We start from the raw sequence: 72,089 nt of genomic DNA, 5'->3' as shown, positions 1-72,089 counted from the left end.
TTAACATGGGCCCACAGGTATGCTAATCACACCTCAGCAAAGATGCCAATGACTCTAGTTTCTAACTAGTGAAAACTACATTTAAAGCTGCGAGCACCAACCAGTGACTTCCGATAGCTCTGGGGTCAGATTCTCCTCGTGGCTTAGGCCGGCTCAGAGCTGCGAAGGTTACCATCCCACCCACTCTATTGTGTTCTCCTCCTGGTTTTCTCTCCTCTCTCTGATTTTTTGCTTCTGGGTTTGGCAACCCACTCAAGTATTCATGCCTGGAGAATCCCATGGACAGAGGACCCTGGCAGGGTACGGTCTGTGGAGTCGCAAAAGAGTCGGACACGACTGAGCGACTAACATCTCTCCTATTAATCTCTTTAAACCCTGCTCCTCCCACGCCTGTTTTGGTCAGTAGGGTGTGGGTCCCCAGGTGCACCAGGGCAGGGTTAACATTTTTCAGAGTGCCACCAAGAGCAAGGTTGAGTGGTCTACTTTACATAATAACCCAGGGGCACTGGAAGGCTGACTTCAGTAGTAACCGGCCTTAACTTTTCCTGGTTCAAGAACACCACTTGCTCTGTTGTTTTTTTTCCCTAAGCATTCAGCCTTTCATCTTTAATCTCTCTAAACTTTCCCATTGCTTTGAGGCAATGGGTTGCTTTACACACCATTGGTAGAAGGACCTAAGTGAAAGTTGCTCAGTCGTGTCTGACTCTTTGTGACCCCATGCACTACACAGTCCATGGAATTCTCTAGGCCAGAATACTGGAGCGGGTAGCCTTTCCCTTCTCCAGGGGATCTTCCCAACCCAGGGATCGAACCCAGGTCTCCCACATTGCAGATGGATTCCTTACCAGCTGAGCCACAAGGGAAGCCCAGAAGGATCTAAGCAACTCCATAAGTAAATTACACAGCAAGGAGTTCTTGAGTGTTAAGGACCCAGAGCAACATCCCAGAGTAGTCACCCCCGCTCAATCAGGTCACTTAGAATCAAGATGCTCACCTGTGTGGTCTCCTAAGCTGTTTTAAAAGAAGGGAGCTCAAATAGGTATAAGCAGCACTATTTTCATTATAGACAGGTTTTTTTGTTTGTTTGTTTGTTTAACTTTTCCATTACATACACTGTCTCAGCTTCTTTATTGTCCATAAAAACCTGAAGAAGAAAATCATTACATCTCTATTTAACGAGTGAAAAAGCTAAGACTCAAAGAGGAGGTATTGAAAATCAGAATTCTATTCCAGGTCTGTCTGACATCAGAGTGCAAGTTTTTGTACTAAATCATGCTATTTTGCAAAATGCAACAGGCAAGGAAAGACTTTTCTGCTCCCCAAACAGCTCATCAGAGTGCCTTGGGGCTCCTCCTCAAATTTTCAAAATGGTATATTCATCCTCATAACTTTGCAGAAACCAGCAGCTTCTATTTTATTTCTCCAGCTGAATACTTTTGGGGAGGATAGGAGAGGGAGGTAGAAATGTAACAAGAGGTAGAAAAAAACATGGATATGCTATCAAAGATAAAGGATTTTTGTTGAAAATAGATTTTGAGATGTAAGAATGGAATTTCTGAGACTAGATTCAAATTAATGGTAACTCATCTGTGCAGTTAAAATCTAGAACTCTTCTTGATTAATATAAGAAGCTTCATTGCAGTCTCTGCAGTCGTGGACTCTGTCGGCGCTGTTTTCAGGCTGACATTTGTCAGTGGCTGTACACTATCACTGTTCACTCATCTGTCAAATCTGTAGACAGAAGGGTTTCATCTTCAGTTCAGTCTCTCAGTCGTGTCCGACTCTGCGACCCCATGAATCACAGCACACCAGGCCTCCCTGTCCATCACCAACTCCCGGAGTTCACTCAGACTCGCGTCCATCGAGTCCGTGATGCCATCCAGCCATCTCATCCTCGGTCGTCCCCTTCTCCTCCTGCCCCAAATCCCTCCCAGCATCAGAGTCTTTTCCAATGAGTCAACTCTTCACATGAAGTGGCCAAAGTACTGGAGTTTCAGCTTTAGCATCATTCTTTCCAAAGAAATCCCAGGGCTGATCTCCTTCAGAATGGACTGTTTGGATCTCCTTGCAGTCCAAGGGACTCTCAAGAGTCTTCTCCAACACCACAGTTCAAAAACATCAATTCTTCGGCACTCAGCTTTCTTCACAGTCCAACTCTCACATCCATACATGACTACTGGAAAAACCATAGCCTTGACTAGACGGACCTTTGTTGGCAAAGTAATGTCTCTGCTTTTGAATATGCTGTCTAGGTTGGTCATATCTTTTCTTCCAAGGAGTAAGCGTCCTTTAATTTCATGGCTGCAGTCACCATCTGCAGTGATTTTGGAGCCCCCAAAATAAAGTCTGACACTGTTTCCACTGTTTCCCCATCTATTTCCCACGAAGTGATGGGACCGGATGCCCATCTTAAGTTTATGTGAATTATCTTATGTGACTACTGTCATTTCTTTTTTCTGGGTTTTTTTTTTTCCCCACCAGATTCACTTTCCAATACATCAATCTGCCTTTGATACTGAGTCTGTTTTCCATGATATCAGCAATCCACACAGATTACCAATAAGTGTGTCTCCTCTGCCCTGCCGAGGACTGACTACATCTCTGATGGACTCAGAATTGCTCCTTAAAGAAGGAAATTCGAGGGCTTCTCTGGTGGCTCAGTGGTGAAAAGTCTACCTGTCAATGCAGGAGACACGGGTTTGATCCCTGATCTGGGAAGATCTCACATGCCACGGAGCAGCTAAACACCTCCACCACAACTACTGAGCCTGCGCTCTAGACCACGGGAGCTGCAGGTACTGAAGCCCACACCCTGGAGCCCGTGCTCCACAACAGAGAGGCCACCGCAGTGAGAAGCCCTCACCCGGCAACTAGACAGCAGCCCCAGCTCGCTGCAGCTAGAGGAAAGTCTGTGCAGCAATGAAGACCCAGCAGAGCCAAAAATAAAGAAAAATTATTTTTTTAAAAAGAAGGACATTTGACATTTTATAAGACAATTATGGACTAAACTGTAAACATACCTCTTTGTCTATATACCACACAGTATCTTCTCTCTTTTTTTTTAAAAAAAAAGGTGTAATTATAATTGCCCAATATTATTTAATGTCTGTAAGAGTACAATTAGTGCTGTACTAGATTTGGTTCATACTAGAAGCCAAGATATTTGGAAGAATAAGTCTTTTCTGAGAAACATCAGAGTTTATTCTCCTGAAAAGGGGGATTTATTTTGAAGTAGGTATTTATTTTCAAAAATAGCTTCCAATTTTTTATGGCTATTGGAGGTTTTATATTTGGAGAAAAACATGAAGAAATTAATTTATGTTTTATAATTGTGTAATTTTAACAAGTTTAAAGTATGAAAATTACCTTCCTTATTTTCATTTTTATCTTCTCTGATTATGGTTAAATTATAATTAAAACTCTTTCTTGTTTCCATCAATTTGAGGAAAAACAATAGAAAAGATTAAGTGCAGTGGATGAATTTATCCAAGGCACAAAGCTAGAATAAAATTAGAAGGAAATCCAAGAATATAAAGGGAATTTTATTTGTTGAAATGTTGAAACTGTAAAGTATGTTTTAATTTCTGTACATTGTATAATGTAGTATTTGTAATACAGAGTAATTTTAACCCTGCAGTATGAAAATTTGAAAAACACACAAAAGTAAAGACTAATATTATGAACTACGATATATCCTTCTCCTCTTCAACTTTTCAAGATCTTTACTTGTAAAAACCAGGTCAATGGTCCTGTAGAGTATCTCACATTCTGAAGGTTTTTGATATTTTCTTGTGGTGTCATTTAAATTGTTCCTCTGTCCCCTGCATTTCCTACTGGCTTAAAGTGAAGTCAAAGTGAAAGTGAAGTCACTCAGTCATGTCTGACTCTTTGTGACCCCATGGACTGTAGCCTACCAGGCTCCTCAGTCCGTGGAATTTTCCAGGCAAGAGTACTGGAGTGGGTTGCCATTTCCTTCTCCAGGGGATCTTCCCAACCCAGGGATTGAACCTGGGTCTCCCACATTGCAAGCAGACACACTAACTTAAAGTAAGATCTAAATACCTGGTTAGACTCTGTTCTTTTTTTCTGTTGAACTATTGCACAGGTGATGCTTTCTATTTCACAATGCATCACGTCAAGAAGCACATGTCTGGTTGGCAGAGTTTTAGGGATGCTAAGATGACCTCTGAGTTCAGGTGGCCCTCCACCAAATTTTACCTGATAGCTTTTAAAAGAATCAATTACTTCAATAGAGATCACCAAATAGTTATTTTTTTCACTTTTATCATTACTTTTATAGTCATTAGCTTTCATCCTTCTATAAAGAAGTGCTTTGCTTAATCAAATATATCACTTTAGATACTTTGCCAGTCAATTCATACAATAAAGTATGGATAAATGCTTAATTCTATTGTTCTAATTCCCATTTTCCAGAGTAAAGAAGTCAGTACTCTGGCTACTTCCAATGGTGACAAAGATGATTTTCCTTTTTTGTTTTTAATTTTTTTTGTTCATTTTTAAACCATTTCTGGGTTTTATTTCTTTAAAATGAACTCATTACAAACACAACAAAAAGGAATAAAATACCTAGGAGTAAATCTAACTAAGGAGGTAAAAGACCTGTATTTAGAAAATTACAAAACACAGACTAAAGAAATTGAGGACAATACAAAAATGAAAAGATATACCATGCTCATGGGCCAAAATCATTAGTACCATTAATATGACCAAATTACCCAAAATAATCAGTGCGTTTAAATCAACTGCAGTCATTTTTTTCTCTCCACTATTCATATTGTCCCATCTCTCTTCAATCTGATTCCTATGTGCTTTGGATATGATCCAGTTAGTCCTGTAGTTTCTTTGGTTTCAGGTACATATGTATATACACACACACACACACATACAGAATTGCAAGTTTGGAATCCATCATTTTCCAAGCACCCAACAGGTGGGGAATTTCCGGTAAACCACAATCTGGATACTAAGGATGATCATTGCTTCTAGGTTACCACTGTTTCTAAGTCTTTTCTGTGTGTGAACTATGAAATAAGCATTTTTAAAGATTGTGTGAAATACAAAACATAAAACTTATCATCTTCACTATTTTTAAGTGGGTGGTGGTTTAGTCACTAAGTCATGTCTGACTCTTGGGACCCCATGGACTCCTCGATCCATGGAATTTCTCAGGCAAGAATACTGGAATAGGTTGCCATTTCCATCTCCAGGGGATCTTCCTGAACCAGGGATCAAACCAGCGTCTCCTGCATTGGCAAGCTGATTCTTTACTACTGAGCCACCAGGGAAGCCCTTTTAGATATGTAAGTCAATCGTACTAAGAAATTCACATTGTTGTACAACCAACTTCCTGAATACTCTTCATCTTGCAAAACTGAACTCTATACCCATTTGTTGTTGTTTGTAACTCTCCATTTTCCTGGCCCTCAGTCCCTGGAACCCATTTCCACTTTCTGTCTCTATGAATTTGACTATTCTAAGTAACTCATTCATATAAGTCAAGTCATACAATATTTGTTTCTTTTGACAGCCTTATTTCACTTAGCTTAATGTCCTCAGGCTCAACTATGTTGTAGTATGTGTCAGAATTCTCTTCCATTTTAAGGCTGAACAATATTCCCATGGCATGTATATACTGTGTTTTGTTTATCCATTCATCCTTGGATAGACATTTGGATTGCTTCTCACATTTGACTATTGTGAATAATGCTGCTATGAACATGGGTGTACAAATATGGTGACTGTTTTCAATTCTCTTAGGTATGTACCCAGAAGTAGATTTGCTGGATCACGTGGAAGAGATACCCCACGTCCAAGGTAAGAGAAATCCAAGTAAGATGGTAGGTGTTGCAAGAGGGCATCAGAGGGCAGACGCACTGAAGACTAGTCAATCTGATCACATGGACCACAGTCTTGTCTAACTCAATGAAACTAAGCCATGCCCTGTGGGGCCACCCAAGATGGGCGGGTCATGGTGGAGAGGTCTGACAGAATGTGGTCCACTGGAGAAGAGAATGGCAGACCACTTCAGTATTCTTGCCTTGAGAACCCCATGAACAGTATGAAAAGGCAAAATGATAGGATACTGAAAGAGGAACTCCCCAGGTTGGTAGGTGCCCAGTATGCTACTGGAGATCAGTGGAGAAATAACTCCAGAAAGAATGAAGGGATGGAGCCTAAGCAAAAACAATACCCTGTTGTGGATGTGACTGGTTATAGAAGCAAGATCCGATGCTGTAAAAAGCAATATTGCATAGGAACCTGGAATGTTAGGTCCATGAATCAAGGCAAATTGGAAGTGGTCAAACAGGAAATGGGAAGAGTGAACGTCAACATTCTAGGAATCAGCAAACTAAAATGGACTGGAATGGGTGAATTTAACTCAGAAGATCATTATATCTACTACTGTGGGCAGGAATCCCTTAGAAGAAATGGAGTAGCCATCATGGTCAACAAAAGAGTCTGAAATGCAGTACTTGGATGCAATCTCAAAAATGACAGAATGATCTCTGTTTGTTTCCAAGGCAAACCGTTCAATATCACAGTAATCCAAGTCTACGCCCGACCAGCAACACTGAAGAAGCTGAAGTTAAACAGTTCTATGAAGACCTACAAGACCTTTTAGAACTAACACCCAAAAAAGATGTCCTTTTCATTACAGGGGACTGGAATGTAAAAGTAGGAAATCAAGAAACACCTATGGTAACAGGCAAATTTGGCCTTGGAATACAGAATAAAGCAGGGCAAAAGCTAATAGAGTTTTGCCAAGAGAACCCACTGGTCAGAGCAAACATCATCTTCCAACAACACAGGAGAAGACTCTACACATGGGCATCACCAGATGGTCAACACCGAAATCAGATTGATTATAGTCTTTGCAGCCAAAGATGGAGGAGTTCTATACAGTTAGCAAAAATAAGACTGGGAGCAGCTGTGGCTCAGATCATGAACTCCCTATTGCCAAATTCAGACTTAAATTGAAGAAAGTGGAGAAACCACTAGACCATTCAGGTATGACCTAAATCAAATCCCTTATGATTATACAGTGGAAATTAGAAATAGATTTATGGGACTAGGTGTGATAGATAGAGTGCCTGATGAACTATGGATGGAGGTCCATGACATTGTACAGGAGACAGGGATTAAGACCATCCCCATGGAAAAAGAAATGCAAAAAAGCAAAATGGCGTCTGAAGAGGCCTTACAAATAGCTGTGAAAAGAAGAGAAGTGAAAATCAAAGGAGAAAAGGAAAGATATAAGCATCTGAATGCAGAATTCCAAAGAATAGCAAGGAGAGATAAGAAAGCCTTCCTCAGCGATCAATGCAAAGAAATAGAGGAAAAGAACAGAACGGGAAAGACTAGAGATCTCTTCAAGAAAATTAGAGATACCAAGGGAACATTTCATACAAAGATGGCTCGATAAAGGACAGAAATGGTATGGACCTAACAGAAGCAGAAGATATTAAGAAGAGGTGGCAAGAATACACAGAAGAACTGTACAAAAAGGATCTTCATGTCACGGATAATCAAGATGGTATGATCACTCACCTAGAGCCAGACATCCTAGAATGTGAAGTCAAGTGGGCCTTAGAAAGCATCACTACAAACAAAGCTAGTGGAGCTGATGGAATTCCAGTTGAGCTATTTCAAATCCTGAAAGATGATGCTGTGACAGTGCTGCACTCAATATGCCAGCAAATTTGGAAAACTCAGCAGTGGCCACAGGACTGGAAAAGGTCAGTTTTCATTCCAGTCCCATAGAAAGGCAATGCCAAAGAATGCTCAAACTACCACACAATTGCACTCATCTCACATGCTAGTAAAGTAATACTCAAAATTCTCCAAGCCAGGCTTCAGCAATACATGAACCGTGAACTGCCAGATGTTCACACTGGTTTTAGAAAAGGCAGAGGAACCAGAGATCAAATCCGCTGGATCATGGAAAAAGCAAGAGAGTTCCAGAAAAACATCTATTTCTGCTTTCTTGACTATGCCAAAGCCTTTGACTGTGTGGATTACAATAAACTGTGGAAAATTCTGAAAGAGATGGGAATACCAGACCACCTGAACTGCCTCTTGAGAAAACTATATGCAGGTCAGGAAGCAACAGTTAGAACTGGACATGGAACAACAGACTGGTTCCAAATAGGAAAAGGAGTATGTCAAGGCTATATATTGTCACCCTGCTTATTTAACTTCTATGCAGACTACATTATGAGAAACGCTGGGCTGGAAGAAACACAAGCTGGAATCAAGATTGCCGGGAGAAATATCAATAACCTCAAATATGCAGATGACACCACCATTATGGCAGAAAGTGAAGAGGAACTAAAAAGCCTCTTGATCAAAGTAAAGAAGAGAGTGAAAAAGTTGGCTTAAAGCTCAACATCAGAAAACGAAGATCATGGCATCTGGTCCCATCACTGCATGGGAAATAGATGCGGATGCAGTGGAAACAGTGTCAGACTTTATGTTTTTGGGCTCCAAAATCCCTGCAGATGGTGACTGCAGCCATGTAGTCGCTTAAAAGATGCTTACTGCTTGGAAGGAAAGTTATGACCAACCTAGATAGTATATTCAAAAGCAGAGACATTATTTTGCCAACAAAGGTCCATCTAGTGAAGGCTATGTTTTTTCCAGTGATCATGTATGGTTGTGAGAGCTGGACTGTGAAGAAAGCTGAGCACTGAAGAACTGATGCTTTTGAACTGTGGTGTTGGAGAAGACTCTTGAGAGTCCCTTGGACTGCAAGGAGATCCAGCCAGTCCATTCTAAAGGAGATCAGTCCTGGGTTTTCATTGGAAGGACTGATGCTAAAGCTGAAACTCCAATACTTTGGCCACCTCATGAGAAGAGTTGACTCATTGGAAAAGACTCTGATGCTGGGAGGGATTGTGGGCAGGAGGAGAAGGGGACGACTGAGGATGAGATGGCTGGATCGCATCACCGACTCAATGGACGTGAGTTTGAGTGAACTCCAGGAGTTGGTGATGGACAGGGAGGCCTGGCGTGCTGAGATTCTTGGGTTGCCAAGAGTTGGACATGACTGAGCGACTGAACTAACTGATGGTAATTCTATTTTCATTTTGTAATATTCACATGGTATTGGAATAATCATCATGAAAGTGAAAGTGAAGTTGCTCAGTCATGTCCGACTCTTTGCAACCCTGTGGAGTGTAGCCTACCAGGGTTCCTCCGTCCATGGAATTTTCCCAGCAAGAGTACTGGAGTGGGTTGCCATTTCCTTCTCCAAATAATCATCATACTACTTGCTAAATATAATGAACAAGTACTGGGACTTCCCTGGCGGTCCAGTGGGTAGGATCTGCACCTCCACTGCAGAAGGCATAGGTTCAATACCCGGGCAGAAAACTAAGATCCCATTTGCTGTGTGGCATGGCCACACACACACACACACACACAAAGAACAAGTACTTATTCATCCATTCAGTGATTATTTCTTTGCTCTCTATTTGTTCCAGGCACTAGCTACTCTTCTGGAGTTTGTACTTTAGTAGAAAAAGAGAAAATTATCAAAGAAAAATAAAAAGAAAATATCAGATAATGATAGGTGCCATGCAGAAAATTAAACAATGGTGATGTGATGGAGAGGGCCTGGGAGGCTACTTTAAGTTGGGGGGTAGAAAGACCTTCTAAAGAGGTGATAGTTAAGCTGAATTCTTATTGACAAGAAGTAACCAGATATATGAAAAGCACTTTAGGCAGAGAGAATGACAAGCAAAAACTCTAAGAAGGAACATACTTGATGAAGTCATGGAAATATGGTTAAGGTACGGTGGGCAAAGTGGAGGTGGTTTAAGATGAGGTCAAAGACAGATGGTGATTTTATTTTCAATGAAAGAGAAGCAATATAATCATATGTGTAACTCTACTAACACTACTTCATTTAAAGAATTCCACATAATGTGTTCTTCATCATGTTATTAGATACAATATCAAATATCTTTTCATAATCAGTGAATTCAGGTCTAACTCATTTTTTTAAAGCTGTAGATTATTTCATTCCATGGATGTACTAGAATTTATTTAATCAATTTTGCCATTTCCCGAATGTCACAAAATTGGTATTATACAGGATGTAGTCTTTTCAAACTGGCTTCTTTCACTTCGTAATATGCATTTAAGTTTCCTCCGTGTCTTTTCATGGCTTGATAGTTCTTTTTGGCAATGAATAATGTCTGGATGTACCATGGTTTATTTATCCATTCACTTACTGAAAATCATCTTGGTTGCTTCCGGGCTTTGGCAATTATGAATAAGTCAGTATAGACATCAGTTTTCAGGTTTTCCAGCAGACATTTTTTGAACTCCTTTGAAGAGACACCAAGGAGGGTGATTGTTAGGTGCTATAATAAGAGTATGTTTAATTTGGTAAGAAACTGCCAAACTGTCTCCAAAGTGGCTATACCGGTTTCCATTCTCACCAGCAATGAATGAGAGTTCCTGTTGCTCTAGATCCTCATCAGCATTGGTAGTATTAGTGTTCCAGATTTTAACCATTCTAGGAAGTATGTAGTAGGTCGCATTGTTGTTTAATTTGAATTTCCCTAATGGATGGTGACTGCAGCCATGAAATAAAGACACTTGTCCTTAGATGGAAAACTATGACAAACCTGCTGCTGCTGCTAAGTCGCTTCAGTCGTGTCCGACTCTGTGCGACCCCATAGATGGCAGCCCACCAGGCTCCCCTGTCCCTGGGATCCTCCAGGCAAGAACACTGGAGTGGGTTGCCATTTCCTTCTCCAATGCATGAAAGTGAAAAGTGAAAGTGAAGTCGCTCAGTTGTGTCCGACTCCTAGCAACCCCATGGACTGCAGCCTACTAGGCTCCTCTGTTGATGGGATTTTCCAGGCAAGAGTACTGGAGTGGGGTGCCATTGCCTTCTCCATGACAAACCTAGGCAGCATATTAAAAAGCAGAGGCATCACTTTGCCAACAAAGGTCCATACAGTCAAGCTATAGTTTTTCCAGTAGTCATGTACAGGTGTGAGTTGGACCATAAGAAGGCTGAGCACCAAAGAATTAATGCTTTCGAACTGTGGTGCTGGAGAAGACTCTTGAGAGTCCCTTGGCCTGCAAGGAGGTCAAACCAGTCAATCCTAAAGGAAATCAAACCTGAATATTCATTGGAAGGACTGACACTGAAGCTGAAGCTCCAATGCTTTGGCCACCTGATGTGAAGAGCCGACTCATTGGAAAAGACCTTGATGCTGGGAGGGATTTGGGGCAGGAGAAGGGGATGACAGAGGATGAGATGGCTGGATGGCATCACTGACTCAATGGACATGAATTTGAATAGGCTCTGGGAGTTGGTGATGGACAGGGAAGCCTGGCATGCTGCAGTCCTGGGGTTGCAAAGAGTCAGAAAGGACTGAGTGACTAAACAGTAACAATGACATATGATGTCGAGCATCTCTTCCTCTGCTTCTGTAAATCTCCTTTGGTGAAGTATCTGTTAAGATCTTTGACCCATTTTTAAATCAAGTTATTTATTTTCTTACTATTAAGTTTTAAGATTTCTCTGTATACTTTGGATAATAGTCCTTTATCAGATATATCTTTTGCAAATATTTTCTCCCTCCTGGTGAAATTTTAATTGAAGAGTTTCTTTTATGAAGCCAATGTTCTGACTCTAAAGGAAGAAACAGTTTAACTGACATTTTAGGCATGTGGCAGCCATAAGCAGTTATAAATAGGGAATTCTTGTAATCACTGACCCCAAAGTCCATGACATCAGCCAACAACAATGCAGAAATCCTAAAGGAGAAGAGATACAGGGCTGGTTATTCTTAATACTAGGTAGAAAATACTCTTAGGAAGTATAATTAAAATTAATTTAGAATAGTTCTCAATCTAATAAAAAATGTACCATAGTTTTCAATCAGGGTGATTTTTAGATATAATTGGAAGGCATTTAAATCCTAGTATATAAGTTGAGTCTCTTGAAAACACCCTGATGCTGAGAAAGATTGAAGGCGGGAGGAGAAGCGGATGACAGAGGATGAGATGGTTGGATGGCATCATCGACTCAATGGACATGAGTTTGAGTAAACTCCTGGAGTTGGTGATGGACAAGGAGGCCTGGGGCACTGCAGTCCATGGCGTCACAAAGAGTTGGACATGACTGAGCGACTGAACCAAACTGATATAAGTCGAAAATTTGACATAAAATATTCTGGTTTCTCTTTGAAATTTATTTTACCTTGAAAAGGAAACACAAACAACATACTTTTTAGTCATGTGGTTTGATCACAGAAGACTTTCTCTGTTCTACCTCCCACAGGCTAAATAATACTGTGGGGACAATCTTGTTAGTGTAAAATATTTAGTGGTGTATTTGATGAACAAAAAGTTCTTTTAGATAAGACTAGTACACAAATCAAGATTCCAGGGCCACAACAACAAGAACAAAAATATGTTTAGGCTCCTGGTCTAGAAAAGGAACTGATCATATCTGTGTTTAATATAGTGATTCTTAATCTTTGGGGATTAAAATCCCATTAAAACTAGAAACATCTGCAAAAATGCAGATCTATATGTTTAAGTGAAATAGTCTCCAGTTGTGGGGGTCTGTGGATTCATCATCTCCCATACTCAGGCATACAGCAAGAACTCAATCTTAGACAAAAGGTGACGGGAGCTAACTTGGGAGATGAGAGCTATATTACTTACCAAACAAACACATCTTTCTACTAACCTACTTGTCCCACTCTCTAATAAATCTGACCTAAAATCAAGCTTCTCCTAATTCACATTGCCAGATTTTCTCAAGATACTTAAAGTACTTAAATGAGGAGAGAAATTATGTTGTTTCATAGTCTCTAGCCATAACTCACTGGTAGCACCATCATTTCCTGTACTGAGTGACCCTAGTTCCTAAAAATAACTCCAGTGCTAGTCAACTGCTTATATTTGGCATATTTTTCATTCTTATTTGGGAAGGCACATTCCCTTTTCCAGCTGAAGAAACTCAGCGTCTGAAAAGAGCTGCCTAAAAACACTGTTCCCTCTGGGCTCTTAAAAATGTTCAGCATCTGAAAGCTGGCAGGGAATGCTCACACCCAGCAGAGGCAATGCTCCATGGACTGAGCAAAAAAAAAAAAAAACAACACGGGAATGCTATATATGGAAAACAGGAAGCTGAACAGTTGAGGCAGCCTTACTCATATGTGACCCATATTCAGAGCCATAACCTAGCAAATGTGAACTATCTAGAAAAGGAAAAGACTCAATGGCTAGCCCTAAGCTAGAAGGGCAGACTGTCCTGACACTTTCCACCTTACTTTTAAATAAGCAAAGCAATAAAGCACTAAATAAAGCCTCAGGATGGGTTAATCCAATATACTGCTGCATACCACACGTACACAACTGCTGACCACTTTGTAGCAAACTCTTGGTTCCTCTGGCAATTATAACAGGGTGTTGAGCAGCGTCCACTTCAAGTCCCCAAGACAAAAATAAGAAGTTGCAAAATAAATGACCTTTCAGTTTCTTTGCAATATTTCATTATTTGTATGTTATTTATATTCTTGGCGACAGAAAAAGGAGGAACTGGAGGACTAGCTTACCCTTTCTTTATTTTCAAAATGTTAATAATTTCCAGGGCTATTTTTTTTAAACTCAGATACACAGATTCACATTTTAATAGAGGCAGTTCAATGTCTTCGGAAAAAGGAATGAAGTTGTGATTCAGAAGCTCATCAACGTATGCGCTATTGAGAATCATCAGAGACTTCTATTTCTTCTAATCCCATCTGCTCATCTTTACTTATGTTTAAGGGTTTTACATTCTAATTAGCTGGAGGTGGTAGATGAGAAAAATGTATCCAGATCACTCTATAGAAACAGTTCTTAGAAAAGTAGCTGAAAACTTAACTTTGTCATTGTTTAGTTGCTTTAAGTCCTGTCCGACGCTATGAGACCCCATGGACTGTAGCCCCGCCAGGCTCCCCTATCCATGGGATTTCCCAGGCAAGAATACTGGAGTGGTCTGCCATTTCTTTCTCCAGGGGATCTTCCTGACCCGGGGATCAGATCCACGTCTCCTGCATGGGCAGCGGATTCTTCACTGCTGAGTCACCAGGGAAGACTTACCTAGCCACTGGCAATCAATCTGCTCCAGAAACCATCATATACATTTACAATGGTATTTTTTTTTCAATTCATTTTATTTATTTATTTATTTTTAATTTATTTTTATTTATTTATTTATTTTTAATTTATTTTAATTTATTTTTTATTTTACTTTACGATTCTACAGTGGTATTTTAAACCAAATCTGTTGATCAGCCAAGCTACTTTCAAGAGTTTTCTTTCATTAAATCTCCTAGAAGGACATCTTCATCGCATGTGTTAAAGATGTTACATTATTATGTTTTTCCAAAATAAATGGAAACCCTCTAATTCCAAAATTATCTAGGATATCAGTGTCTAACTCTCCCCTCAGCGTTCTCTTCCATCACCCCCATGACTCACCTAAGCACCTTCCTTGGACTTTACCTGTGTATACGCTTAGTTGTGTCTGACTCTTTGAGACCCCATGGACTATAGCCTGCCAGAGTCCCCTGTCCATGGGATTTTCCAGGCAAGAATGCTGGAGTGGGTTGCCATTTCCTCCTTCAGGGGATCTTCCCAACCCAGGGATCAAACCCGAGTCTCTTGCATTGGCAGGTGGATTCTTTACCACTGAGCCACCTGGGAAGTCCCTATTCAGGAGCTGCCTAATTCGTTTCACTCATCCTCACACAATTTTTTTTCCTGATGATCAGTGTTGTGGTCTTCACTTATAAACCTGGGGTGTGATTTGCAATGTCTCCCTATGAATCCCCTTTGAACTGCTAAAATTACTTTTTTCATATCTCATTGGCTGGACATGCTTACTTATAGGGTGATGATCTAATCTACCCTCCATATCAGGATGTGCATTTGAGAACGAAAAGGGGTGCTATTAATAATTATGCTTGGGTAACAGACACATTGGGAGTAACTTGAACATGCTGGGATACAAAGTCACCCAGCTTATTTAAGGTTGATCTGGTCTGGGTTGAGCCAGAACGTGCCAGCCAGTGGTCAAGATCAAAACATTTTTGTTCTGGGGTCCATAATCCTCACTATGCAGGTATGCGCCCTTTGCTTTAACCCCATGGAGTCTTGCCCAAGTTTGATTACTGCAGTTGGAAAATCATTTGTAAATGAATGTGTACGAACATATTTGCCTGTAAAATGTTACATTTTTATAGAGGTACTTTCACTCTCAAAAGACTGAAAAGGCTTTAAGTTATCATGGGATGATTTGTAGCTTACTGGACAGGGTAAGAGTTGACAGATTGCGCCCCCCAAGTGTTCAAACTACCAGAGAAAGACAGCAATCCACTCCTGAGGCAACACTGACTCACTCCCCCTCCCAGTCCTGTATTCCATAATCACATGATTAAATACAGCCTACTAGATCCAAAGGTCAGTAATCAACTCTGATCCCATTGTCTGAAAAAGATAATCAGGTTTCTAGAGAGGCCTTTAGCCTCTTTTGTACTTGACTAAATATTTGTGATTCCTTTCATTTATGTAAGCCTATCCTTTAATTATTAATAGAAACGGGGGTTAAACAGTGATTGAAACGAACAGTAAAGTCTTTGCTGGTGAGCATCTTTGAAAACTTACTTTTGGAAAACAGTAGTGAATAAAGACATATTTTGGAGAGCATGTTGTAGTAAGATGCCAAAACTAAAGGAAAGGTCACCTTTTAATTGATAAAAATGACTTGTGAGATGGCATAAGACAATTTATAATAACTGGGAAAGAATGTAGGTAAAATACGATTTGTCTTAAATTCAAGATACTAATAGATGTTGTATCATGACATGGTTTAGCAATGTGACTTACACTATTACTACTCACTAGGATACTCTGTTTAGCATGGTAAAACTGACCAACCTTTGGAACGCTCATAAATTTTATAGTTAGCTGTCCTTCGATGAATATTGATCTGAAATCATGAATGGAGCCATACTCCTGACCAATCACTGCTTTTCTTAGAGAATATATTTCTTTAATTTCTCATTTCCTCAAAGCTCAAAACTTCTGCACATAAATTGTTACTCACACTTTAGTGCAGTCGGATGTTCTGGTGTGGTCCCAGGGGAGCAAAAGGACCCATTTATTCATTTACCCAGTATTAGCTGAACCCCTATTGTGTGACCTGGAACAGTGTTTGACACTGAGATTAAAAAGATGATTATTACACTGCCTTTGGTCTCATTTAGTTTAATGTTGTGCAAATGTGAATCTTATAATGTAACAAATCACACAAGGAAGAAAGTTCTGGGGAATGTAGTACAAATCAAGCATGGATAAACTACACTTTAGAATGGTAATCCATGTTGAGACCAGACATAGATTTTGGTCAGTTTTGAACAACGGTATTAATAGCACATTTAAATTCAAGAATGTTGAGGTCTGCTGGCAGCTGCACCATTGGGTTGTTAACATAGATACATTAATTTTTAAAAATTTAAGTAAGTTGATTTACAATGTTATGTTAGTGTCCAGTGCACAGAAAAGTTTGTTATATATATCACCGAAAAGAAACTGAAAAAGAATATATACATGGAAAAGAATCTGAAAAAGAATATATTTCAGATTCTTTTCTATTATGGGTTATAGTTACTGAATATAGTTCCCTGTGCTCTACAGTAGGTCCTTGTTTGTGTTTTATTTAGAGTAGTTTGTGTATGCTCATCCCAAACTCCTAATTTATCCTCCCTCCCCGTCACCCTTTGGTAACCATGGGATTGTTTTCCTATGTCTGTGAGACTATTTCTGTTTTGTAAAGAAGTTCATCTATATCCTTTTTTAGATTCCCCAAATAAGGAAACATCATTTAGTCTCTTAAATTTGCTCATCCATTAAGTGGGAAAAATCATTCTTGTTTCTTTAGAGGTTTCCAGAGATTACCTAACCAAAGATTTAATTTTGCTGGCGAGCAGTGGGCAGCATTTCCATAGATGGGGTTGTCTTTTTTTCTTCCTCAAGACTGGCCGTCAAATGAGCAAGCATCACAGCTTCTAATCTTCCCCAAATGAAACACTGCTTCTCAGTTTCACAAATCTCATCATTCGAGTTCTGTTCCCAACAGGGTGCTGCAGCTCACCACGTGGCAATGGACATTTTCTGCTAACAGGATGGCAGCCTGCCAGCAGCGCATTCTGAGTAGCCGGGTTTCAGTATGATGCCCGCCGGCAGAGGTTTCGAGCCTCTTATCAAAATGTGCCCAGCCATGCTTCTTTTAGCTGTCTCTTCTCCAGCCCCCCTATCCACCTACTGAAAAGAGTGAGGTCGAACAGAAACTGTATCAAGGATGAACTTTTCCTTCTCCTCCCTGTTCCCCCTAAATGGACTTCCAGATGAACCTAACAAAAGCTGCTCCTCAACTCACCAGTTTTTCTCTACAACTTTCTTCATTTTTCCTGGCACCCGTCTCCTCCTTAAGTCTTCCCCTCTCTCAAAGACGTAAATTAAGCAAATTCTCCCACCAGAAAAATATCGGCTTTGGCTACTTCCCTTCCAAAAGGAAACGTTTTTGGCCTCACGAAACCTTAACAAGGTGAGTGACTAAGTGTCCCGGATCTGTCTGAGCCGGCTCCTGGGAGGCAGGGCTTCCAGGGTTCAAACCCGGGCAGTCCTCCTGCCGGACAGACATGCGGCTTTGCAGAAGCAGCGCCTAAGGCAGGCCGAGAAGGATATTAAGGTGAGCAGGGCCAGGCAAAATCCTCCCTTTCTCCCTCGGCTGCAAGGGAAGGAGGCGCCGCCGAGGTTGCGGCGGAGCCGGTGGCCCCGCAGGGCCGCTCCTTTGTCCCGGCGGCCCCCGCCCCTCGCACGGCCCGCGCCGCCGTCCCCCCTGCCCCTCCCCCTCTCCGTCCCCCTCCCCGCCCTGTCCCCCTCCTCCTCCCACCGCGGGCGCGGCTGACGCGGCCCGAGAGGAATGCGCTTCCGGAGGGCGAGAGCCGCGGCTGCGGCCCGAGGAGCGGGATCGCAGCGCCAGGGAGGCGGTGCCCCGGGGGTCGTTTCCTGCCGGGAGGCGGCCCCGCGCCGCCGAGTCTCCTCCTCCCGGAGGAGGAGCCGCCGCCGCCGCCGCCGCGCCCGAGCCCGGGAGGCCACGCCAGCTCGGGACAGGCCGAGCGGGAACCGCGGAGCACGGGCCGAGCCGACCGCGCGGGCCGGACGCCGCGGGAGAAGGTGGGCCCGGGCGGGCGGCCGGCCGGGAGGGCGGGCGGCGGGCTCGGTGCGCGGCCGGGCTCTCATGGAGGAGCAGACGTGGGGGCCGCGGCCTCCGAGTGGATTCCAAGCCGTCAGGCGGGGGAGGAAGTCGGGCCGCGGCCGCCCCTGGACCTTCCCGGCAGGGGCGCTGTCCTCGCGGGGCCGCGGTCGCGGAGGCCCGGGAGTCGGACCCGCCACTCGGACGCTGGACTGGGCGCGTACCGGCCGGCTGGGCGCGGACGGGCCTCCGCGGACCTGCGTCCGGCAGCGGCCTCGGCTGCCGGGTCTCCACGCCGGGACCGCTCACCCCGGCTCCAGCCCCGCGTCCCGGGCGTCGCCGCGCCGCTGGGCACCGGAGCTCCGGGTGGGCGCGTCCTGTGGGCCTTTCCCCTAATGCTGGGTGTGGGCGCCGCGGCCGTGTCCAGGGCTCCTGCCCGGCCTGTGCCTGCTTCGTGCCGTTCCTGATGCTTCAGAACAAGTTGTAGTTTTAAGAATGGTAGTATTTAATGCTTGAGCAATTTTTGTTTCACCAGTTTTGTGCTTTTGCGTGAAAACCTAGCGCTAGTCTGTATGATCATTACTAGTAAATTACACTCTTTAAGGCTCCATTTCTTCCATCTGTAAAATGGGAACAGTACCTACCTATACTAATAATAAAGCTAGAAATTATTATGAGGACAGTGAGGGCTATGCTTACCTCTATGCACTTTACCTTTATTTTGTCCTTTAATCCTGGAACTGGTCCAAAGAGGTAGGTGTTGTATTTAATCCCTGTTTTACAAATGAAACTGAGGCACAGGGAGCATAAGTGGTCATCCAGTTGTGATGAGGACAACCCATGTGGTCCAGCACCCCGGGTTTGAACCACAGGTAACCTTGTATAAGTACAGTGTAGTGAAGAGAAAATGTAAGATAGAAGACACTTAGCACAATAAATATTAACTCCTTTCCTTTCTTTCTTGATACAGTAGAAGGACTTTAAAAAAAATTTCACCATGTAATTGGTGATATCGGTAAGGTTTCTTTGAATCTGCGTTCCACATAAATATTAGCCGGGTAGAATTATTGTTATTTTTTATTGTTGTTTTGATGGTGCAATAATAACAAATGCTAACTGAATTTCGATTAGGAATTTTTCTTAAACTGAATCCAGACTTTGCAATACGTTGTGTGTTAAACGCTTAAGAAGTGGTGAAGGAACTTGACTTGCAAGTTACCTATTCTGGATCTGTGGACATCAAGGCTCACAGGAGTCAGGGGTGGCTTAAGAGCCCTACAGAGATGTTCACATTTGAAAATAATTTTAGTTCACTGATTAATAAATGAGGGACTGAAGATGATTAGCTGATAAATAGAAAACACATGAAGGAAATCAATGTTTTAGTTAACAGGCATTTGAGGAGAAAGCAATTATACCCACCCTAGAATTCAGTATAAAATGGAAGATGTTATTAGAATGCTAGTTAAAAAGATGGGATGTGGTTAATACTTTGGTTCTGTAAATAGCAGACTCCAAATTGAGTCGTCAGTGTTGATTTTACAGACTTAAAATTTAAAGTTTTTGTAATGTTGATTCTTTTTAAAAGAATGTTAAATTCTGTATTGTTTTCTAATCCCCTCGCTATTCTGTGTGTGGAAAGTGTAGGATCAGTAATATTGAATAAATCATTGGATTTAGGTGGCTTTCTCCTCAGCTTTCTGGTCATGATATTTAAAAGCTGTCCCAAATTAGCATCATTGAATGAACATGTCCTCTATTGGGGTTGATAAGTTCCTAACTCCTGGGGAAACTAGGGCATTTGGTTACTTTATAAAATACTGCAAATTAATAGTTTCAGGTGGTGCTTGTTTTCATGGCATATGTGTGGGTGCATTAGTTGTTCTTGACTACTCTGCTGGAGTGATGAGATGAAACATGAGATAGCTAAAGTTTTAGAACTTTTGAGTTCTGCTAATTGGTATTTCTGAACATGTAACAAATTCACTTAGTATCTGAGAGGATTCATGTGGACTGATTATCCCACTCTGCCTGGAGGGTTAGGACCTGTCTGGTTGTCAGTAGAATCCTAGGTTATATTGTGCAAATATGTAAATATCTTTTTTTGCGTGAGCAAGTCTATTCTGATTGGTCATGTGTTATGGAGTTTTGTCCTTGTATGTTGTTATAGCAGAGGTGGGAGTCTTGGGGTCCAGAGGGTGGGCTGATTGGGGTAAGAGTCCAGAAGAGTACTTTATTCTTCAGAACCCTGAAATGATAGCAGTATCTATAGCTGTAGAAAACTGAGAAAATTATGTATCTAGGTTACTGGAGTTGCAGTGCAGAAAACCTTCAGAACCTTAGCAGTCTTAGAATTTTCAATAGATAAGTGAAAAAGGTGGTATTTCTTGTTCTGGAGCTGTATGCAAAAGGAGCCAAGCTATACTCTGCAGGTTTCTCCTCTTTTAAATGTGACTAATCGTGAGACTTTTGCAGAGGTAAGTTTTATTTATAAAATAGTACAGAAGCCAGCTGCTTCTAAGCTTTAGTTTTGGTTTGTGGCTTTGGAAGATAAGGTTAACTATATTTAGCAATATGCTAAAGCATATGTATATCATCTGATCAAGAAATGTGTGTAAGTGACAAATTGTTTCAAATATGCATAGTGCATGCATATAAACACACAATTATTGGACTTGTTTCATTATACAGTCTCCAAAGTGCAACTTCCAGGACCCCGGGGATGTATAAAATAATTCACTGGATGTAGGAAGAAAATATTAGACTTACTATTTTTTTTATAAAGCTTAAATTTATTATTATGATTTATAATATCTTACCATATTGCTGTAGAAGTACATGTATTTTAATTTATAAATACATATTTGGGGTACACGTATTCTCAAGTTTCTTTTTGTTTTTGTTGTTAAATAGTAAAAGGAGTATTAAAAAGCTTTGGAGATCCTTGGCATGGGGGAAGACCTGGGTGGGGCTATAAGAACTACTTATTTTGGAGGGTGGACAGGTCAGACTTGGTAGCTGAGATAGGAGAGGAGAAAGGAACTGAAGTGGCCTAGGTGTCTGGTTAGGAGGTGGCTTGTCCGAGGTGGGAAGCATGACCACAAGGGGGTGCTGTGCTGCTGGCCGCCTGGAGGCAGGGGACTGCTGAACTCCTGCTGAGACGCCTGGAGTGTAGTTGACTGTGCAGACTGCGACCTCACAACGGGCAGTCTGGTTGGGAGCCTACGATTTGGGAATTCTTAGTCTGTATAGGCTGACGCTCTGGGCTGCAGATGAAAATACTGGAGAGCGTGTAGAGTGAAAAGGTGCCACCGGGGGGCCCTGGAAACACTTTCCCAGTCAAAGGCTGGGTGGAAGAAAAGGATTCTAGAAAAAGCATTTCCCTTCCTCAGTTTGTTTGAATTTCTGGTTCCTTCCTGTGATAGCTTAGTGGGGGACTTTGATATTTTCAGGTTTTTCCTTTGATGAGCTTGTTTGAGGTGAAGAGAGAAGCATCTTTAGAGAAGCAGTTTGATGTAGCAGAGGCTTCTTGATGGGAAACCTGGGTTTTGGGCAAGCTCGTACTGAGCTTCTCTGGGACGTTTGTTGGAATACCTCACCTGGAAAGGGCTCTGGTTTCTGTATCTACATTGTAGAGTGGTCTCTTGGTTTCTCCTTTCTATTGCCCTGTGAGCTGAAGGCCAGCTGCTGTGTGACCTGACTCTACAGAGGACAGGTCTTCCCTCTCCCATGAGCAGCCTTTCTCTTGTGCCCTCACCCCAGAGGGCATGTGGAGTGCCCAGTCATGGCTTTGAGCAAGCCTGCAAGTGCTGGCCAGCCAAGTCTAGTACTCTTAGCTTTCTGTCAGGATGCAGCTCTGTTGTCAGTAACATTTTAATCCATTTGTGTGCTAAGTGCCACTTCTGAGCAGTGTGGTGCTTACTGGGTGTAGCTCAAGAAGCTGACCTGCACCTTGCCGTTGAGGATACTGTCTAGTTGGGGTACGTTGTTTTCAATTTAGGGAAATGTAGCAAACACCACAGGATGTTTACACAGTGCACTGTACCAGGTAATTCTAATAGATTTTGAGAAAAATACCAGCTTTGGCTTAACTGGTTTTGGAGGGCCGTGAGGAGCTTGGAATGGTATGACGAAAGAGACGAATATAGATGATGACATGGTCAAAGGACAGTATGGTTAGAAGGTAGAATACCGTCTAATTTAGCAAATAAATATTGTTTGATTACTTTGATATATAATCATACACATACAAATATATATGTCTTTATATAATACATATAAATAAAATGAAGGATATTTTAAATGAAGGCCTGGACTCTTGCCCTCCAACTCTAGTCTGGTGTGGTTCACAGACATAATTACAACTAGTTGTAATAGAAATTTGAATTAAACAACACTGTGTTACTGAGGATCACTGAAGGTTTGTCATTTGCTGTGCCAGACTGTATCAAGACTATATTTTGGGACAAAAAAAAGTAGTAGTTAATTCTACTTATGGTGGTTGAAAAAAGTGAAAAATGTTTTTAAATTTTGGTGAAAATTTTTTTCAAATTTTTTGAAATAATTCTACTTATGGTGGTTGAAAAAATTAAGAATGATGAGGAAAAGTATTTAGATGTATGGAGGTCACATTTCCGTGTATAAATGTTATTGAATGACTACATAGGTAACTTAAGCTTTCTTCAGTTCAGTCGCTCAGTCGTGTCCGACTCTTTGCGACCCCATGAATCACAGCACGCCAGGCCTCCCTGTCCATCACCAACTCGCGGAGTTCACTCAGACTCACGTCCATCGAGTCCGTGATGCCATCCAGCCATCTCATCCTCAGTCGTCCCCTTCTTCTCCTGCCCCCAATCCCTCCCAGCATCAGAGTCTTTTCCAGTGAGTCAACTCTTCACATGAGGTGGCCAAAGTACTGGAGTTTCAGCTTCAGCATCATTCCTTCCAAAGAAATCCCAGGGCTGATCTCCTTCAGAATGGACTGTTTGGATCTCCTTGCAGTCCAAGGGACCCTCAATAGTCTTCTCCAACACCACAGTTCAAAAGCATCAATTTTTCGGCGCTCAGCCTTCTTCACAGTCCAGCTCTCGCATCCATACATGACCACAGGAAAAACCATAGCCTTGACTAGACGGACCTTAGTCGGCAAAGTAATGTCTCTGCTTTTGAATATGCTGTCTAGGTTGGTCATAACTTTTCTTCCAAGGAGTAAGCGTCTTTTAATTTCATGGCTGCAGTCACCATCTGCAGTGATTTTGGAGCTCCCCAAAATAAAGTCTGACACTGTTTCCACTGTTTCCCCATCTATTTGCCATGAAGTGATGGGACCGGATGCCATGATCTTCGTTTTCTGAATGTTGAGCTTTAAGCCACCTTTTTCACTCTCCTCTTTCACTTAGTCTTTGTAAAATTAAGAATAGTAATTATTAGCTCTCCAGTATTTTGCAGTTTTTTATTTATTTCAGATTGTAATTTCTTTCCTTCCCCAAAGGTGTAGTGGTGGGTCATATTTGATTATTGGAGGTGGAGATTGTAGTTTTAAAAGTTGCATTTAGTATTATTTTAGAAAAACACAACAGAAACAGTAGGGAGTGGACTTGTGCTTACTAAAATGGCTTAAATTTGGAGTCAGTGAATGAGTTGAAGAGCAAGAAGAAAATTCAGTAATCAAGTAAGCTGTGATTTATAGGTCCCTATAAAGATATTTGTTTTACATTCATGATCATATTTTATCCTTGTAACAGTTCTAAGGTAGATATTATTCCCAGCTTAGTGCTAAATGAGACCTTAATTGGGTTTTACCTATATTTAGGTAAAATTTTTAACCTTTATTTACTATATATATATTTAGAATATACTCAAGCACTGTGTTTGTTTCAGTCTAATACAGGGCAGAGGAGAGGGATGACAAAACATATGGTGAAAATTTATTAAAGTTTTGACCAAGTAAGAATTTGGGAATGACTTACCTAAAAAGTACATAAAACTATCCAAGGGAGCATAACTTACAGTTCTCCTCGACTGAAATTACACGGAACATATATTACTCTCAAGTGCTTGTCGATCCCATTAGTTAAGGTGGTAAACTTGTTTTTGCTGGTTCTTTGTAAACTTGCCCCAAAGTAAATTCTTCAACCAAAGCAGCTGCTGACTTACTCTTTTCCCTTCACAGAGAAAGGCAGAATCTATAGACATAGCCAAGTGTAAAGAAGGAACAGCTCGCTAGGCTAGTTTGAAATACAGCAATTGCTGGGTGATGTCTTGTCTTTCGAGTGGAAGGAGGACCTGGGAAGAATTAAGTTCAGGCAACTTTTCATGCTCATTTTGGGTCAGCCCTTAATATTATGTCTTAATAGATTTACTTAACGTGTTAAACTTTTGCTTATTTATTTATTTGACTGCACGAGGTCTTAGATGCAGTATGTAGAATCCTCGATCTTAGTTGCAGCATGCAGGGTCTTCAGTTGCTGCCGGTAGGGTATAGTTCCCCCACCAGGGATGGAACCCAGGCTCCCTGCATTGGAAGAGTGGAGTCTTAGCCACTGGACCACCAAGGAAATCCCTTGCTCATATTTTAAGTCTTGTCCTTTTGCTTATTTTATGAGCTTTGAACTTATTTTATGCCCTTTCACCATTTTTTGGAATTTAATGCTTATTAATCTTTTTTATTTTTTGGTCCTCATGTAAAGGCTATAACCTTTTTGGTGGGGGAGGTGGTGGTGGTGATATACCAATTATCTATTTACTGGATCACTATTGACTATAACGTCATGCTTCTTATTGCCTTGAATTATTTTGAATTCTGTGTGCTCAAGCCTGCTCTTCCTGTCATGTTGATTCTGTTCCTGTGTGTTTTGAGTTCTGCAGAGGATTTCAACTTATATTTCCTCCTGTAGCTCTGTACACTTTTTCTCTAGATTTGTGGTCTTACTGTGTTTGATTGCTACAAAATCTATTTGAGATTTTCTTAATTCCTTGAAGAGCATAATGAGTTCATTCTTTTTTTTTTTTTCAGAGAAGATTCTTAATTTTCTCTTTTCGTGCTGTAGAAATTTTTCGTAGTTCAGTTCCATGCCCTGACTTCCCCCCACTTCCATCTTGATCATTGAAACTATTTCCCAAGACACAGTGTGTCAATTCTTTATCTACCCCTTGCACCACAGGGATGGGTGCTGATGACTGATCGTCCACTTTCTCATTTTCATGGGGGGTCGGGTAGACACAGTTGTTGGTTAGTTGCTCAGCCTTGTCTGACTCTTTTGCAACCAAGCCCACCAGTCTCCTCTGTCCATGGGATTTCCCAGGCAAGAATACTGGAGTGGGTTGCCATTCCCTTCTTGGATGGATTTTCCTGACCCATGGTTCAAACCTACCTCTCCCTCATTGCAGGCAGATTCTTTACTGTTGAGCCACCAGAGAAGCCCCAGAATAGACACATTTTGTTCTGTTATTCTGTAATTTTAAGTATTGGCCCTGTTCTCAGGTTTCAAATTGTTTTTTAAGCCTGTAGTTATGGAGTAGTCAAACCTTTGTTGTTGGGACTCAACTCAGGCTGATACCACCTTTGGGTAAGAAGGGGTCGGGGCTCATAAAGTCTTTTTTTCTTCTGAGTGGGAGTTGTGAATTTTAGAAAGTTTTCTACTTCAGAATACGATTTATCCTCCACAGTGGGTGGACACGGACTCCAGAGGAAATGTTGCCTGTTTGCCTTGGAGTATTCAACCTCCTTTCTTTCCTGGTTCCTCTTTTTCTTTCCTCTTTCATCCTTTCTGCTAAGCTTTGTTAATCATTCATTGTAGCTTATTATTTATTTGGGCCATAGACACCTCCAGGATCACCACCACGTGCCTCTTCCTGCCAGAGAGGGGGAAAATGTTGAGTTTTACTTGTTCTTCTCACAAGGGGAAGGGTGCTCTTGCTCTTGGTGAATTCATCCCCAGCTCTCGCTCTTGAGTCTGGTGGTGTGAAGCAGAGCAGGCTCTTGTATGCTCTCCTGCTGCTTGCTCTGCATGGGGAGAATCAGGGTGAACTGCATGGTAGGAAAGCCTGAGGCTTTCCTCTTGGCTCTGTTCCTTTTCTGGACTGTGTTGATCGGTAAATATTAATGTGTTATTGGATTATTTATTTTTTTCCTTTTGAACACAGATACAGAAAATAGCGATGGTGGTACAGACTTGGGATGAATCTAACCTTATTCTATTTTCAGGAGAGGCTTATAATATACCTCAATGGAGGTATTTGAATCTTTTCCACCATTAAGGTGAAAAGATTTAAAATGTTAGGATATAAAAGAAGGAACCTTTCTTATTGGAAACCTACTTCTGTTGAAAGCTTGGGCTTTCAGTTCATTCCTGGGTTCATGTCCCAGCTTTGTCAGTTATATGTCTTGTACATGGTAGATGCGCAATGAATATTTGACTTGGAAATCCAAGTTGTACTGAATAAAAATGTGCTCTTGTGCAAAGATTTTATAGGAAGAAATCTTTTGTGGATGACTTCTTTTTGTACTGTGTCCTTTGGGGCATAGATGGCTTCTGAGCACCCAGTTTTGAAACTTAAAGTAAATGTAACTCTCCATTTTTTAAAAGTAATTTTTCTCTTAAGCATAATTGTTTAATTTCTATAAATAAAGTACATATAAAATTTCTAAAGATCTTATCTAAAATGTAAAAAGAAATACCAAATGAGTTATTTGTCACATTGTTAAGAACATTAATAGATACTTAGTATGTATTTAAAAGTTTGACTAGCTCATAAAACCACATTTACCCTTGATAAATAAAGATGAGTTTACAGTGAGGATTAATTATGTACGGTTTTTGACAAAGGGAACAATTGCATGTTTCTGACTATCAGAATGATGTTTTGGGGGAGCTGTTTGAGATAATTTATTGTTCAAAGGATGAATTATGACCCTTTGTGTGCGTGCTAAGTTGCTTCAGTCGTGTCTGACTCTTTGCAACCCCATGGACTGTAGCCTGCCAGGCTCCTCTGTCCATGGGATTCTCCAGGCAAGAATACTGGAGTGTGTTGCCCTGCCCTCTTCCAGGGGATCTTCCTGACCCAGGGATCGAACCTGCATCTCCTGCATTGCAGTTGGATTCTTTACCACTGAGCCATCGGGGAAGCCCTTTATTACCCTTTAGTTAAAATTAAATGTAGTAAGAAAAGATATTTGGATGAAATGCTTTTGTAGGAATGATACCATAACCTGTCAGTATACTCATGAAATTTGACAATTAAAATAACTTCTGATGGCCTCCAGTCATTTTGAAGGACTAAGAAATAAACTAAAAGAACATTTTAAGTCCTTTCCATTTCTGTTCTCTGAGTCAGTTCTAACAGTAGAAGGATGTTCTTTTATTTTTAAAATAGTGACTGAGTGTGCCTTCAAAATATTGTAGCTTAATGGAGCACAGACTCAGGTCACAGCTTCAGAATTCAGATGGTCTGGTTTCACTTCTACCTGTGTGACTTTGGAGAAGATATTTGTGGTTTGGCTTCCTCATATATGAAACAAAGATAATATTGTTCCCAACCTCATGGAGTTGCTTAGAAGAGATAGCTGTTATTATTTTTATTAGTTATTGTCATTTTTATAGTCGTTTGCATGTGTTAGAATAAAAGTGAAAATAAAATAAAACTTTTTGTTACAAATTACCATAAATCATCAAAACTCAATTATCGTATCACTCTTGGGTGTGCCTGGTGTCCGCCTTCTAAGTGAACAGATGACCTTTGTGTTTTATAGTTCTCAGTGGGCAGCAGTCTCTGAATGAACCAGACTGGTACACAGCCTCCTGGTCTGTTTCTGCTACAAGATGTCTTTTCAGGGCAGTTTCCTTCCTCCTTTTAGCCTCTCCTAGATTTGCTTCCCCATATAGAAGAAGAAACCTGAAGTCATTCTTCCTTATTTCTATTTTAATTAGGAATCTTACTCTCCACTCTGATCTTTTTTTAAGGTGATTCTTGATACTAACATTCAAAAATATCTGTGCTGTATTTAATGTGGTAGTAAAAAGCATTAAAGTTTTGATGCTTTTATTATTTTACATACAAATTGTTAGAAATATGATTGTTAGAAAGTAGAATAATCCTACTTAAATGTAGAGCCTAAAATAATTATCTAATTATACTTAGCATAATTAGTATCTAATTAATAATTAGCACCTGATTAAGCCTTATTTTTTTTTTTTTACAGTATAGGACTTCCTGGTGGCTCAGTTGGTAAAGAATCTGCCTGTAGTGCAGGAGACCTGGGTTGGAAAGATCCCCTGGAGAAGGGAATGACAACCCACTCCAGTATTCTAGGCTGGGAAATCTCATGGACAGAGGAGCCTGGTGGGCTACAGACTATGGGGTCACAAGAACTGGACACAACTTAGCGACTAAACCACCATCACCATATACAGTATCAGGTTTTGATATCATATCAAAGTAATGTGTTAATTTCTATAAAAAGTCAACATTAATCTGTTGTTTGCAGTTGTGTTTTTTTTCTAACCCTTATACTTCATCTTTTCTTCCATATCTTGTGTTTCACCTAACATGGATCAATTCAGAGTTTTTGGTTAATAATTAGGATTGAAAAAAAAAAAAACCCAAACATTCAAACATAGTTACTTCTTTATTGAATCAAGTTGTTGCTGAGCTCCAGCTGTAATGTGTAGTAATAATGATAACAAGTACCATCTAGGTATTGCTTGCAGTGTGCCAGATGCTGTTTTCAATATTTCATATTTACAACTCATGCAGACTTCACATATCCCCCATAAGGTAGAAACTATAGTGTCCATTTTAAAGATAAGGGAACTAAGGCACAGATTAAATAACTTGCCAGTATCACCTGCTTAGTTAGGGGTTGATTAGAGGTTCGAGTCCAGGCACCTGACTCCACAGTCCACACACTGAGCAATGCCTTAGCAAACGGTGGTGATCACTGCACTCTGCTTGCCTTTGTTTACTTTCCTGTGTATATCTCAGAATATCTGCAGTTATCTTTAGACTCTTTGTATACTGGGCTCGGTACAGAGGACACAGAGAACTGATTTCTAGAAGATGACAATTGATAAGGTAGGTCAGTCATACACATCTGCAGTAGATGGGAAATAGTGTCATACGTCTTAATTATTAAATCTTTTAAACAGAAGTTGTTTGTGTTTGTTTTAATATGTGTATGTGTGCCTATATGTGACTCACCTGGCCTAAATCCCCTCCCCAGTTCTTGCCATCATTGGGATCTCCAGAGTTAATGCAAGTGACACTTGTCACACACTGTTCTAGCTGTTTTCTTGCTCTTTTAACGCCAGGGGCTTTGAGCGCTGCACTAGAAACCTCCGTCCTCCTCACTTCCGGGGGCCTCCTCTGGTTCCCGGGGCTGCCGCAGCAGTTCTCTGACTCACTCTGGCTGACTGCATCTTGCTTTACATGCTTCTGTCTTTTCAACCCTGGGGCATCTCCAGCCAGCCCTCTTGTCTGTCCGTGGGGAGAGAAGCTGGCAGCAGCCTTCTGGTGGGGTGTACTGTTGTTCTGGGAGCCCCTTGGGGCAGACTTTTACCTGTGGGGACCAGAACTGAGGCATGTCTTCCCAGTGACCCTTCTCTGGACACACTTTCCACAGTTGTCCCTCAGTATCCAAGGGGGATTGGTTCCAGGACACTCCTCCCCAAGCAAATCCACAGATGCTCAAGTCTCTTTGAGAGGGTGTAGCTCTTGAGTGTCGGAGAAGGCAGTGGCAACCCACTCCAGTGCTCTTGCCTGGAAAATCCCATGGATGGAGGAGCCTGGTAGGCTGCAGTCCATGGGGTCGCCAAGAGTCGGACACGACTGAGTGACTTCCCTTTCACTCTTCACTTTCATGCATTGGAGAAGGAAATGGCAACCCACTCCAGGGTTCTTGGCTGGAGAATCCCAGGGACGGGGAAGCCTGGTGGGCTGCCGCCTATAGGGTCGCACAGAGTCGGACACGACTGAAGCGACTCAGCAGCAGTAGCTCTTGAGTGTAACCTATGCACATCCTCATGTGCAGTTTGTCACCTCCAGATGATGCCTAATTGAATGTAAATACTATGCAGAGTTGCCTGTGCAGGGCACATTCAGGTTTTGCTTTGTGGAACTCTATAATTGAAAAAATTTATTTCCATCTGTTGTTGGTTGAATCTGCCAATGGAATCCATGGATCCAGGGGTGAACTGTATACACTTCTCAAGACTTCTCAGGGAGACCACGCCCCTGGGCACCCCTGTGGGAGCTAAAGTGCCCTGGCCTTTTCTCTTGGTTTGCATCTTCAGCACCTCTCATTCCCCATCACCCTCTGAGTGAGCTGCCTGCACGCCTGCTCTCGTCTCAGACTCTGCTTTGGGAACGGACCCCAGCAACCCAGTTCCCATAGGTGTCTCCTTCCCCTCGACCTTTTACCCAAGACTGCACGCCCCTGAAATGTTACACCTGGCTCTTTAGCCCTTTCTCTCACCTGCACCCTGATATCTAGGCCCTTGACTGTGACCTTCTCTCTGTGTGTGTTTTCTCACCACTGCCCCTTCCTCCTCCTGCACTTGCTCTGTAAACAGTGGCATTAATTCCACAGTTTCAGAACGGAGTCTGAGGACCCATGGGAGGTAGCCTCAGCAATTTCACTGTTTCTACAAGAATTTCTAAAAACTTTGGGGTTTTGTGCTAATAACTAGAATAATAACCAATAAGTGGGTGACCTTATAACTGAGTGTGTGTATGTAGTATTTCAGTGCCTATGTTTGTATTGCTTGTATATGTAAATGAATTTTGGTTCATGATACACAAGCACCTAGAGTGTGAGGCATTTTATATCTAGCTGAAAGTTGGCTTGTGTATACTTATGTGGATTAAAAATTTTTATCCCTGGGGTATCTATACTTTCTTGCGGTTCTAAATAATGTCCAAGAAAAATGACATACAATTTAATGTATTCAGCATAAGTTTTGCGTACTGATTTTGTCCCAAGCACTTATAGGTCGTGTCACTGAAGACAGGAAAGATTGTGTTCTTGGCGCTTATAACCCATCAGGGCAGATTATTACCAGGTAGCTTCAGGTGAGATGAGTGTTAGAAATGTGCTTTTGTCAATCAGGGTGTCCAGTACCTGCTGGGCCTCAGCACTGCTCCATAATCCTGTTGCATCGTCTTGATTTTCTCCCGTCTGCCAACCCCGCTCCCCTTTTCTCCCAGCACCTGTCCTTGCTTCCTGTTTCAGGAAGAAACACAAGCTGTCATGCCTGAACTCGCCCAGCTTCTCACCCGCTGCCCTGAGAGAAAGCTGCCGCACCTCTCTTCAGGGAGGTGGGCCCCTTGTGCTCCATCCGTCTTTACTCCAAGGAGCCTGGCTCTGGCACTCTTTCCCTTCTTCCCTTAGGCCTGCCTTCAGCTCTCCTCTCTGCCTGAGTATTCTTCAGTCTCATCCATCTTCAGAATTTCATAGCTGCCCACAACTCTTGGGTTTGTATCTCTAGCCCTGAAATCTGAAAGCCAGACCCATAGGTCTTAACTTCCCACTTAATATCTTTCCTCAGTTTCATACTGGCATTTCACAGTCACATTTCTAAATCAAAATCAGTATTTTCTCCCCGAACTCCCACCTTTCTCTGTCTTCCTTATTTGAAAGTGATGATCCTTTCTCTAACCATTCCTTACCTAAGCAGCCTCAGATCCCCCCAGGCACCTCTTTCTCCGTTGTTACTCTGGAGCCTGGGCAATACATTGTGTAACTGGCCATTCATCCTCTACCCCACTGGTTTTCTGTCACATATATGTTGTCATGTTACTACTGTGTGCCATTTTTCCCAGCTTCCTTGGTACATGTAGCATAGAATCTAAACTCTTAGTATGAATGGCATTTAAGACTCTCTGTGACCTGACTGTAACCTCCTGCCTTGTTGGTCTCGATCTCTGTTATTTCTAGTTTATAATTTGTCAAAAATACTTAAGTACTTGAAGTTTTTTTTTTTTTTAGCTCTATGACATTTTAAGATTGTAACATAATGTAATTTATTCTTATTGTAGAAAATTATGGGGATAAAATAATCACTCACCCCGCTGACCAGATTTAATTACAAGTAATGCTTAAATACATTTTTTCTGTAAAGTTAGACCAAGTCAATTCCAGTTTGCGGGGAGAGAGAGAGAAGTCACCCAAACATGTATGTTTAGTAATGAGATTGGAAAGAAGTCACTACAGTTCTTGTCATGACTCTGTGGCCTTAACATGCGGGCCTCTTGCCTGATGTTTCTCTGCAGGGCCTGTTTGTAGTTTCCTAGATGCCGCGGTTCCAGCCCCAGGAAGCCTCTGGACTTGTCCTGGCAGGTTTGGGCATCCTCAGTGCACTTTGTGCTTGTCTTCCTTATAGAAACCATCATGTCACATTATAGTTATTGGTATTTTTTGTCTTTAAACTGAAAATTCCTTGAGACAGCAGTCTTTGTATCTCCTGTAGGGCACAGAACCTGGCAGAATTTTCCAAGGAAGCTCTTCCAGGAGGAGGGGAGAGGAGGGGAGAAGCCAATAAAGTCGGAACAGAGCATGTTAAGGAAGAACGGTGAGGTGTAGTCAGTGAGGCTGTGTGCGTTCTGTGCGTGTAAACTGATGTGTGTCTCCAGGAGGCAGACACCAGTTGCACAGGTGGAGGAGGAGCCAAAGACCTGGGTTCACGGCTCTCTCTAGACCTTTGGTCATGAAGAGGAGGAGAGTCAGGGTTAGGACAGGACCTGAAGGCATCTCTTACTGGGCGCCCCTCCTTGGGAGCTGTTCACTCCTCAGGGCGCCTTTCTCAGCCTGAGAGTCTGCGGGGAGACTGGTAGGTAGTCGCCGGCCCTACCTCCAGAGAAGGGGGTTTTCAGGCCTGGGGGGCTCCCCGGGCCACGTGCCGGCGGTGTTGTCTCGGGAGCTCTCGGGGCGCCCTGCCCCCGCCTCCCTCGCCCTGCTGCCTCTTCACCACCTGTCTTCTCAGGGCCGCTCCTCACTGCTCCGTCTCTGCCTGTGGCCCTTGTGACTTTCCTTATCCCTGCTGGCTGCTTTCTTCCGCCTCCTGTGGCTGTTCCCTTTCCTGGGGAGAAAGCCTGGCCTTGGCAGGCCTGGCGGCTGCCCTGCTAGAAATACCACTCGTCTCGAGCTGCCCTCCGTCCTGTTGCTCTTGCCACCCTGCAGCCCTTGTGCTGTCTGCTTCTGGGGTCAGAGCTCTTCAAGGGCAAGAGGGCTTCAGAAGTCTGATCTTTAGCATGTTAAGGTTTATAGAGGAAAAGACAGCGGCATTAAAGTAGTATTTTAAAGCCGTGGACCTAAGAATGCCAGGAAATATTTTCTGCTCCCTGGTAACTTTATCTGAGTGGTCTTCTATGAGTTGTATGACATTTTAAAGGTTTTCCAAGGTAGTCTCCTGGTCCTGAAAGTGATCCGAGTTGTATTCTGAAGACCATGGATCAGAGTCCATATATGGACCAGATATTTGTTCTGTTCCCTTTCTGTGGAAACTGCTTAGAGGCTCCATTCATCACAGTCAGGCATTTCTTCGGGTGTCTTACTGTCCAGGGCCTTTTAGTCATAACTTTGGAATTGATAACATTATTTGAACTGCTCAGAATCATATTATGTGTGGATTTATTACACATTGAACCTTTTTGTCAGGCCTTAAAAGGTGAACTGTCAGTAACCCTCAGCTTCATTTGGGCTTCTGGATGCGTAAGCAAAACTGGGGCATAACAGAACTTGGGGCATAACCAAGCTGTTCTGAGCTTCGTTGCAAAGTGGATAACTGTGTGAGTTATTCACACTGCTTTTCTCTGGAAAACCAGAAAATGCAAGCAGCATTTGGCAGCAGAGGAAACCCAAGGATACCAGAGTAGAACTTTTAACCGTTTTTCTGGAGCTGTGGTATTGTATCCTGAAAATGAGGGTTTTTAAAGGAATTTTTTTTCCTTATTAAAGGAAATTTACCAAGAAAGAAAAATATTCCACACAGTTACCCTGCCATATTGTTTTTAGTAAGAAAGTGAAATGAAGAATATACTGGTGGGAACACATGTACACCCGTGGTGGATTCATATCAATGTATGCCAAAACCAATACAGAATTGTAAAGTAAAAAAAAAAAAAGAAAGAAAAAAGAATATACTGGAACAATTTAAAAACAAGTGAACCCATTGTCTTTATATTATGCTTATAATGCTGCCATCTCCAGGACTCTGGTTACTTTATATGTTTATATACTGTTGTTTTTACATACCTGTCATCTTACATGTGTTCTTTGTGTCCAAAAACTATTCTGTAAAACTTGTGACGTTGCTGCATTTTATTCTTTTGACTCCAGTAGTCCATGAAGTTGGTTCAGTTAGCCCTTTGCTCTTCGTGGATCTTGGGTAGAGGACATTGGGATTTTTGACTGTTATAAACATGATAGAGTTCTGTACTGAAAGTGTTGTGCACATATCACCTTTGATACTTTAAATTATTTCCTTTGGATGAGTTTCTAGTAGTTAGTTTACTAAGCCAGAGGGCAGAAACATTTTTAATGGTTTTTGATATAGATTGTTAAATTGTTTCCCCCAAATTGTATCAACTTACAGAGCCATCTCTGGTTTCTCTTACCCACCTGCAATAAATCATTGTTCTGTTGAGTTAAAAAAAAACTTTTTTTTTTAACCTGCTAGTTCACCTTCAGTTCAGTTCAGTCGCTCAGTCGTGTCCGACTCTTTGCGACCCCATGAATCACAGCACGCCAGGCCTCCCTGTCCATCACCAACTCCTGGAGTTTACTCAGACTCAAGTCCATTGAGTCAGTGATGCCATCCAGCCATCTCATCTTCTGTCGTCCCCTTTTCCTCCTGCCCCCAATCTCTCCCAACATCAGAGTCTTTTCCAATGAGTCAACTCTTCGCATGAGGTGGCCAAAGTACTAGAGTTTCAGCTTCAGCATCATTCCTTCCAAAGAAATCCCAGGGCTGATCTCCTTCAGAATGGACTGGTTGAATCTCCTTGCAGTCCAAGGGACTCTCAAGAGTCTTCTCCAACACCACAGTTCAAAAGCATCAATTCTTCAGTGCTCAGCCTTCTTCACAGTCAACTCTCACATCCATACATGACCACAGGAAAAACCATAGCCTTGACTGCTTTAATTTATATTTCTTTGATAAGTAATAAAGCTAATCTTTGTTCGAGCGTGTGTTATATTTGCTTTTGGGTTTTTTGCATTCTTGTGGAAGGGGCAGCTGTTACTAGAGTGCAGTCCAAGAGCAGTGAGTAGTTAGAGTTAGTGACCTATGACTTTAGCTGTCTTTGACCAGCTCTGGTAAGATGTAGATTAAGGTTATGAAAAACTTTAATTCGTATGTTTATGGATCTAGAAACTGTAGGCAACTGAACTGAATATTTTACAAATTTCATGCGTAGAAGTTGATTTTCTTGAAAAGGAAATAGTTACAGAACATCAGACCCAAAAACTGAATTGGGGGCTTGTGCAAGATGTTGGTCTTACCCTTACAAGAAAATGACTGAAATGTTGTAAGCAAGCTGGTGACACGATCAGGATTCTGACAGGCTCACTCACACTCATAATTCAGTGTTGAGATAACAGGCATTGGGATATGCCCTATTGGCCACCTCGGAGTCACAGGAGGTAACAGATTTCATGGGACAGAGATTTAATACATAGGTTTTAGGTGTAAGAATGCTTGACATTTTTTTCCTGAGCACTGTTAATTAAATATTAAACTATATTTGATTTGGAGAAAAGCAAGAGTGGATTCTGGGAACCTGGGGGGAGAGGAGGGTGAGTATGGAGAAGGGTTGGGGAAGAAGATGTATTATGTTTATAAATTAGAAAATCAGGTGAGTGGGAATGATTATGCTTAATATGTTAACCTCCCCCTTTAAAAAAAAAAAACATTGTACATTTTCTATTTCAGATGCATTTACAACTGATTTTCTGGATCGGATTGATCAGTTCAGTTTGCTGTGTATTTGGCCAAGCAGGTAAAAAAAGTTGCCTACTTGTCTGTCCAATATCTTGTATCATTTTTTGACCACCTTAGATTCCTGGGAAAACCTAAATTGGGCGGTCCTGCTCCCTCAGAAGGCCTCGCAGCGGCCCCGCCTCTGAGTCCAGGGCAGGGCTCCCTCCGGTGCCTGCAAGGGCCCTTGTCAGGTCCCCACCCACCACCCGGAGTGACAGCAGGAATAGAATGCACTACAGAGAGAGCTTTGGGGGATACGATAGTGTGTAATGAACACAGAGAGAGCAAAGGCGTGTTACATCTTTAGAAGGAAGTAAAGTGAATGTGCAGAAGATAGATTATGAACTGTCCACTACTGTCTGAAGAAAATGAAAGGAGGAACAGTTGGTTTTCCAAAAGATGTTCTTGCTGTTTGATCAGAAGTCTTGCAAAATGTTGGTGTTGTATAGAAGAGGAATGAAAAAATAAAGCTGAAAATATATTTAATCCTCTTATAAACCATGGTGCACCCAAATCTAGAATAATGGATGTCCTATTTTTTTGTTCTCCAAATCTCAGAAAATACACTGCATAGAACAGCTGAGCTGTTTGATACTAGAGATGAGGGAAGTTAATAGGTTTAAATCACGAAAAACAAACAGTAACATAAATTATCTGTATGTCAAAACAGTATCAAAAAATAGCTAAATAAGGGTTTAATTTCACTCACAAGTGTAGAGATCCAGTAAAAACAGTTAAAAACGTGATGATAGAAAACTTTTCAAAAGATGAATAGAAAATTTACAAAATAAATGGCCAGGAAAAATATGGAAAAAAAAAATGAAGCCTTAAATAACCGACAATTGATGTTCTTATTTACACTTGTTAAATGAAAGGAAAATCTTCGCATTAAAAAAGGAAATATGGTGTGTGTACACTGCTTGTGAGGATGTGTGTTTGAATGTTACTGCTGGAGAGAGGTTAAAAGTTAATCCTTTTCACCTCAGTGTTTTCTTTTTTTTTAATTTGTGATAAGGAAATTGAGTTTTACATAAGAATGGCCATCTGTGTGGGTATATGTCAGGTTTATGGCCCCCATGAACCATGCGATTAAACATAATAGAAAGTTTCCCACTCTATAGGCTACATTAATACAGTGGCATATGTAATCTTTAAAGCCATGTTTTTGAAGAATTTGGAATGAAACAAGTATAAAAAAGTAGTATACAAAATGTATGTCCTCAGTTTCATTTAAGTAATGTCTGTGCATGCTTCCTTGCTATTTTTTGATTTATCTGCATAGATAAAAGACTGGGAAAAATATACAAAAAATGTATGTCTTAATGAGCAGGTTTTGGGTGATTTTTAGTTCTTTATGCTTTTATGTATTTTCCAAATTTTCTATAATGAGCGTGTGTTAGGTTTATAATCAGAAAACGTACATTGGAGACAGTGCATATTAGTGTGTGCTACATGGCAGGCATGCTGATTCTTATGTGGATTTAAAGAAGTACACGACATACTTTGAACATAGACCTGAGAAGTCAAGGAGTTGTGGATAGGATGAATGTGGACTTCTCAAATATTTACCAAACTAAAATGAAGCAGCCTGGTTGGAGGGGGAGTATGGGTGTGGTGATATGAGTTAAATGAAAAGAAATAATACTTTACCGAGTGGTAAGAAAATTCTTGACAATTATGACCAACTTGAGAGAGCCTGGAATTATGCCTTTGGGGGGAAAAAAGGACAAATGTATAGATGCAGGGTACCTAGTCTTTGCTGTAGAAGACAGGAAAGATAACTGTCTTTTTATTGTTCTCTGCGCCAGGATGATCCAGAATCACCTCTTTGGTGGGTAGGTCTGAGTCAGTTTAGTAACCAGCTTCATAGTATTTCTACGTCATGTTCATATATATTGTGTTGTCATTGTGATCCTGATCTTTCACTGTTTTCTCTCTTGAACTTAAGTAGCCTAATTTTTTTTTCCTGACAGATGAAAATAGATGTTTGAAAGCAAATGCCAAGTCATGTGGGGAGTGTATACAAGCAGGGCCAAATTGTGGATGGTGCACAAATTCAGTAAGTCAGATTGATTATTCAAGCCTCTCCATTCATTCCCTCGTCACTTAGTGTTGCTCAAAACTGTATCCTTGGGAGGTGCTTGGTGTGACTTCTCACTCACTCAGTGTTGATTGAACGAGAGTCAGCTCTGTGTGTGACCCTGTGTGGTGGTCTGGAGCTGTGCTGCCCCGCACAGGGCCCACTAGGCATGTGTGGTGATGTTGAGCTCCTGAGAATTGCTGTCAGCCTTCACACATGCCAGAGATCAAGGACTTAGTGATTTAAAAAGTCATTAAGGTTGAAATGCTCATATTTTGTATATATTATTAATTTTCCCTGTTTTTTCCCCTCACTTTGACTATCAGACAACTTAAAAATACATACATAGCTCACCTTTGTAGTGTGCGTTATGTTTCTGTTAGACAGCTTCCCAAAAAACTCTAGCCGTCTCACTGAACTATTTTAGATTTTCCCTTTTTTATGATGGGAAAAGTATAATTAATCTGCCTAATTGTGTTTTAATTAAACTAATATACACTTGATTTATATCCTAATAAAAGCCCATTCAGATTAGAGTTTAAATTTTATTTTTTGTCATCTTTGTATATTGCTTAACAGGGCACCTTCCACAAGTTAAGTAAGTGTTGAATGAATGAATGGACAATGAACACTAAGTTGGAACTGGAGCTAAAGGGGAGTCATTTTGAGGATATGTAATTGATTTACAGAGTGAATAGTATCAGAAGGTGGAAGGCTTATTGTTTGTTTTGACTCAGGCACCCGAGTAGAAACCCCACATTCAAATGCCTGCCTTGTGGCCGTTACTGGTCAGGTATCAGATGTTTCATGTGATTTGACCTGAAAGACAAAAAGAGAAGTTTTTGTTTTGTTTTTTCAAAATTTTTCTATAGGCAACTTTCTCTTCTTCAAAAAACGATGTTCTGGAATTAAGTTGGAGACAGTGGAGGAGACAGGGAGTGCCTTGAGTTTGTCTCAGACAAGGCTTACTTAACTGAAACCCCCGGTTTTCTTACCTGGAAATTGAGCATGAGCTGCCTCCTTTGTGTTGGCACAAGAATTGGAGAAACTTAAAGCAGTTTCACTGAGATGATTATAAATAAGTGGTACTTGCTGTTCCCAACAACAGCATTCATTTTATGGGGGTTATTGTTTATCTGGGGTTTAGAGTTATCCTAGCCAAGTTATTCTTTTAATAATTTAGCCTTTGATCTTTGTGGCACAATTCTTAAATTATTAAAGGTATTTTGGGATATGTTTACTTGAGTTTTGTGATCTGAGTTTCCTGGATTGGCTAATATTTGGAAATGGATGGTGCACTGGGCCTATACTTTGGCAGCATTTTAGGTTTGATCATACATAAAGGGAGGACAACTTTGAACTTTGAACCATCAGACCTATGGCATTCCCTTCCAATTGTTTTTCCAAGTATAAAAAGGCTCTCATTTAGTGTTAACATTTTCCTTAAAAAAAATAACTGATCAAAACTATTGTATATTCTTTTCTATGAATATCCTCACTTTATGCAGGACCATGAAATCGATAGATAATAAATATCATATAAAACTGAACACAAAGTGACCCTAAATGAAAGGCATTTCCTCGTTTTCCTAATGACAAGATTTTAAAAAAAGACTTCTGGCCAACTAAATAATTTTTAGGGGTATATGTGAAATAATTAAATGGCTATTATAACTACACATTTTAAATGATATGCACAAATATACATGTATACACTGTTGTTGTTCCCCTTTTTCACATTTATGAAAAACTTACCTAGAATCTTTACATCTTAGGGCTTCTTAGGTGGCGCAGTGGTAAAGAATCCACCTGCCAATGCAGGAGTTGAAAGAGATGTGGGTTCAGTCTCTGGATCTGGAAGATCACTTGGAGTAGGAAGTGGCGGCCCACTCCAGTATTCTTGCCTGGGAAATCCCATGGATAGAGGAGCCTGGTTGGCTACAGTCCATGGGGTCACAGAGAGTTGGACATGAGTGAGTGCGCACATGTGCGCGCACACACACACACATCTTAACAGCAGTTTTTTGCTTTCACTAAAAGTACTTCTGAGTTAGTCATCTGATAAAAATAACACATTTTAAAAAAAATGGTAGTAATGAATATTTATTAGCTGCTGTTTATTTACCAAGTACAGAAAAGATCCTGGATGCATTATATTAATGCATTTCTAACTCACCATCCTATTATAAACAAGAATATATTTTGTAGCTATTTCTGTTACTTAAAAATTGTAACTCTTTTGTTCTCTGATTCTTTTGGCAAACATTCTATTTTTTTTTTTAATTGAGATGTTGGTGTATCATAAGTGAATTTCAGGGATACAACATAGTCACAATTTTTAAAGGTTCTGTTCCATTTGTAGTTATTATAAAATACTGGCTGTATTCCCTGTGCTGTACAGTATATCCTTCTTTTAATTGGAGGATAATTGCTTTACAGCGTTGTCTTAGTTTCCACTATACAGCAGCATGAATCCGCTATGTGTGTACATGTATCCCCTCCCTCTGAGCCTGCCTCCCACCCCCCACCCCACCGCCATAGTCCTCGCAGAGCTCCGAGCTCAGCTCCCCCAGGCACAGCCGCTTTATGCAGGGCGAGCCGTTTCACGCAGGGCAGCGCTTCTGTGCCAGCGCTCTCCCCTTTGCTCTCCCCGTCGCTCTCCCCGTCCATCCCCTTGCCCCACTCCCCTGTGTCCGCAGCTCCGTTCTCTGCTTCTGCATCTCTGTTCTTGGAAGTAGGTTTCTATTTCCAAACCCTGGAAATAGGATTATCTGTACCATTTTTCTAGATTCCACATAAAACCCATTTTAAAATCAACGTCACTACTGGAAGTTTTACCCCACACCACAAGTACCATTGACATAGCATTACCACTTTTTGTTTTTAAAAAATTCACCCAATAGAAATACATTCTGACCCTTTAAAATCACTTGCTAATTTTTTTTTTTAAGTAAATTCTAAAAGGCTTTTTCTAATAATAGCCAATAGTTTTTTTTTTTTTAACTTCCAAGAATACTTAGTAAACCTGTGATAAATATCTTGGTCTCCTTTTTAAAACAAGTTTTGGGCTCATATGTTTTTCCTAGTATTGAGTTGTTCAAAATATCATGAAGGAAAATGCTATCTAATATGAAAGACTTATAAGAATTTTTCTAAGGGAAATTTTGGGAAAAGTATTTTGTCTGTTATTTGGGCATGTTCATTATTAATAATTCTTAACCCTGCTGAATAATTTCACAAAAAAATTTCTTTGAGTAGATACTTTGAACATGAAACAGTTAAAATATACACTTAAGTCCTACTAAATATTTCTAAAATAATATAGTACTAGTTATATATTAGTAATAAAGGTACTACCTTCAAGGAGAAATGTTTTATTATGGTTAGATGAAGGGAACAACATTTTGCTTAAAACCAGAGACGAAGTACGTTAGACATGTTACCTGATTTTTGCAATTTAATTGGTTATTTGCAATTATATAAAAGGTTTGACCATTTTATACCATATTTATACCTATATATCTATATTTTATATGTCATTTAGACATTTTTACAAGAAGGTATGCCTACATCTGCTCGATGTGATGATTTAGAAGCCTTAAAAAAGAAGGGCTGTCATCCAAATGACATTGAAAATCCCAGAGGCTCCAAAGATATAAAGAAAAATAAAAATGTAACGAACCGAAGCAAAGGAACAGCAGAGAAGCTGCAGCCAGAAGATATCACTCAAATCCAGCCACAGCAGTTGGTTCTGCAGTTACGATCAGGTATGGAAACCTGATTCTAGGAGTGCCTTTGGGTCCACTTGAGCTTCCAGACAACGTTATATAAGTTTCTGTTGAGAAATGCTGAGTATGTTAACTTTTAGAAAAATTTTTGAAGTTTTTGCAGATATAATTTGTCAGACCATGTACCTGACATTTGCCTAATGTCCAAAGTAAATTCTGTTAAAGATTCAGAAAGTATTATTAATAGATTTAGTGGGTTTTTTAAAAAATAAAAATATCCATCTTCTGGTGTAACTATATAACATAAAGATAACATTTTAATCTATTTTTTTCCTTTGTTTTTGTACACTACTGTTAAAATATTAAGGTTTTCATAAGAATCTGTAGCATTTCTGAATCTGGAAAAAAGAAAACGGATGCCCGTCTCCTCTCATCTCCAGCTCCTTCCACCCAGGACTCGCATGTGCCGTCCCTGCTCCCTCCCCTGTTGCCCTCTCTTCAGCCCGGTGCCTCTAGACCTGCTCTGGCCAACCTCTGCTGGCACCTGAAACCGCCAGGCCTGATGGGCCTTCGGCAGGCCTTTTTTATTCCTTTATTTAACTCTTCTGTACGCGTGATGCCTTTGAGCTTCTCGACATGCTTCTTTTTGGCTTGTGCGATAACGCTCCTGCTTTCCTTCTTATCTCTCGCCAGTGCCTGCCAGTCTTCTTTCTGTGTCTTTTTTCTTCCTTCCTCTTTGTAGTCCACTTAACCGTTGGCTTTCCTCTCATGGTTTTGAAGCCCTTTGTGTGCTGTAACACAGACATTTTTCTCTCAAGCTCCAAACACAGTTATCCAGCTGCCTACTAGAAATCTATATAGAGAAAATCTCCAAGTTAAAAACTAAATGACCTTTTACCCAGACCTCTTCCTACTCGTGTATTTTCTGATGCATTTCAACTCATACCTCTGGTACATCTCTTCTGTGTCCTTTTGGTTTCATATCTGTATCCTCTTTTTTTTCCCTATAATTTTTTAACAAGTTTGTCTCCTTAATCATCTTAAAACTTTTCATCAGGTTTTCTTAAGTGAAAATCAGATTACTTTATTCACTGCACACAGTGCATCCTGTAAACAGAGGAGTCTTCGCTTGACAGCGTCAGTCTCTAAAACGTCCGGAGTACCCTGTAGAATGCCTGCCTCACCCACCCCATCCAGTTTGTGTTGTTCCCTATCTGTTTTCCTTTGTCGTAGTTAGCAACCCACTATTTGCCTGTCTTGCCCATTGTAGATTGGGAATGCTGTCTTTTTCATTATCCCTGGGGCCTGGCATTTTAAGTATCTGTGAATAAAAAGAGTACACAGCCATTGATTGAATTACCTATGGAATGCCCTGGTTTTTGTAAAAACTATGTGAATAATACAGTTTATAGTGTTGACCTTATCAATCTGATTTACTTGGCTTTTCCGTTTGCTTTTGATTGCTGACAAGCTAGTTTTCTAATCTCTGATTAATTAGGGGAGCCACAGACATTCACACTAAAATTCAAGCGGGCTGAAGACTATCCCATCGATCTCTACTACCTCATGGACCTCTCCTATTCCATGAAAGACGACTTGGAGAATGTGAAAAGTCTGGGAACAGATTTGATGAATGAAATGAGGAGGATCACTTCAGACTTCCGAATTGGTAGGAATTTTGAGAAAATAATTTTCATTTGTGTAAATCTTGGCAGTTTTATTCTTCACTACATACATGTGAGTTAGGAGGCTAGGTTTTAGCTTTTTCTTTCTGAGAGGACTGATACTCCTGTCACATGGCTAATGATTTTTCTGCCTCCTTGTTCCTCTGTTACTATAAAAAAGAAAGAGTGAGTCACTCAGTTGTGTCTGACTCTGTGACTCTGTGGACTGCAGCCCGCCAGGCTTCTCTGTCATGGAATTTCCCAGGCAAGGATACTGGAGTGAGTTTCCATTCCCTTCTCCAGGGGATCTTTCTGACCCAAGGATGGAACCTGGATCTCATAGATTGCAGGCAGATTCTTTACCATCTGAGCCCCCAGGGGAGCCCTTCTTACTGGCTGCCATGTTATTTGACACACATTACACCACATAGATAATAAACTGCATGTTTGTTGTTACAGGAATTTATTCATTCATTTGTAGATCTTATAAACATGTTGATTACTTAGACTTGATTTTTTTAATTTAGTTTAACCATCCACCCTCCATCATCACTGCATGTGCGTTTTCCTCCACAGGGTTTGGCTCTTTCGTGGAGAAAACTGTGATGCCTTACATTAGCACAACACCAGCTAAACTCAGGAACCCTTGCACAAATGAACAGAACTGCACGAGCCCATTTAGCTACAAAAATGTGCTCAGCCTTACTGATAAAGGGGAAGTATTTAATGAACTTGTTGGTAAGCAGCGCATATCTGGAAATTTGGATTCACCAGAAGGTGGCTTTGATGCAATCATGCAAGTTGCAGTTTGTGGAGTGAGTGCATTCATTCTCTACAAGGGGATATTATTTGTGTGGATTTTAAGTGTGATTTTTCTGTCAGAAAATATTATCTTAATTTCTATATCATACTGATTAATCCCTTAAATTCCCTCCCAACTGCAAGTGGTTTAAAAAAAAGCATAGTTAATCCGGATCTTAAAAGCCAAAATGCTCACCATTTGAAACAGTGGGGCAGTGTAGCTTTAGCTGGTGTTCTGGGTTTTTTAAAGAGGCTCAGGGTACTCTGGCTCTCCAGCTTTGTGACTGAGATGGTATTGGGGTTATCTGAGACGTCACCAGGAACATTAAAAGTGCTCAAATAGATTGTGTGTCAGACACCATCTTCCTTTGGTTAGTTTTCTTCTGCTTATCTTTGAGAGGCATCTTCCCCATGTCTTAGTAATTTAAAAAGAAAGTTTTAAGTCCTAGTTTGAAAGCTATATGAGAATAGATATTCTGAGAAGTCATATAATGTTTGTAATTTTAATTACAAGGTTTTCAGTGACAGTAAGCTGATCCTCCATTGGACTGGTGGTTAGAATTTTTTGACCCATTTACCAGCCAAAAATTTTAGGTGACCTTTTAATGATGTAGCTGGGGACGGAAGTAACAAACATTGTGAGCTAGATGAAGTTTTATCTGTCTCATTTCCTCCCCTTTTTCCTTATAGTACCCCTGTGCCCTAAAAGACCTTTCTCTTCCACATGCTCCTTAATGGTTACTTTTCAACCAAGTTTTAGGATGCTATTTGGTACCCAAGATGATAATATAATACAGTGCTTGAGATAACAGTCTTTAGACTGTTAGGACAGACTTCAAATGTTCCCATCATTGCTCATCCACTAGGTAGTTTCCTTGCCATTCTAGAAGACTGTTTCCTTCTCCTTAAGAGATAATAACAGATACACCTTAGAAAGTTTAAATACGGTAATCCATAGATAGTGCAAGTAGCCAACAAACAGTTAACAACTGTATTGTGGTCACTCTTGACTTCTCATCAGGGTAGATGCAGTTTAAGGATAGTCTCCACTTTTAAAGGGCAAGAGTAGTTTTCCAGGTGGTGCCTCGCTTGATGCCTGTTTCCTCTCCAGCCATTCATTTGTGATCCCGCTAGAAGCTCATATGGAGAAAGCTTTCTCTGCACTGTCTCTGCCTGAACCTCAGCATTGAGATTAAAACAGGCCATGGTATCCTGGCCACTGCTTTCTGCTCCCTGTGCTGACTGAGAGTAACTGTTCCACTTACTTCTCTAAATGCAGAAGAAACATATTCCAATTGGTCTGCCAGCATGAATAAACTTAATTCTTGCCTTCAAGGATTTTATAGTCTTAGGAAGATATATACAGATGTATGGAATAAATAAAGACAGATGATTATAAAATTACCATTCAAGAGGATTTTACCACCACTTTAAATTTTTTTTCTGAATAAGGTGGAGAATAAAATAAATGAACAAACAGTACTGATGGATTAAAAGGGGTGGAATTAAGCAGGGTCAAGTCTTTGAAGAAAATGCTTTTTTTATAGAATTAAAAAGGGGAGGCTTTTTTAATATGGTAGCTGATAAAGGGAGTATATGCTCCAGAAGGTGGAGTAGGTATGGATGGGAAGGGGAGATAACAGTGTTTAGATAAGGTTGGGTGTGGGCTGAGACATTTTCATTTATTCATTAAGTACCTAGTAGAGATAAGAGGATGCACAAAACCAGATGTGGTCCCTGCCCTGCGTGGAGTGGAGCTACCTTTTAGTGGGGAGAAGGACATTGACTTTCAAAGATAGTTTTTTAAAAAAGAGCTGAGACAGACAGATAGGCAAGGTGAAGTGTTACAGTGAGGCGAGGGAGTTTTATTCAGCGGGCTCAGTGCCTTTATCAGCAAGGATGTTACTAGCGTTGTGAAAAGAGAAAATACAGAATTAAGTTGAAAGTATAGTGGTAGCCTATATAAAGATTAAAAGATTTAATCTTTGCTGCATTTCTGTAGATAGCATTTTAAAATTGAAACCCTTTTCTTTTCAAGTCACTGATTGGTTGGAGGAATGTGACACGGCTGCTGGTGTTTTCCACGGATGCTGGGTTTCACTTTGCTGGAGATGGGAAACTTGGTGGCATTGTTTTACCGAATGATGGACAGTGTCACCTGGAGAATGATGTGTACACAATGAGCCATTATTACGTAAGTGCTTAGCACCTTACTTATTAAGTGGATTCGGGTTTTTAGAGTATTATGGGTAATGGGCTTGTGGGTTTTCAGGATTGGGGTTCTGTTATTTTGGTAAGTTGGGCCCTGACCTAATGTGCAGGAAAGCTTTGTTGCTGTTCTGAGGCTGTGGCTTTGTGCTTGCTTCCTTCCGTGTAGCTGAGGGCCTGGTGGTGAAGGGAGCTGCTGACTCCTGGCCCTGCACCCCAGTCCAAAGCTCTGTCTCCTCTCACTCGGTCCATCAAGGGGTAGCAAGTTTGCTACTATGTCTAAACAAATCATTTGTATAGTCTTACACTCCTTGTCTTATTTATATATGATCTAAGAAAGTAGGCATCCTGCCTCTACGGAAAATAAACATTGGCAGTTTGTTCAAGGTCTGGAAGAAACCTAAACCTTGCTGAATCTTGGTCTTTTTCTTAGTGATAATATAACCTTTTATTATGTCAATTCTTCAATTTCATTGTTCTGACATTTAATATACATAGATAATCTTTTAAAAATCTTTTTTATTGAAATTTTTGTGTACACATAAAGATAGAAAAGGATTAGAAACCCATTAGACAGCACCCAGGTCAGCAATAATTTGTGTTGTTTCAGGCAATCTTGCATAAGTAATCCAGATATATTTGCAAATCATTATTTTCAGAAAGTATTGAAAAACTGGAGTATATTGGATATAATTACATACTAAATTTTATTACTTAATTTCTTAGGATTATCCTTCTATTGCTCATCTTGTCCAGAAACTAAGCGAAAATAACATTCAGACAATTTTTGCAGTTACTGAAGAATTTCAGCCTGTTTACAAGGTAAATATATATGTGTGAGATCAAAATAGGAACACATTTTTAGATCCTTATTGTTTAGTCATCAAAGGCAGAATGATATGTCTGAATTGAAATGTGGGAAAATGTCATCAGATAGAAAGGCTAGATTTTACAAACGTGGTATTTTAATTACATTGCAAAACTAGTTGTTTTTAGGTCTGACTCCTTATTTAGGATATATATCAAGAAATGGTTTTTAAAAATAAATAGTAGGTACTCAGTAGATGCTAATTAGTCAAATTTTATAGGTTTTATCTTTTAATTGCAGGAACTGAAAAATTTGATCCCTAAGTCAGCGGTAGGAACATTATCTGCAAATTCCAGCAACGTGATTCAGTTGATCATCGATGCGTACAATGTGAGTGCATTCTAAGTAAGATCTGTTTTGGGCAGTACCCTGTTGAGAATACTTTGCTCAAAAAAAGTAAAACTCCTTTCATACACAATTTAGCAGGCCCCAGAAGACAATGTAAAACTTGTATGTAAAATTCTGTATGTGGAGGAAAAACTCATTCTCTTACAAAAATGTGTTTGCAAGGCAAAATAAAAGGCATGGCAGCGGGTGGATTTCTAAATTCTGTTTGAATGTCATTAAGTAATAAGTCTCCTTTTTGGAAAACAAGTATGAAACAACTTCCATTTAGATTTATAGGATTACCTCAGTCTTCTTTACTTCCCTTCATTTTATAGATTCATTGATTTTGATGAATTGTGCCAGAAACCCCCCCCCCCTTTTTTTTCTAATTCTTCTCTTGCCATATTTTCAGGGTACATAATTCTCTGTTCTCAAGTGGTACACACAGTCATATGTGCATGTACCATAAAATATATATGAATGCATACATGACTTATTAAAGTAAGATTTGTAAGGTTTTTACCCCACGTGGAAGGAAATTGAAATTTAAGAGGAATTGTTCATCTTGAGTTTAGTTCTGGGTACTTTAGGGATACTCACTCATTAAGCCTTGGTCAGTAACTGTTGTAAGTCATCGGAGGCCTTTGTAATACAACTGTAACCTTCCTGTGCTGCATACACCAGCTCCAGCCCTTTGACGAGTTGAATTCCCTACACAGATTTTTACAGACTTTCTAGATTCCAGTTTTTCCCTGTCACCCCCATAGTCGTTCTGTCTTTACAGCATATCTTAATGCTTTCCTGACTCCTTCTGCGGAGTGGTGTGACCAGGACGGAGCTCACCGCTGCAGTCTTCTCCATTTGTCCTGCGCCCTCTGCTGTTCTACAAAAGCACTGGCTTGAATCCTCCCACTCTGGGTTTCCTTTCTTTGAGGGAGTGGGGGCGGGCCTGCAATGGGCCCTAAGCAGATCTGTTTCCAGCCTGTGTAGTAGATTATTTACCTTTGTCTTCAGTGAGCTGAGGCTTCCCTGCTGGCTCAGATGGTAAAGAATCTGCCTGCAATGCAGGAGACCCAAGTTTGATCCCTGAGTTGGAAAGATCCCCTAGAGAAGGGAATGGCAACCCACTCTAGTATTCTTGCCTGGAGAAATCTATGGACAGAGGAGCCTTGTGGGCCGTAGACCATGGGGCTACAAAGAGACATGACTGAGCGACTAACACTAGTGAGCTAGAAGTGGCGGGGCAGAGGAGAGTGTGTTGCCAGTGGGGAAAGGAAGTATTCTGAGTTCTTAGAACTCTTCATAATTAATATTAGGCCTCTGTGCTGTGTCATCATTACAGTTTTAACTAAATACTCTCTTCAGTCGAGTACATTATTTTGAATAATTGGTTGTTATTTATTTGAGCCCATTTCTCTGGGTTTTGTGTTTTCTAGTCACTCAAGATTAGGCTTCCAATATTTAAATAATGCTTTTTTCTTAACAGCTCATTTTATCCATTGGATTTATTAATTCAGCTTATTTTATAGTATCATTTGTTTGCCTTTCCTCTTACTAGTCTTTCTTTTAGTCCCTTTCTTCAGAAGTCATTTTGGAAAACAGCAAATTACCGGAAGGAGTAACGATAAATTACAAGTCTTACTGCAAGAATGGGGTGAATGGAACAGGGGAAAATGGGAGAAAATGCTCTAATATTTCCATTGGGGATGAGGTATGTTACATAAACATTTTTTTGAAGTAAAGAAAAAGCTTACTTGTTTATAAGCAATCTAGCTTATGATTTGAGAAACAGTTAAATATAACTTGAGTAGCTTTTTGAAAAATTTTTAGTAGATTTAAGTTGCTTAGTTTTTAACTTATCTTGTTGTTTTCCTTTTAAGGTTCAATTTGAAATTAGCATAACTGCAAATAAATGTCCAAATAAGAACTCTGAAACCATTAAAATTAAGCCTCTGGGCTTCACTGAGGAAGTGGAGATTATCCTTCAGTTCATCTGTGAATGCGAGTGCCAGAGTGAAGGCATCCCAGGAAGCCCCAAGTGCCACGATGGCAACGGGACCTTCGAGTGTGGGGCCTGCAGGTGAGCGGGAGGCGTGCACGGTCTGGGGGGCATGGCAGCTGGGACAGCTGGAGGCCACCTGTCTGAGCTTCCCAGAATTTCTGTGGGAGCAGATAAATTATTCTTCCAACTACTGTTGCTCACCACAAGATCAATTTGTTGGTCTTGTGTGTGTTCTTCATAGAAAGTTCTTCTCTGCTTTTTTTTCCTTAGGCAGACTACCTTCTTAAATAAAAGCTTTTGTAGCCATCCAAGATGTTACTTAACAGATGTTTATGGTAGCATTTGGGTTTTTCTCTCATGATAGCAATTTGAACTCTCTAGAGCTCAGTAAGCTTATAGAAAATAATAGTGATTTTATATGTGAATTGGAATTAGGAATTAATAAAGGATGTTCAGCTTGTTATTACATGTACTTCTGCACTGTTGGAATAATTTTTTAAAAATTCATATATCTGTAGAACTAAGAAAGCACTATTTTCAGAACATAGAATCTACTACTAACAGAACTTAAGTCAAATTATTTTTAATTTATATACTGTAAATCTTCCTATTTCATCTTTCTCCTATTTTTTTTTTTAGAACAGGAGAGAAGACTATTTTGATCCAACTGTCAGCTCACAAATGACTAGGCTTTGAAGGGTTTTTAATTATGAGGAAAACTGATGACTATTTTGCCATCATTTACTAGCTTTCTATTCTAAATAACAAAATGTTACATTTTTTACTTTCCATGTCATATCCTGAGTTGTGTAGATACATTTTTAGTAAAATATTATTTATCTGAAAGATCTTGAAAATGTTTTGCCTTCTTTTTGTATATTTACCAGATACAATGTGTATAAGCACTATAAAAAGTGTCTGAAAAGTCTGAATCCTTAGGATAAATTTGTTTTTAAAGATTATGGTAGTTACATTTTCAAATGATACCTTTAGTATGGTTTTCAACTTCCATGTACTTTTTGGGCTGTGTTTTTTATCAGTTCAGCCATTCAGTTGTGTGTTTTTATACTTTTTAGTATAAAAATTGGGCAAATAATAGCAAATGTAATATACAGCATATCCTTTGAAAACATACCACACTCTTGAAAAATAAGTTTATCCTTTGTTTCCAAATGTTGTGTTCACCTGTTCATTGCTAGATTGTATTTTCATTTTGATCAGAATGGTTATTTTCCCAAAGAGGAGTTTTGTCCTAGGCCCCTATGTAGATTCCGTACGGACTTGAATGGCTGTGTGTGTGTGCACATGCACATATGCACACTTCTGTGACACATGGCACAAACACTCTGCTTTAATTGTAGTCTGAAGATAATGTTTATAGTTTTATTTCCTCTCTGCCTTTCTCACTTTACTTGTTACTTCAATTATTTTTATTTTATGTGACTGAAATTTTGGACTCTCTGTTTAGGTGCAACGAAGGACGTGTTGGGAGACACTGCGAGTGTAGCACAGATGAGGTGAACAGTGAAGACATGGACGCTTACTGCAGGAAAGAAAACAGTTCAGAAATCTGTAGCAACAATGGAGAGTGTGTCTGTGGACAGTGTGTGTGTAGGAAGAGGGACAATACAAATGAAATTTATTCTGGCAAATTCTGCGAGTGTGATAATTTCAACTGTGATAGATCCAATGGCTTAATATGTGGAGGTGAGAATGGGCCTGAAAGTGGTTATAGAATGTGGTCCTGTCTAATATAATGAAACATGTTGCGAGTTTGCTTAGTGATAAATAGAAAAGGGGCAGCACTGAGGGTCACTCCCTCCCGTGGATACTTTCTTACATACTCTTGCCTGTTTTCACTTTGCAGTGTTGTGATTATGTTGTTGCCACTGTTGTGAGAAATGAGATTTTTAATTGCAGGAAACGGTGTTTGCAAGTGTCGAGTGTGTGAGTGCAACCCTAACTACACCGGCAGCGCCTGTGACTGTTCTCTGGACACCACGTCCTGCATGGCCGTGAATGGACAGATCTGCAATGGCCGCGGCGTCTGCGAGTGTGGGGCCTGTAAGTGTACAGACCCCAAGTTCCAAGGGCCAACCTGTGAGATGTGTCAGACCTGCCTTGGAGTCTGTGCTGAGCATAAGTAAGTCTTTCTCAGTTGCTTGAAATCGGTGATTGGTCGCTGTCTGTTTGCCTGTGTGTGATCACATGGTACCTAGAACACTGCTAACACCAGGCCACACTGTAAATAAAGTATCTGTCACATTGAAGCCCACTTTTTAAATCTAAAAATTCTCAGTCGCTAGTGTTGGCACATGATGGTGAATTGTATCCTATGAGTGTGGTGGTACCATTATTTCAACCTGAATTTGGTATTTAATTGAATCCATGTGGTAACCTTTGTTAAATTAGTATTACTAATTGCTATTTACTGCCTTTTGACTAAATAAAATGGAAGGTTTTGTCCCTAGCAGAAGGAACCACAATACCAGCAACACATTTCAAAAGTTATTTTGGGTTTATATTGTATATTTCATATCTGATTGGGCTAGTTTTAGCTTACTACTCTTATTTCTTTTGGAGGATTTTAGTTTGAGCTGTAATAAATCTATAATTTCACTTAGGAAGCCAGCATCTTTATGTTCAGTTTTCCCACCAAGAAATGTCATATGTTTCTTCATTTATTCATATCTTCTTTCATCTCTCTTGGCCTAATTTGGTCAGATTTTGAGTCTAACACACAAAAAATCTTTAAGCAAATATTGTTATAAATAATAAATACAATCATTTGCATTTTAACAGAGAATGTGTTCAGTGCCGAGCCTTTAATAAAGGAGAAAAGAAAGACACATGTGCTCAGGAATGTTCACATTTCAACATTACCAAGGTTGAAAATCGGGACAAATTGCCCCAGCCAGGCCAGGTGGATCCCTTGTCCCACTGTAAGGAGAAGGACGTTGACGACTGCTGGTTCTACTTCACATATTCAGTGAATGGGAACAATGAGGCCACTGTTCATGTTGTAGAGACTCCAGGTAGAAATCTGATCATTTCAAAGTTTTTTGCATTTTGTTTTATGTCTTTCTGCTGGTTAGAGCTTTTGGCAGTTCCCCTTAATCCCTGGGTTGGGAAGATCCCCTGGAGAAGGGAAAGGCTACCCACTCCAGTATTCTGGCCTGGAGAATTCCATGGACAGTCCATGGAGTTGCAAATAGTCAGACATGACTGAGTGACTTTGACTCACTCACATCTAGGAACAGCTTCCAGCTACTTTACATGACTACTTTATATTTAAGTTAGGACATTTTAAATCTCTTCAAGCTTAAAAGAGTATTTAACTATAAGAAATAGGGGAAAGAGAAAGCAAATTTTATGTTATGGAGAGTTTGAAGAGTAAATGCAGTAACCCATATAAAGCCCTTAGCACAGTGCCTGATAGAAGGTACTCAGTAACATCATCACTAATGATATTTTTAATAGCCGCTTGATTTAGGCTTGGACACTGGGGAAGATAATTTGTTAAAGGGTATTATATGGCATGAATTTGTTCTGCTTTTCAAGAGAGGAATCATTTTTATCTTTTTTTTTTTCTGGGAACTTTTAATACATTCTTTGGAATTTTCTACATTTGTGATTAAGTTATTATTGGAATGTAAGTTTTCATTTCTCTAGGATAAATGTTAGGGATTGGGGAGAGGGCATATATTTAACTTCAAAAGAAACAGGCAGACTGTTTTTTAAAGCCTCTGTTATTATTTTGCATTTTCAGGTATGTGTGTTTCAAATACTGTTTTTTGAAGACCAGAAGCTTAAATTTTACCAAGTTTTTCTTTTGTAGATCTTGCTTCTTACTACCTTAGAACTCTTTGCATAACTCAACTTCATAAGTATTTTTCTCCTGTGTTTTCTTCTGAAAGTTTTAGTTTCTGGATTTGCATTTAGGTCCATAACGTATTTTGAGCTGCTGTCAGTATCTGGAGTGGAGGTCCAGTTATTTGTAGGTAGATTTCCAGCAGTTCTTGTACCATTTCTTGAAAAGGCTGACCTTTCTTCACTTTGGGTGAAAATAAGATGACCTTATGTGTGTGGGCCTGTTTCTGACTTTTGATTCTGTTCCATTAATTTAGGCATCTGTCCCTTAGCCAATAACACACTCTTTCAATTACTGTTGCTTCACGGCTAGTTTTGTGACATCTGGTAATGTAAATTGTCCAACTTTGTTTTTTCCTGAAAGTGTTTTTGAGACACTTTCCTAGTTCTCCTACTTCTTTGTAAATTTTAGAATTCACTTGCTTGATACCCCACACATGTCCTGCCAGGATTTTGATTGGGATAGTATTGAGTTTATAGATCAAATTGGGAGAGGATTGACATTGTCTAATCGATGAATAGATAAAATCTCTCCATATATTCAGGTCTTTTTAAAAAATGAGTGTTCAGTAATTTTTAGCATATAAATCTTATATATGTTTTATTAGGTTTATACATAGGTATTTTGTGATTTTGGTGCTATAGTAGATAATACTATTTTCTGAGGTTCAATTTCTAATATATAGAAATCAGTTTTGGTATAATTCATAGAAATACATGATTTTTATTTATTGATCATGTACTTCTAAACTTATCTGTTACTTCTAGTATCTTTTTTTATAGGTTCTTTTGGATAGTGTGCCCCAAGATACTTCACTTATCTTGGAGTTTCAATTCATGTGTCTTTTGTGAGACTGCACAGCTCTCTGTGGTTCTGGCTGCACTTTCACAGGCTAACCCCCTTGTGTGCGTATCCTTTGTTTTTTACTTTACAGAGTGCCCCACTGGCCCAGACATTATTCCGATTGTAGCAGGTGTGGTTGCTGGGATTGTTCTTATTGGCCTTGCATTGCTGCTGATTTGGAAGCTTTTAATGATCATTCATGACAGAAGGGAATTTGCCAAATTTGAAAAGGAAAAAATGAATGCCAAATGGGACACGGTAAGTTGGAAAACATATAAAATGGAAGGTGTTTCATAAAGTAAATGTAACGCTTCTAGGACTTGTTTATTAGCTCTAAAGGTGATTATTAAAGTCCTTTAAATATTTCAGTTGCCCCCCAGAATTTATTATTCAGGAAACTTTCATTCAGTGAAAAACAGAAAACATCTTAAATATATCCCAGTAAAAGAAAACAGTTCTAAGAATGTTTCTTCAGGTTACTGTGGTATTTTTATTTTGTTAATAATTTTAATCTTAACTCTGCTCTTCTGCCTTTTCTTCTTACATAAAATAGAATCCTGGGGACTTCCCTGGTGGTGCAGTGGTTAACACTCATTTCTAACACAAGGGGTGTGGGTTCAATCCCTGGTTGGGGAACTTAGATCCCATATACTTGGCATGACCAAAAAAATTAAAACCCTACATAACTTCAGACTATTCAGTGGAAAGCTGCTGCTTTTTTTTTAATTTAACAAAGAACCCTAAGTAGAAATCAGCCACTCAAAAGACTACATGCTGTGTAATTCAGTTTATATAATAGTCTAGAAAAGGCAAACCCATGGGGACTAAACCTTTGATCTCTAAATTGCCCAGATGGGTATCTTTATACATTTGAGAATTCATGAAACTACATACTTTAAAAGGGTATTTTTACTCTGCAAATTACAACTCAGTAACCTTGTTTTATACAAAATTTAAAAGCTATAAGTGATGAAAATGTATGTCAGCATTTAGTGCTTTGATATGTGGGGTTGGAGGCTAGTGTGGCCTCACGTTGGCCGTCTTGTATTCATCTTTTGATACAAGAAGGCAGTGACAATCTTCAATATTTTTCAGGTGTAAATGAATTTTAGTCATTTGCATTTTACAACAATTTGCTTGGATTTAAAAAAAATAATTTTGGAAGCGTAAGAATAGTAAAAATTGTCTTTTATAGTGTTTAAACACTCACTATACATGTCAGTTTTTTTCTGATGAAATCATTAGAAACTGTTTCTTTTACTTTAGCAAGAAAATCCGATTTACAAGAGTCCTATTAATAATTTCAAGAATCCAAACTATGGACGTAAAGCTGGTCTCTAAATTGCCGTTCGTATTTTCTTTCATTTTCTGTCTTTGCATGTCTTTACTGCACTGAGTGTCTTTATCACTATTGCTTTTTATCTTTCTCCAAAGTCTGGCTTTATTTATATGGCTATACTATGGCTTTTCTTTCTGTGTGTTAATAATAGTATTTAGAAGGGCTTTGGATTAAGCTTTATGAGTATAGAAGCAGCAACTGTGTTGTAGTGAAAAGAACGTGTGTTGTGATCAGACTGACCTGGGTTGCGTCCCAGCTAAGTCTTCTGCTTAGGTAGAATGGCACTGGTCACTTCACTTCCCAGAGCTTCAACAGGGAGTCAGTAACTATACTGTGTTGTTTTTGGCTAATGACTACAGTATTTGATAGCAGCCTGTCAGTTATAATCCTCACTAGAGTCCTTTGCTTTAGGTGGTATTATCATCCTTATAACATCCTTATATATAACAAATTATTATTTGTAAGTTTTAGAGTGAAAAGTGAAATTTAAATTTCATGTAGAGAAAAACCCTACTAGAGTTTTAAATAAAAACTTGGCTGAAAATTTCATAGTGGTAAAGCTTGGTTCACCTATTCTCTAAGCTAAGGGAAAGTTATTTTGGCGAGTGTATGCTCTACCTGGGTGACAAATGTATCATTTTCTCTTCTGTCAACACTGGACAGGCTTTTTCCTTATAACTGAATTTTCATGAAGTGTTTCTAGCATGTTTTAATATAATTATGTAAGCCCCTAATACTCTGATACAAAGGTTGTGATTAGAACCCATTCTCCTAACTGGTGACCCTGAACGCCTTCCTTTCCTTTATTCTTATTTCACTTATGAGAAGACTGAGGCACAGAAGAGTTGGGTAACTTGACCAAGTTCACAAGACTAGTTAGTGGAAAAGCTGAGATCCAGACCCAGGCCACTGGGCTCCAGGGTCTAGGTTCTTAAGCACTGCATTGAACTGGTAGCAATCAACGTGTCTTCAGGAGACACTGTTACGTGGTTAGGAGGAGGGAGGTCACTCTAGGAAATGACAGTCTTTGCTGTTTTCTGGTAACTTAAGAATGTTGGTGTTGCTGTGACACTGCTGAACGGGGAAGTCACTGTTATACCCGGAAACCCATCAATGCAGATTTGTTTATTTACTCTGATGAGTGAGAGTACACTTATAATACGGTAAGATTTTAAAGTACAGGAATGTTTCTTATTTTTAAGAGATACAGGGAGTACTGATAACGTTAGAAACCATTATGTGTCTGATTAAGCAGATCTTAAGACTTTTGAAATGGCAGAGTTAAATTTGATGGCAGAAAATTATTGTCAGATTCATCTTGCATAGTCTGGTACATTTTCTTAGTATGAGACTTAATAGTCTTTTCTTCCTCACTTAGAGCTTTATAGAAAGAATGTCATTTTTAGAAGGAAACTAATTTGCTGGGGTTTTTTTCCTTTCTTGTTTCTGTTATAATCAGATATTGACATTTTATATGGATACTTACATGAAAAAATTTCTGTATCTCCTATTGAAAGGTGAAATTTTTACCTTGCTATATGTTAAATTGTATTTTGAAGGAAATTATCAGTAACAGTGAAACTTCATGTTTTTATTGTTAAGTCAATTTTTGCTACACTGTTACTTCAGCCAAAATAAGCACTTTGGATAATTCAAGATGTGAAAGTTTTGTGAAAATTTTCTTATTCGTTAGTCAAATTCAGGAAAATTAATGGGTACTGGTTATTCTGAGATGTTTTCTCAAGAAAAACTAAAGTAGAAGTAAACAGTAGATATTAATGAATGAGCATTAAGAAATTAAATCATGGCTTACAAAGCATTTTTCCAGTATGGGACCAAGGTTGCTGGTCAGTTATGTCATTAACATATTTCAGATAAATAGGCAGGCAGTCTAATTATTTCAGCACTTAAGACTATTCATGTAGGTACATTAAAAAAAAATCAAATTATGAACTCTGTTAAAGCTGTTCATATATAAACACATTAAATGTGGGCTGTTAATCTCCCACAGTTGTGCACTGCATTTCTAATAGGCAACAGAAATGATGCTGTAACCACATCAGGCCTTCCAGAGTAAGCACGGACGACATTTACTGAGAACAGAGGACTTCCCTGCTGAATGTAACCCTCTTCCTCTTGATTTAAACAGGCTTTGCTTTTTGTTGGGATGGGGAAGGGTTGCACTCTGAACGATGGGAACTAATATGCATTATTTTAGCTTACCTCCATTTAAGATGATGCCCAACGCAGATGGTTTAATCTCTTACCTCTAACCTTGCATGTTAATATTTTGTTTGGATGGACTTTGCAATAATAATGTATATAAAATAATAAATATAAATGTGTACATGAAAAGGCAGTGTTTTCTCCAAAGGTAAGTTCTGCCATGTAAATTGTACTTTGGTTTCATCTATAATTTAGGCACTTTTTTTTTCTTCTCCATGTTTTATTGCCTCTCTTACAGTTGTTGTTTTTTTTTTTTTTCTTGTTTTACCCTGAGTTCTGTTTCTTTTTTTTTAATTTTAATTTTTACTTTATTTCTCTTTACAATACTCTATTGGTTTTGACATGAATCAGCCACTGGTGTACATGAGTTCCCAATCCTGAACCCCGCCTCCCACCCCATATCATCTCTCTGTATCATCCCTGTGCACCAGCCCCAAGCATCCTGTATCTTGTATCGAACATAGACTGGCAATTCGTTTCTTACATGATAGCATACATGTTTCAGTGCCATTCTCCCAAATCATCCCACCCTCTCCCTCTCCCACAGAGTCCAAAAGTCTGTTCTAAACATCTGTGTCTCTTTTGCTGTCTCGCATACAGGGTTATCATTACCATCTTTCTAAATTCCATATATATGTGTTAGTATACTGTATTGGTGTTTTTCTTTCTGGCTTACTTCACTCTGTATAGTAGGCTCCAGTTTCATCCACCTCATTAGAACTGATTCAAATGTATTCTTTTTAATGGCTGAGTAATACTCCATAGTGTATATGTACCACAGCTTTCTTATCCATTCACCTGCTGATGGACATCTAGGTTGCTTCCATGTCCTGGCTATTATAAACAGTGCTGCGATGAACATTGGGGTACATGTGTCTCTTTCAATTCTGGTTTCCTCCGTGTGTATGCCCAGCAGTGGGATTGCTGGGTCATAAGGCAGTTCTATTTGCAATTTTTAAAGGAATCTTCACACTGTTCTCTTACACTCTTAGGCATTTTTTTTTCTTCTCCATGTTTTATTGCCTCTCTTACTGTTTTAAAGTATTAAATATTAGATTTATCTAATGCATTAAAGAAACTTAATGGTAACTTATTTTCCTAGCATATTTGAAAAAAAAAAAAGGGCAGTTCTAGCCTTGCATGATAGGAAGGTGGAAATAGAGTCACTTATTTGTCCTTGATTACTCATTAGGAATGTAGTTGCTAGGATCCAAACTCCAGTCTCCATTATGAAATGTCTGTTATAATACCATTTGGGATCCAGTTGGGATGAGAGCTCAGAATTTGACATCCAATGTGATTTTTGTCACCCAGATTATATAATGTTCATCTCTGAGGGATCCTGAGTTCTTCGGTCTCAGAAGTGCCCGGGCAGGTTGTGCTTTGTTGGGTGGAGTGAAGGCACAGTGTCAGGTTCCAGACTGACTGCTGGACTGAAGTTAGAGTGGTTGGTTTGGTGTTTCTCAAGACCCAGCCTTTATATGTTTTACTTTCCCTCAATGAATTCTTATCTTTTTAAAGATGGCATTGTCTGCTTTCCCTTTCCCACTCAAGACATACGTATGTACCCTTAAAAACTTCTCAACTGTATAGATTTCTAACTCTGCATGTGTATATGCTTCTGTAGACCTTTCAACGTTTTATCTGTAGTCAGTTCCATTTTGACAATATCCTTAATCTCAGTCAATCCCTTTTTTCTTATGCTGTTCCCATTTTATGTATGTAATTCTCTTGTGTACTGTTTCAGAGTTCTTTGTCTTCATGTTTGTCATCCACCAAACTATACCCTTCTAGGAGGCAGAAATTGTGGCAATGAAAGCAGTATCCAAATGTAACCTGAAGTGAAGTGTGGATAAAATTTAAAAGCAAAAATTACCCTTTAGGTGCTTTCTATAAATATTTTAAAAATAACCTCAAATGGTTCTATAGTAAAATACAAAACTAAATAGCATTTAAAAATCTTAAAACATTTGTTTGATTTGTACTCATTCATTTCCTCTGAGATAGGAATATTTGCCTGTATTTCTCATTTGAATTTCAAGCCTATCTTCAGTTTTAAAGAATAGAAAAAGAATGCTATAGAAGATATTAAAATGTATAATATAGAATGAGATTTTTTTAAGAAAATTATGTATTTTAAAACATCACTGTCAGTGAAGTTTTGACTCTTGAAAGATCTCTCATGTTTATGGCTTGGAATCATTTAACTCTTCAGTAAAATACAGTGTCAAAGATAAAATGTTCCATCAGCATATTGAAGAACAGCAGTTATTTCATGAAGAATAGTAATTATTTTTGTCTAAGCACATTTGGCACTGTGCCCACTTGTGACAGTCTTACCTCAGAACCTCTGCACCCTGAGTGGCAAAGCCTCAGAAGAGCACCTCCCTCACAGACAAGAAAGCCAAGCAGTCTGTTCATTATCAAGCACCTTTGTGCACAATAAGATTAAGAATCAGGCAGTTGATGGCAGAAGAGTTTGTTAAAAACTAGTTTCAAGACAGTATTCAAAACTAGTTTAAAAAAGAGAGGCCATTGACAGCAGATCACTAGTGGAGGAAGGACTTTTTAGAAAGGAAAAGTGCCTTTTCAGGGGCACCTTTAGCCTTGTGGGGCAAAGCTTTCATTTTTTGTAAGCTTTTGATATCTGGACAGATCAAATGGAAATGACTTATGAAAATGGTCTTTAATATTGTTTTATAAAGTTAGATAACTTTAGTAGAGTAACTGATAATTTTTTTCTTTTTTAGGGTGAAAATCCTATTTACAAGAGTGCTGTGACAACTGTTGTTAATCCGAAGTACGAGGGGAAATGAGCACTGCCTGTGTGTGCCCACAGCACTGAAGGCAAAGCAGTAATTCCACAGTCACAGTAAGATAGCTTCAGGGCAGTGTCACCGTGGCTCTCTCATGGGCAGGTTCTGAAAATGTACAATATGTATAATTTGAAAATTTATTATTATTTTGAAAATAATGTTATAACCAATGCCAGGGACTGACAAAAGACTTGAGACAGGATGGTTATCCTTGTCATCTAAGGTTACAATGTGCCTTTTTGACCTTTTATCCTGGACTAGTGAAATCCAGCTCTTACTGGATTAGGCAGTATTTCTAGAGTGATTGAAAGGCAGTAGTTAATGAGGATGATATAAGATTTTCTGTTAATCAAGTGTTAAAACTGATTTCTAGCTTTGCAGACATGTCATTTTTCAGTTATACAGAATCCAAAGTAATGTCCTTCTAGCTAGTTTAGAATTGTTTTAAATGTATTATTTTGCTATTTGCCTGTTAGACATGACTGATGACATACCTGAAAGATGAGTATGCTAGGAGTTACAGGTGTAAAATAGTGAAATATTTGATCTGCAGAGGCCATGGGGAAAGTCAGAGCTAGGAAGGGAAAACATAGCTTTAAAACCTGTGTGCCATTTTAAGAGTTACTTAATTTTGGTAACTTTTATGCCCTCTCTTTGTAAATTCAAGTCTTGGGAAATTTTCTGTAAAAAGTCCTTGATTTAGCATTATCTACATAAAGGCCTTAATTTACATCGTATTTGCTAAATTGAGGACCTCCAGGTGGATTTTATTTTATTCATTTTCTTTTTAAAGCCTGGTGCTTTTTATCACCTCTTCTAATCATTTAATGTTTTGTTTGCAATTTGGGGTAAGACTTTTTAAAAATCAGTACTTTTTCATTGATGTTTTAGCTGTACATTTGCCTTTTTATTGAACATGTGAAGTTGTACTGTGGCTCATGCAATAGCTATCACTTAAGCATTTACTTTCAATTAGTGCTATAACAGACCACTGTATATTTCCTTCTCACTGTTTGAGTTTCCTGTTTTGTTTCATGCTATTCACATTCTTATTTTAAGTGCCTTTTAATTTTAACAGTTCACGTTTTACAATGCTGTTTTAGTGAAGTTATTTATTAAATAAAGATGCTTAAAATATTTAAATCAGATGTTTGGGCTCTGTATATTTTGTTAGTTTGTATATATGAAGTTTTTATAGCTTAAAAAATTCCTGGTATTTTACTTAAGCGAAACGAGAGAAGGAAGGTAGGTAGATAGAGTAAAATAAGATGTCAGTCTATTTTTTGGCTCCAAATACTGGACAAATCTGCTTCTCTTCCATCCTTAGGAGCTGGGTTTCATTCCTACATCAAGCAGAATTAACTCTTTAAGAACATGATCTTACAGCTGTTGACTTGAAGCTGGAAACTATATCATTTTACTTAAGATTCAGACAGGAAATTGTTACTTTTCTGTTAAGGAGTTTTTTAAATTTTCATTTGTCTTTGGTTTATTTATGTTATGAAGTATATGTATCCATAAAAAATATTTGTCTGAAGCTTTTCAAAATAGATCCCTTGCTGGACCATTGCAAGTGTCAGATGTGGGGGAAAGCACTGTGGTAGAAGTCCCAGCACATTTGCAGTGCCCTTCCTGGTTTTAAAAAATGGGTATCTTTTTTACCTCTCCTGTTTAAATGTATTTCCTAGCTTAGAGTAAATCATCTTTAGGTTGAGGATTATACCTCTTTATGAGAAAAAGAACCATCCATTTCACCTGCTTCATTTTCCATTCCTACCATCTACACTGCCGTGTGGTGTGGTTCACCCACAGTATAACTGAATTTTGTATTTTTTTGCTCCACAAGTTTGTTTTTAATGAGATTTTTAAAAATATAGGAACATAGTCTACTTTCCATAATACATGATTTTTCTCCTGACATATGTTTTTATATACAGTTACAATATGAGCCAGTCATCCCAACCCTGTGCATATATTAAGGAGAAAACTCTTAATTTGAAAAAATATTTAGACATACATGTACACATTGGAATACCTCTCAGTTATAAAAAATGAATGCCATTTGCAGCAATATGGATGGACCTAGACATTATCATACTAAGTCAGTCAGAGACAGACAACTATCCTATGATATCACTTATATGTGCATTGTAAAAATAGTGATACAAATAACCTTATTTACAAAAGAGAAATAGACTCAGACATAGAAAACAAACTTATGGTTACCAAAAGGGATTGGGGCAGGGAGATAAATTAGGAGTTTGGGCTGAACCTATACACACTACTATATAGTAAACTATAGTAAAATAGGTAAACATCAAGGGCTTCTGTATAGCACAGGGAACTATACTCAATATCTTGTACTAACCTAAAATGGAAAAGAATATATATGTAAAACAATCACTAGACTGTATAACTGAAACTAAGACATTGTAAATTAACATCAATTTAAAGATACCTAGAAAGAAAACAGGAAAATAAGGGAATCAAAGTATGTATATATATAAAAAAAATTTTTTTAACACCAATTAAGACAGGAAAGAGGAACAAAAATGATGTAAGCCATATAAAAAACAGTTAACAAAATGGAAATAGTAAGTGCTTCTCTATCAGTAATTACTTTAAAACAGTTTAAATGTACCAATCAAAAGCTATAGATTAGCTGAATGGAGAGAAAAAAATTGAACTCTATGTCGTGTACGAGACTTGCTTTTGATCTCAGGACACATACTGCAAGTAAAAGAATGGAAAAAGATAAAATGGCAACCAAAAAGGAACAAGAGTGGCCATACTCAGGTCAGACAAAGTGGACTCTGAACATTATGAAAAGGTGGGGTCCAAAAGATAGAGCTGTTGTTAGTATGCGCTTAGTTGTTTAGTCCTGTCCTACTCTTTGTGACCCCATGGGCTGTAGCCTGCAGGCTTCTCTGTCCATGGGGATCCTCCAGGCAAGAATAACTGGAGTAGGTTGCCATGCCCTCCTCCAGGGGATCTTCCCAACCCAGGGATCAAACCCAGGTCTCCGGTATTGCAGACGGATTGTTTACCATCTGAGCCACCAGGGAAGCCCAGGAATACTGGAGTGGGTAGCCTGTCCCTTTCTCCAGGGGATCTTATGGATCCAGGAGTCGAACCATTGTAGGCGGCTTTTTTACCAGCTGAGCTACTAGGGAAGCTCAGTTATAAGTATACAGTTACCTAACACAGTGTATACATATATTTCACAGTATATACATAAAACATGTTGTACACCTTAAATGTATTGAAGTTTTACCAATTATACTTTGATATGATAGAGAATAGAAAACCAATAGAAAAAAATGAAACTAAAAGTTGGTTTTCTGAATATGTCAACAAAGTTGACAAACTCTAAGGAAAAGAATGACTCAAAAGTAGATATTTCAACATAAAGCACATTAGCATAGCATTAAATGACTCAATTATCAGGGGGCCTGATACAGATTTATTGGGTGTGGGCTCTGTATTGGTTACTTTGTATTGGAAAAGTGCTCTCAGGTGAGTTATCACCTTCAGGAACTGTTCAGCCCTGGGAAGGCCCCAGATGTCAATGCATCAAAAATACATAAAAAGGCATGATAAATGTACTTCTGTAATACCATCATCTTGTAAGGTACATTTATCCTAATTAATGAACCAATACTGACATGTTTTTATTAACCACATTCATCCTATATGGGCTGAATGTGTCTTCTAAACTGTGACTGTATTTGGAAATTGGACATTTATGGAAATAACTAAGGTTAAATGATGTCATACAGATAGGGCCCTGATAAGATTAGTGTCCGCATTACAAGAGGAGGAGAGACCAGAACTCTCTTGCTCTTTGTGCACATATGCTAAGGAAAGGCCAGGTGAGAAGACTACAAGCAAGAGGCTCTCAACGGGAGAAGAGAGCCAGGGGGAAATGTGTCTACAGACAGGTCAGAAGGATGCTTTGAAGATGGAGGAAAGGGGGCCACAAGTGGAGGGAGTGTGGCCAGCACATGGAAGCCCAGAAAGGCAAAGGAATGGATTCTCTGGTAGAGGCTGCAGGAGGGAACACAGGACCACTGACACCTGATTTTTAGTCTAGTGCAACCTGTGTTGTACTTTTAGTCTGCCACACTAGGATAATAAATTTGTGTTAAGCTGATAACTTTGTGATAATTTGTTACAGGAACTGCTGTTCAGTCGTGTCAGACTCTCTGTGACCCCATGGACTGCCCCATGCCAGGCCTCCCTGTCCCTCACTACCTCCCAGATTTTGCTCAAGTTCATGTTCATATTGGTGATGCCATCCAGCCCATGTCATTCCCTGTCACTTGCTTCTCTTGCCCTCAGTCTTTCCCAGCATCAGGGTCTTTTCTAATGTGTTGGCTGTTCACATGAGGTGGCCAAATTATTGGAGCTTCAGCATCAGTCTGTGATGTCCCAGTCAGTAGTTCTCTTCCTTTTTTTTTTTTCTCCATGTCAGTCTGGCCCCCAGGGTATAGATTTTTATTCTCCTACTTGAGCTTGCCATAAACTCCACATTCATCTTTCCAGTCACTTTGTATATTAGAGCCTATTAGTTCATAGGATTCAATCATCTTGTCTGTTTACCCCTAGACTGCACTTGCTGCAGAGCTCTTTCCCGAGTCCCATTCAAACCCGGCAGTATCACCTGATATATGGGTCAGGTAAGTACTTTCAAGTTTCAAATACACATCCTCCAGAACCCAGATAGGATTACCAAGCACTTTTTAAAATCCTCATCACTGAGATCTGTGACATGTAATTATCTTTCATTTTTGAGGGGATATCTTAGCGTGCTCCTAAGAACCTTACTGATATGGTATGCCGTTGAATATTTAGTCTCCTACCCCTTGGAATACATATGGCTATAAAGGCATCCAAAATACTGTGACCTCTTAGCCATCTGGAATAACGAGCCTAGTTCTGAAGACATAGCTGACGTGCTGTTTATCAGATGTCTGACTGGGTCACATCTCTTCAGACATATGAGGCTGAGATAGATGCCAGATAGACATATATACTGTTGTCCATCCCAAGTGGATGCAAATTCATGATCTTTTCTGGTAAAAATGAAAAAGAACACATATAGTGGCTCAATGGACACATGCCATATACCACAGGCCATGAAAATCTGCTCCAGCACTTATACCTCCTCTCTCCTGGAATCTATCCATGTGCCTATTGAGTCCAGAGGGGGCAGATTAGCAAATTAAACATATGATGGAGTCCACCATGCCTGCATCCTTTGAGTCATTAGTTTGCATTTATTTCTGCTGTTCTCATATTTCTGCTGTTCAAATTTACTGGCTTAGATGGGTCTGAAGTAGGTTCAGAGGCCTCTATTTGGCCTTGCTCACTATATTTTTGTTCTGTTTGTGACAAACGTAGACAGTGTATTAAGAAGCAAAGACATCACTTTGCTGACAAAGGGCTGTATAGTCAAAGCTATGATCTTTCCAGTAGTCATGTACAGATGTGAGAGTTGGACCATAAAGAAGCCAGAGTGTTGAAAAACTGATGCTTTTGGGACTGGAGAAGACTCTTGAGAGTCCCTTCGACAGCAGGGAGATCAAAACAGTCCATCCTAAAAGAAATCAACCCTGAATACTCATTGAAAGGACTGATGCTGAAGCTCCAGTACTTTGGCCACCTCATGCCAAGAGTTGACTCTGGAAAAGACCCTGATGCTGGGAGGGATTGGGGGCAGGAGGAGAAGGGGACGACCGAGGATGAGATGGCTGGATGGCATCCCCGACTCGATGGACATGGGTTTTGGTGAACTCTGGCAGTTGGCGATGGACAGGGAGGCCTGGCGTGCTGCGATTCACGGGGTCGCAAAGAGTCGGACACACCTGAGCGACTCAACTGCCCGTCAGCTCCTGAGTTTTGTCAGGTGCTTCACGTTAAAATGACAGTGGACCCAAGAGCAGTCTGTTCCGGGGTAGGTGCTGTATCCAAGACGGGGCACAAGCAAGGCCAGAGCGCTCAAGTTATCTGGATGAGTGGGTGACTCAGACCCCCATGTTATCCACCATCAGCCACACCCACAGTCAGGAGGTTGGGGAAGTCTGTGTCTAGCTGATGGATGAGTTAAAAAAAACCAAGTAGCATTCACAGAGGGATCACCCTGTACCAATAATATGGAAACAAGTTAAAAATGGGTTGTTGTATTCTAAGTTCATACTTGGGTGATGCTGAAAGACAAGTAATCCTCCAAAGAGAAATCCCACAAGGGTCAGAGCTTACCCACTCTGTGTCAAGAGAAGGATCCTGAGGTGAGATTATACCCTTGCTCACTGGTAATGGTGAATGACTTGGTTGGTTGGTGAGAAGCCTATAAAGAGATAAAAGTAGAGTGTGGAAAAAGAAATTTAGAAGAAATCAGATGGATAAACTCACAGGTCCCACAGCATATACATTACATTTAATGCTCAAAGGACATCCACTAAGAAAGAGGCTCTTTAAAAAATATAGACTAACTCTGTGAAGCTGAAGAATCAAAAATAAAAATGTGAAATAATACTACTACTACTAGAGAAATATCTTTTCTTTAGGTAGGCAGAAATTTCTAATACTGGAAACAGAGCTAAATAAACTATAGATTGCTCTTCACTAAAATTACGAACTTCCAGTTACTGAATTATTAAGAGAGTGAGAAATTAAGATACTGGAAAATCAAAATTGGATATACATACATGTAATAAAGAATTTATATTCAGAACGTGTTAAGAATTCCTATAATCATTAAGTAAAAGAATAACCCACTTTGAGAAAGTGGCAAAGGCTTGAACAGACACGTCACTGAAGAGATCTGTATGACCAGTAAACACAGAAAAAGATGCTCACCGTAACTGCAACAGCATGACTGCAGTCCCATGCTACTTCAAACACACTAGAATGGCTGAAATGGAAAAATAACGGTAATATCAAGTATTCGCAAGAATGTCCAGCAAGGACAATTTTCATTTGTGGCTTGTGGAAATGTTAAAAAAAAAAAAAAAAAAGTTTGGCATTATCTAGTAAATTTAATCATATGTGTAATTTATGGGCCTTCAGTTTTACTTCTAGGTGTTTACCCTAGATAAGTATATGAACCTACTAGAAGTCATGAACAAACCATTTCATAGCACCTCTGTTTCTAATGGTCAACAGTTTGGAACAAACCAAATGTTCATTATCAGCTTATACAATGCAACAAAATTGATTAAAGAAAAAAAATGAGTAATGACACATGCAACAACTTGGATAAATCTCACAAATCAGTGTTGATAAGAGAATACATACACAAGAGTACATACCGTATGATTCTATCTATGTGAGGTTCAAGATAGGCAAAATAATCAGAAGTGATAGAAATGAGAATGGTGATTAGTTCTGGGTGAGAGTGGGTCATGACTGGGAAGAGTAAAGGGAACATTTTTGTGGTGATGAAAATGTTCTATATTTTGACTGGCTTTGGTGGTAGATACATGATTATATTACAAATGTGAAAATTCATTGAACTGTACACTTTGTATTATGTAATTTACCTCCTTTACTATGTTATACCTCAGTGGAAACATTATTTTAATACAATCTGCCATATTACAGAGTTGAGCAGTACCATTTGATAACCTTAATAGATGCAAATAAGTATTAGATAAAATTCAGAATTCATGTTAAAAAAAAAAAACTCAGAAACTAGTACTAGAAGGTGAGGAGGTCTTTAAAGATAATTTACAAAAATGAGTAACTCAGGAGGTGATCCCAAGATGGCAGAGGAATAGGACAGGGAGACCACTTTCTCCCCCACAAATTCATCAAAAGATGATTTGAATGCAGAGCAGCTTCCACAAAACAACTTCTGAAAGCTGGTGGAGGACACCAGGCACCCAGAAAGGCAGCCCATTCTCTTTGAAAGGAGGTAGGACAAAATATAAAAGACAAAAGGAGAGACAAAAGAGTTAGGGATGGAGACCCATCTTGGAGAGGGAGTCATGAAGGAGGGGAAGTTTCCACACAGTAGGAAACCCTCTCACAGGAGGGTCTTTGGGGAGTTTTGAAATTTCAGAGGGCAACATAACCGGGAGGAAAAAAAAAAAAAACCCCACGGAACACATGTCTAACTGCAACTACCAACAGAGACTCCCATCCACCACCAGTGAGCAGGGGCTGAACAGGGGGACCTGGGCTGCATAATCAGTGCTTAGGGTAAGGACCGGGCCTGAATGCCCTGAGGACAATCTGAGGGGAGCTAACGTGAGATAGCAACCCAAACTGTAGCATAGCCAGAGAGAAAAAAGGGAAATTTCCCACGAAAGGCTCTAATGCACAGCCTGGCCTGTTCACAGAACAAAGGGATTGAGTGAATACCAAAGGAGAGCTAGCCGGCTGCCTACAGGCTCCAATCTCAGCCCCAGAGACCAGCATCCCCCACCAGACCGTGAGCAGGCTCCCAGCTGCTAACCACGTCTTCCTGGGATCCTGAACAGTTGACATCTGCCAGGAGGGTCACAGCCTGAGGTCAGCTCCCCAGAGGAGACACACGGCACACCTGAGACAGTGCACTCGTGGCGACGGGGGAGGTGATTAAGATGCATGGCCCACCTGGGACAGTGCGCTTGCCAAACACCTGGTTGCCTGAGCTGCTCGGACAAGGGAAGGGCAAAAAACGCACACCCAACCAAGTGGTGCCCTTGCAGAGAACCCGAGAACCTGAGTGCCTTAGACCTGGGAAGTGCAAGAAATGCAGGGCCTGAGTTGGACAGTGCCCCTGCAGAGTACCTTGGAGCCTGAGCAGTGTAGACCAGGAAAGTACACACCGCTGTGAGCTGGGGCAAACCCAGTGTGGTCCATACACTGCAAGTAATCCCCACACATGCTACTTTTTTTTTTTTTGCAGTGTCCCTCTCTCCCCACAACACAACTGAACAAGAGCCTAAATAAGTGACCACCTTCGCCCTCTTTGTGTCAGGGTGGAAATTAGACACTGAAGAGACCTACAAACAGGAAGCCAAAATAAAGAAGAGGGAACTGCTCTGGAAGTGACAGGTGCAGCAGATAAAACCCTGCAGTGGGCCTTAGGAAGCACCACTCTGAACAAAGCTAGTGGAGGTGATGGAATTCCAGTTGAGCGATTTCAAATCCTAAAAGATGATGCTGTGAAAGTGCTGCACTCAATATTGCAGCAAATTTGGAAAACTCGGTAGTGGCCACAGGACTGGAAGAGGTCAGTTTACATTCCAATCCCAAGGAAAGGCAATGCCAATAAATGTTCAAACTACCACACAATTGTACTCATCTCACATGCTAGTAAAATAATGCTCAAAATTCTCCAAGCCAGACTTTAACAATACGTGAACCATGAAATTCTAGATCTTCAAGCTGGTTTTAGAAAAGGCAGAAGATCCAGGGATCAAACTGCCAACATCTGCTGGATCATCGAAAAAGCAAGAGAGTTCCAGAAAAACATCTACTTTTGATTTATTGACCATGACAAAGCCTTTGAGTGCCTGCGTCACAACAAACTGGAAAATTCTGAAAGAGATGAGAATTCCAGACCACCTGAACTGCCTCTTGAGAAACCTGTATGCAGGTCAGGAAGTTGGCTTAAAGCTCAACATTCAGAAAACTAACATCATGGCATCCAGTCCCATCACTTCATGGCAAATAGATGGGGAAACTGGAAACAGTGGCTGACTTTATTTTTCTGGCCTCCAAAATCACTGCAGATGGTGACTGCAGCCATGAAATTAAAAGATGCTTACTCCTTGGAAGAAAAGTTATGACCAACCCACTTCAGTTCAGTTCCATCACTCAGGTGTGTCTGACTCTTTGCGACCCCAGGAACTGCAGCTTGCCAAGGACTCCCTGTCCATCACCAACTTCCAGAGTACCCAAACTCATGTCTATTGAGTCGTGGATGCCATCCAACCATCCCATCCTCTATCATCCCCTTCTCCTCCTGCCCTCAATCTTTCCCAGCATCAGGGTCTTTTCAAATGAGTCAGCTCTTTGCATCCAGGGGCCAAAATATTGGAGTTTCAGCTTCAACATCAGTCCTTCCAATGAAAACCCAGGACCGATCTCTAGGATGGACTAGTTGGATCTCCTTGCAGTCCAAGGGACTCTCAAGAGTCTTCTCCAGCACCACTGTTCAAAAGCATCAATTCTTCAGTGCTCAGCTCTCTTTATAGTTCAACTCTCACATCCATACATGACTAGTGGAAAAATCATAGCCTTGACTAGATGGACCTTTGTAGGTAAAGCAATGTCTCTTATTTTCAATATGCTGTCTAGGTTGGTCATAACTTTCCATCCAAGGAGTAAGTGTCTTTTAATTTCATGGCTGCAATCACCATCTGCAGTGATTTTGGAGCCCAGAAAAATAAAGTCAGCCACTGTTTCCCCTTCTATTTGCCATGAAGTGACAGGATGGGATGCCATGATCTTTGTTTTCTGAATGTTGAGCTTTAAGCCAACCTTTTCACTCTCTTCTTTCACTTTCATCAAGAAGCTCTTTAGTTTTTCTTCACTTTCTGCCATGAGGGTGGTGTCATCTGCATATCTGAGGTTATTGATATTTCTCCCAGCAGCCTTGATTCCAGCTTGTACTTCATCCAGCCCAGCGTTTCTCATGATGTACTCTGCATAGAAGTTACATAAGCAGGGTGACAATATACAGCCTTGACCTACTCCTTTTCCTATTTGGAACCAGTCTGTTGTTCCATGTCCAGTTCTAATTGTTGCTTCCTGACCTGCATACAGGTTTCTCAAGAGGCAGGTTAGGTGGTCTGGTATTCCCATCTCTTTCAGAATTTTCCGCAGTTTATTGTGATCCATATAGTCAAAGGCTTTGGCATAGTCAATAAAGCAAAAATAGATGTTTTTCTGGAACTCTCTTGCTTTTTCCATGATCCAGCGGATGTTGGCCATTTGATCTCTGGTTCCTCTGCCTTTTCTAAAACCAGCTTGAACATCTGGAAGTTCACGGTTCACATATTGCTGAAGCCTGGCTTGGAGAATTTTGAGCATTACTTTACTAGCATGTGA

At 39.9% G+C, this 72,089-nt stretch overlaps 1 protein-coding gene across 4 annotated transcripts; it reads left to right on the top strand.

Moving 5' to 3' along the window:
* The first annotated feature begins 17,475 nt into the window (after window positions 1–17,475).
* Window positions 17,476–61,978, top strand: ITGB1 (integrin subunit beta 1). Of its 4 annotated transcripts, none has more exons than XM_040248370.1 (17): window positions 17,476–17,788; window positions 36,223–36,289; window positions 38,244–38,329; window positions 41,895–42,117; window positions 43,577–43,747; window positions 44,319–44,557; window positions 46,582–46,737; window positions 47,478–47,573; window positions 47,860–47,949; window positions 49,517–49,657; window positions 49,827–50,026; window positions 51,417–51,655; window positions 51,869–52,091; window positions 52,751–52,983; window positions 54,754–54,920; window positions 55,929–56,009; window positions 60,978–61,978. In XM_040248370.1, exons 2-16 carry the CDS (start codon window positions 36,223–36,225, stop codon window positions 56,001–56,003), a joined length of 2,406 nt encoding a protein of 801 aa, XP_040104304.1. In that variant the 5' UTR covers window positions 17,476–17,788; the 3' UTR covers window positions 56,004–56,009; window positions 60,978–61,978. The 4 variants fall into 4 exon arrangements, with proteins under 4 accessions (XP_040104304.1, XP_040104306.1, XP_040104303.1 ...); XM_040248369.1 differs by lacking the exon at window positions 17,476–17,788 and adding an exon at window positions 18,053–18,276; XM_040248372.1 differs by lacking the exon at window positions 55,929–56,009 and having other exon boundaries at window positions 17,618–17,788; window positions 60,978–61,908.
* Window positions 61,979–72,089: the final 10,111 nt, after the last annotated feature.

This window comes from Oryx dammah, unplaced genomic scaffold, assembly GCF_014754425.2.
Source record: "Oryx dammah isolate SB20612 unplaced genomic scaffold, SCBI_Odam_1.1 HiC_scaffold_10, whole genome shotgun sequence".
NCBI classification, from domain to species: Eukaryota; Metazoa; Chordata; class Mammalia; order Artiodactyla; family Bovidae; genus Oryx; species Oryx dammah.
This window is presented reverse-complemented; position numbering and strand designations above follow the sequence as displayed.

Excerpts from the sequence above, each read along its gene's own strand:
- ITGB1 (XM_040248370.1), top strand. The coding sequence starts at position 36,223 with ATGCATTTACAACTGATTTTCTGGATCGGATTGATCAGTTCAGTTTGC. Across the intron at positions 50,027-51,416 it reads TTCGAGTGTGGGGCCTGCAG|GTGCAACGAAGGACGTGTTG; the intron begins GTGAGCGGGAGG and ends CTCTCTGTTTAG. Across the intron at positions 54,921-55,928 it reads TGAATGCCAAATGGGACACG|CAAGAAAATCCGATTTACAA; the intron begins GTAAGTTGGAAA and ends CTTTTACTTTAG.